At 42.7% G+C, this 72,089-nt stretch overlaps 1 pseudogene; it reads left to right on the top strand.

The window, feature by feature from the left end:
* Positions 1–3,725: 3,725 nt before the first annotated feature.
* LOC144245406 (small ribosomal subunit protein eS27 pseudogene) lies at positions 3,726–31,947 on the top strand (annotated as a pseudogene).
* Positions 31,948–72,089: the final 40,142 nt, after the last annotated feature.

Raw genomic sequence — 72,089 nt, forward strand, 5'->3', positions numbered from 1 at the left:
AGAGGAAGGATGCTAGGCAAGCAGAAATAGCAGATGTCCACACTCACAGGGCATCTCAGCTCTGAGATGTTACTGCTGGCACATAATGGTGGAATGGGTAAGACTCACCCTCCACTATCTCTTGAAATTAATTTCACAACGGGCCTATGGTTAGACCTGAGCAGTGCTCCAGCATGTGGTGGGCAAATGGAGGAGGGAGAGAGGCTGAAAATCCAGTCCCTTATCTTCCAGTGCTCGGTCTTTTCCCCTACAGTAAGTCCCTGGCACCCCCTCACCTCTAAGCCTTTCCTTGAGCTATGTCCTCTGCATGAAATGCCTTCCCCTTTCTTTGTTACCTGTTAATTCATGTGGTTCTTTAAGACTCAAGAGTATCACCTGAAAGAAACCTTCTCTAACTATCCCCTTCCCCATGGGTTAGGCGTCTCTCATCTACATATCTTTATTTTATTTCATCCTTAAAGCATGTATTGTCTATCAAAATAGTTAACATAAGCATGTGGTACAAAGTTCAACTATGCAAAAGTTATAAAGAGAAAAATCAGCTTCTTTTTACCTGTGAGCCCAGTTTGCCCCCATGAAAGCCACCATTCTTTTCTGTGTCTCCTTCTAGAATGCACATGTGCGTGCTCACGTGTGCACATGCGCAGATGCACACACCCACACGCTACCACCGTCACTGTAAGGACCTGCTACCCCAGACTCTGAACCCTCTGAGACCAAGGCCTCCTTATTTGCCTCTGGGGTGCCGGCAGTTAGGACACTCTGGCTGTCTGCAAAGTTCAGCTACTGACTGCTAAGAGCCACCTTCTTGCAGAAGGGAGAAGTTGGGGGGAAGGGGGACAGATTCCATCTGAGATCACTTGGTGCCACGCTCTGGGATCTGCGAGTTGCTTTTAATTTCCTGTGCTCGGCCGCTGGCAGCCTGATGAAATGAAGCAGATAGCCGGACTTCAGATCTCACCCTGCCTGGCCCTGGGCTTGTCTGCTTGCCGCAGGGCCATGACCTACACACCCTGAAGACAGAAGAACAGAGTGCATTGCCCAGCCTTCCATCCCCCAGCCTCCTTCTGGGCAAGGGGTGGGGGGCTCACAGGATGAGGCATCACCCATATGGTTTGGGGGGTGGGGAGTAGAGGTGGTACAGAGAGCTCACTACCTGCGCAAACAGAGGCGGTTGGGCTCCTGGCCCTGTCGCCTCCTGACTTCTGCTCTCTGAACCTGCTTCCTCAAATATAAATGGAGGGTATTAGCAGCATCTACTTAACTGAGTTCTTATGAGGATTCAAAGAGAATGAATTCAATGTACAAGGCAAGGTGCCTGGACCCTGGCACACACTCAGTTGGTGGCTGGTATTGTCATTCTCTCTATTTACCACACGGTCATCAGGATCAGCCTCCACAAAATGGTCCCATTGGTGACTGTCATCTCCCTTTCCTCTGGGCACTCCTTTTCCCTTCCAGCTACTGTGTGTTCTTATCTTTCCTCACCTCTCCTGATATGGCTGCCACTCCTGCACCATTACCAACCTCCCCCGCCCCGCGGATTCAGCATTGGCTTTGTGCCAGGCATTTGCCTTGAGCACAGGGAGCCCTGGCCAATCTTTACAACAGTGATGATTCTCACTTAAAGCCTGAGAAAATAGAGTCATGGGGAGTGCCGTGGCTCCACCATGCATCCCTCAGCAAGGTCCCTGTCATCTGCCTGCTACCTCTCCTGTCTCCTATATGTACTTCTCCTGTCTCCTGTATGTACCTCTCCTGTCTCCTATATGATTGCACACGCTGTAACTGCTTTCCCTGTTTCCACCCTGCCTCCAAGCAGAGCATCCATTCTCCACACAGCAGGAAGTGACTTCAGGGATTTGGGCAAAGACCTGGAGAGGGTCTTTCAACATATAAATCAGGTTGTGCAACTTCCTTGTTTAAAATCCTCATCAGTAAGATGAGCACATCTACTTCCTGAGGTTGATGTGAGTAACAAAGAAAAGACCTCACCTCAAAGGGTTAGCATGAGGTGAGTGCTTGGGAATGGCGCTTCTTTTTATGGGCACCATGACAGTCCCTGTCCTCTTGGACAAGATTTATTTGACATTCCTTTGATACTGATGAGGAGAGAAGTGACCTGCTCTCACTTGCTCATTGATCGCCTGTCCTCATTGGCTCTGTAGTCTTGGCTAAGCTACTTAGCATCTTCTGAGCTTCTGTTTTGCATCTGTGAATTGGGAGTAATAATGGTATCTGCCTCATAAGACTATTCTGAGTATCAAGTGAGATAGTGTGCGAAGAGTTCGGCAGATTCCTGCCACATAGTAAATGCTGAACAAATGGGAGCTGTGCACTCCGGTTATAATTGCTACTTATAGCTGCATCTTTGGGATGGCTTGGCTTTCCCCAACCACTATCTTTGGCGCCCCCTCCTGGCACGATTGCTGCAGTCTGTCCATCTCTGGGGTAAGAACTGGACTCTAACATCTTTTATGTGGCAAATAAAGTGAAGAGGTACGTAGTAGGAGCATTTCCTCGCATCTGCCATGGCTCCCTGCTACTTGGGGGCTGTGTGCCTTTCGCAGGTGAGGCTGTTGCTATAGCAGGCCTGATCCGCCACGCTCCGGTGACTGGCTCTAAGTTCTGCACCCTAGTGTTGACTTTGGCATGAGGGACTTTGGAGGAGGGCTGCCATGGTCACATTCTTCAAAGCAACAAAGAGGAGAGAAAACAGTGCTGCTCTTGCCAATTTCCTTGAGCTCCCAGGGAAAGAAACAGAAATAAGTAACATGAGTAACAACATGAAAATGAGACTGGAAGTGTGTTGGAAAGAGCTGAAAACCTTAGGGGCATGCTTCAGGAACACCACTGTTGCTATTTGGCTGCCCAAGGTCTTGTATTTGGCTGGGTGTAGCACGCTAGCTAAAGAGAGGTAGAATTTCGCTGTCGGAGCGGTGGAGCCAAGCGCCCTGGTGACAAGGCACCAGGGTAGAAGAGAAGGTTCTGGGAAAACCAGAAAGAGAAAGTGGTGATGTCTACAGGAGACCAACAGTGTTTCCGTGTAGCAGGTGATATAATCCCCTCTCCACCCTCCAGTTCTACTTACAATGATGCCTGCATTAATCTCCAATTTATGGGGAAATGGGTTTGTTCTGAGGGGTGTGGCGGAGAGCTGGATGTAAACCCAAGGTTGGCCTGAAGCCAGAGCAGAGGCAGTCAAAGGGAGCCCTGCACATATTGACTGCACACAGATGCAGGGACCTGCTTCCTTCTATAGATCTCACGTCCACAGGAAATAAGAAAGTGATATACAGAGAGCACTCAGATTACTCTGAGTATTGGTGTGAAGTAATAAGAAAAAAAAACTGGTTGGCATAAACCTCTCCTCCCACCCGTACCCCCTAGAAAGAGAAGCCAACTGTATAGCTAAAGTCAAGTTAAAGGAGATTTTGCAATGGGAGGAGGAGGAAGGAAATATTCCTAAGACTAGAGAGAGCCAGAAGAAGTTGTTGACTCTTCAAGGCCGGTGTTCCTTTTATCTATTGCTTCTGAAAGGAACGTCCCAAAACTTGGTGGCTTAGAACGGCAACAACATTTATTTTGCTCATGAATTGGCAGTTTGGCCAAGGTTCTGTGGGAACAGTGCGTCTCTCTCTCTCTCTCTCTCTCTCTCTCTCTCTCGAGTCAGCTGGGGTGTCTGGAAGGTTGGGGCTGGAGTCCTCTCAAGTCTGTTTGCTCGCATGCCTGACAATGAATGCTGGCTGTCAGTGGGCCTTCGCTGGGCTGCCGGCCGGAACACCTACACTGGGTTTCCTCCTCGCCGCAAGGTGGCTGGGTTCTGAGGCCAAGCATCCTGGGAGAGACAGCCGGGCAGGAGCTCTGTTAGCTTTTCTAACCCAGCCTGAGAAGTCCTGCAGCCTCCTTGGACTACATTCTACTCATTAGAAGTGAGTCATTCCATGTATTAATCTGCTAGTGCTGCCACAGCGAAGTACCACAGACTGGGAGGCTTAAGCAACAGAAATTTATTTCTCACAGTTCTGGAGGCTGGAAGCCCAAGATCAAGGTTCTACCAGGATTGACTTCTTCCGAGGCCCCTGTCCTTGGATTGTGGATGCCTGGCGTCACCCTGTGTCTTCCCTTGGTCTTCCCTTGGTGTGTGTGTTTGGGTCCTAATCTTTTCTCAGAAGGACCTACCCAAATGGCCTCATTTTGACTTATTTACCTCTTTAAAGGCATTATCTCCAAACAGTCACCTTCTGACATACTGGGAGATTGGGGCTTTGATGCATGAATTTTATGGGGCAGGGGTGGAGGGAGAGAAACAGTTGAGCCTGTAACACCAAAGCTAGTCCATATTCAAAGGGAGAGGAAATAAATTCTCCCTTTTGATGGCAGGAACGTGAAGGGACTTGCAGATGTGTTTTAAAAGTTTTAAAAGCACCACAGCTGGGTCGGTGTCGGGGTTTTGGCAAGGCCTGTAGCTGGTGACACCCAGCACCCTGAAAAGGTTGTGGAATCTCAGAGAACAGTCAGATCGTGGCTTTCAGGAAAGACCCAGTGCCCGGAGGTGTGAGCAGAATGACACTACTGCTCGTCATCAATAGGGCCACTGGGGTGAGGTGGCTCAAGACCCTTCTGTTACCCAACCTCTAATAAGTTCCTGGAATCTGGTATGATTTCAGGGAGTGGAAGGGCTCTCAAAATCATGACTCAGATTGAATTTCCTATCAACCTGGTGACTGAGGGCTTAAGAGCTAGGCTTAATTAGACTTGAAGTAATGTGATATTCCTTCTAAGTGAGGTGTGAAGCAGAGTTCATACTCGTTCCTGGCGGTCATCACGTAAGGATTACGGTGGGGTAGGAATTCCATAAGCTTCTCCCTTTAGGCAACTCTGCTGCTTCTCCTCCATTCTCTCGAAATAGTGAAGTAGACAGAGTTCCCAACTCCCCATCTTCATTCTGACAGGTGATTCCCGATATTTCCCCCAACAGCTACTGCCGTGGGCATGGTTTAAAAAATAAAATCAGGGGTGCTGGGGTGGCCTAGTCGGTTATGTGTCTGATTCTTGATTTTGGCTCAGGTCATGATCTCACAGCTTATGGGTTTGAGGCGTATATTGGGTTCTGTGCTGGCACTGCAGAGCCTACTTGGGATTCTCTCTCCCTTTCTCTCTGACCACCCCCTCCCCAAAATAAATAACTAAACATTAAAAAAAAAAATAAAGATGTGATATTCCTGCTTAAAAAAAAACTAAAATCAAAATGACGTTGCTAGATGGGATGGATTAGGAAGTGGGCACTGACTCTGAGGCAGACTGCTGGGCAAGGTGAGTGTCTCCTTGTCCCCCCCACCTCCCTTCCACCCAGCCCATGGGTACCCACAGAGCCTGAGTGTTCTTCACCTCCCTTGTTATATTCCTTGAAGTGCCAAGGAATGAGATTCTCTCCCACCAGTATTCCTCTGAAAGGCTTAAGAGGTGATCAGTTGGTTCATTAATTTTGTAACAGGTCAAATCAGGGACTCATTACTAACTGTCCCTTTAGTATGAAGGGGCCTTGGTTTCCCCTGAGTGAGATGGCTGAGCTATTTGCACCCATATACTTAGGAGCACAGAGGCCCCCTGGGAGGAAAGGAACAAAAAAATTCCAGCTTAATCTCCTGGAGGCTCAGAGTTAGGAAATTTGCTTGATGGTCGTAGTGACCTCATCATTGTAGAAAGGGCCATGAGGTCCCAGAAAGAGAACCCTTTCTGAGTGTAAAGATCAGGCTGATGGGCTGTGTTTCGCCACAAGGGTGAGGTATGAAAAAAGTGTTGTCCTGGGTCTATGGGGGTGACTGACCCAGCACCACTCCCAGCGCTCAGCCGGAAGACACATGCTCACACACCTTCCATCCACCCTCTCTCAGCCTCTGTCACCTCCTGCTCTGGCTTCACAAAGGAGCAGCTGGGTAAAGAAATGCTCTCTGAAGTGGATGATCTCACTGCTGATTCTTCCCGCATCACGCTGGTCTCCACAAAGCAAAAAAACCTAATGAATTCAACCACATAAAAATTAAAACGTCTTTATGGAAGCCAGTTCCATGGATTCAAGAGACAAATGATAAAATGGTAAATGATATCTGCAACACACAGAACAGACAAAAAGGTAATTTCCTTACTTTACAAAGAGCTCATACAAACCAATAAGAATAAATATGAACAAACCAACCGAGAAATGGGCAAAGGATATGAAAGACAGTTCACAAAAACAAAAACAAAAACAGATGCAATAACCAATAGATGCATGAAAAGATGTTTAACTTTCTTCTAATTAAAACCGTGCAAGTCTGGACAACAATGAGATGCCATTTTTCTCCTATCTGATTGGCAAAAATCTGAAAGTTTGATAATATTCCATGTTGAGTAAATGAGGAAACAGGGACACTCATTCATAGTCAATGAGCATATTACTGATGTAATATCTTAGTTGGGTATTTTGGCAGTAATTGGAAGTGCATATACCTTTTGACCCATGGGTGATAGTTTAATCCACATATATATATATATATATTCACAAATATAACTACAGGAGCGTACATTGCAATATTGTTTCTAGAAGGTAAAAACAAGGAAAGAGCCATAAATAGGATTGGTTATTGCAATTATGGCACATCCACATGATGGAATATTATGCAACCATTAAAAAGTATGTGTTAAACAATTTCCAAGCTATTAATGGAGAAAATCAAAGTGCAGAACAGTACGCACAAAATAGTCCCATGTGTGACTAAAAGAAAGAATATATATGCTAGCATGTGCATAACGTTTCTGGAAAGATTCACACAAAAAATTTTGGGAATAAAGTAGTTAAAAGTGAGAGAAAGCAATTTTCATTTTTGTTTCATACACTTTTACTATATTTGTGTTTTTTTTCAGTCGTTTGCATGTCTTGCTTTTATTTATTTACGTTTTTAAGGTTTGAAGAAATCCCCTTGTAGTATAGTAGCCTGTTTACATGTCTGAGTTCCATATAAGTCTGAACTTACTGGTTAGAGTGATACCCAGCAGAAGGGATCCTTGAGTAGAGATGACACTTGGTAATGCCAGCCTGATTTATAACATCACATGAGATACTAAAGAGAGGCTTGGGAAGATGATCCTCTTGAACAAAGTGGATGGGAACAGTGAAATATCTGGATCCCTGTACTTACCCCTGTACTTACAGGCTGGTGGCACCTAGAAAAACTTGGATTATGAGAATATATGGTTTCTCTCCAGTATCCCAACTTCTGGTCAGTTCTGGTTAAAGTTTTAGGTAAAATTGCAGTGGGGGCAGACGTTAAGTGTGCCGTCCATTACTGAATGAAAACAGCGTTTTGTAGATGCAGTTCTTGAGCATAAAATCCCAAGGACAAAAGAGCAGTCCTTCAACTTTATATACATCCTGCTGCTTATGACCCATGCAGGGACAAGTTAGAAATCTTGGGCAATGATTCTTCATAAGAGCAGAATGAAGATGCATGGCATCAGAAAACTCTTTCTTGCAATGAATACGAGCAAGACAAGTGTAATCTACCATGTCGGTGATCCACATCTTCCAATCTTAGAGCCAAAGTGTGTGGCCAAAGAAAGAGTGCAATAGTTTCAAATGAACTCAAGGGTTTTTTTCCCCTCTAATTCTCATTTACAATGGAAATAATACAATGTTTATAACGATAATTCTCAAACTTTAGCAGGCAACAGAATCACCTGGAAAACATTTTAAAAGAGATTGCTGGGTCCCATTCCCAGCCTGTCTGATTCCATAGCTCTGAGATGGGGACTGAGAATTTGTATTTCTAGCAAGTTCCTAAATGAGGCTGATACTATGGGTCTTGGGATCATACTTTGAGAACCACTGGTTTATAAAGACACAATGTCTGCTTTTTCTCTCCCATCAACAGCCCTCACATCCTTCAGCTGTCCTCGTGATCTTTTTTGAAAACTCACATAAAATACCATCTTCTTTTATGATTCCTAAATCTTGTACCTCTTTTCCCCTTTTCCAGCCCTGTGCACATACGAAGAACCCATCTGGCAATGGCAGTAGACACCCTGAAGGAGTGTGGAGAGGAACAAAACTAATCAGGCAGGGCAAGAATCTTTCTTCACAGATAAGGAGAGGACTGGGAACACTCACGTGTTAGTTTTCAGCTTCTGACCAGGCAAGGGGACATTAATCTTCTATCGGGCACTGGGCATACCAGCAGCATGCAGCAACGGGCAGCTTTGGTCTCCGAATCTGCCCTGTTGCTGCCTAAGCATGGGTACCACAGAGGGTCCCTGTGGCTTCATTCCCAGAAGGGAAGTTTTGGCAAGAGTAGAGAAAAGCCCTCGGAATGTTTGATTTTAAAAGCTCACTCAGTGGGGCCTGGCTCCCTGCAGAGCCCTCTCAGCCCCTCCCCTGCTTCTCATTCCCCAACTTCCAGGGCCTCTCTTCTACCTCCTCAGCTGGATGACTCCAGGGGGCCGTGATCTTGGGCATGTGTCAGAGCACACGTACAGGGGTTATCCCAGAGGGGACCAGGGGCCCTGGGGAAACAGGGATAAGATAACTCTTTTGTTGGAAGATAGTAGGACTTTTGTTTTCTTCTCCAATTTTCCCAGTGAGAAAGAAAACAAGGAAAGAAGGAAGGAAGGAAGGAAGGGAGGGAGGGAGGGAGGGGAGAAGGAAGAGAAGGGAAAGACAGAAGGGAAGAAAAGAGGAAGGAAAGAAGGTAGAAAGCCAGGAAAGGAAAGAAAGAACCTGATTAGAACTTACTTAGGCAGTATGAGCTGAACAAGCCCTATTCAAAAAGCCATTTATCCTCTCTATCTGAGTGACATTAATCTTTTAGGTAGATGCAGTTCTTGTCCGAATTCAAAAGTACTTTTCTAGAAGGAGGAGAAACTCAGTCTAGTGGTCAAACATGTGGTTTCCTAGAGCAGTGCATTCTGAACTTTGAAGGTATAAGGAGCTTCATAAAATGAAGATTCTAATTCAGTAGCTCCGGGTGAGGCCTGAGCAAGACTCTGCATTTTTACCGTCTCCCAGGTGCTGCTGCTACTGCTAGTCTGTGGACCATACTTTATGTAGCAAGTTTGTAGAGTACTTAGAGCTAGAAGCAATCTTAGAGACAAATTTGAATCCAGTCTTTTCACAAATTAGATAACTAGAGCCCCAAGTGATTTGTGACTTCCTCAAGGCTGCAGATAGGTGCAATGGCAGAACCAAGTCTAGAACTAGGTCTTCACAGTTCTGTACCTTTTCTACTTCCCCAGGAAGCAAGGAAGGAATAGAAAACAGGTACCAGAAACAGTAGAATATGATTATTTAAAAGGAGCCTCTGGGGGTGCCTGGGTGGCTCAGTTGGTTGAGCATCTGACTTCATTCAAAAAAAATTTTTAATGGTTTTATTTATTTTTGAGAGAGAGATAAAGACAGCATGAGCAGGGGAGGGTCAGAGAGAGAGGGAGACACAGAATCTGAAGACAAGCTCCAGGCTCTGAGCTGTCAGCACAGAGCCCAACACGGGGCTCGAACCCACGAACTGTGAGATCATGACCTGAGCTGAAGTTGGATGCTTAACCAACTGAGCCACCCAGGCGCCCCATGTCTGATTTCATTCAGCTCAGGTCATGACCTCGTGGTTCATAAGTTTGAGCCTCGCATTGGGCTCTGTGCTGACAGCTCAGGGCCTGAAGCCTGCTTCAGATTCTGTGTCTCCCTCTCTCTGCCCCTTCTCTGCTAGTACTCTGTCTCTGTCTCTCTCTCTCAAAAATAAATAAAATGTTAAAAAATAATAAAAATAAATAAAATAAAAAGAGCCTTTTGACCTGGGGAAGCCAGTAGCCAAGTCCACTCTGACAGTGGTCACCAAATTGGGACCCTGGAAGTCACTAAGGGCCTGGTTGCCACTGACCCATCACCTAACAGTCACAGGCATGTGAAAATCAGAAACTTTTGTGTTTCCCCAAGTCCTGGTTGAGCCTGGTAATTTATGGTGGTTGTCAAGTTAGAATCTCAAGTGGGTCCCATTAGGTACCACCTGGAAAGATAGAATTGCCTAGAATATGAGGCTGCAGTGGAGCAGCCAGGATTCTCACCAGGGAAAACCCTCAGAAGAAAATCTAAACAGCTGATGAAAGCCCAGGATGTTTCCCCTGTATCCTACTTCTTTTTTTCTATCAGTGCTCTTCCTCATTGGTTTTTTTTTTAAATATATTTTTTTAATTTATTTCTAGGAGAGAGAGAGAGACAGCGTGAGCAGGGGAGGGTCAGAGAGAGAGGGAGTCACAGACTGAAACAGGCTCCAGGCTCTGAGCTGGCAGTCAGCACAGAGCCCGATGCGGGGCTCGAACCCACGAACCGTGAGATCATGATCTAAGCGAAAGTCGGACGCCCAACCGACTAAGCCACCCAGGCGCCCCTCTTCCTCATTGGTTTGAAGGTAGCATTCTGTCCAACACAGCTGGGAATCCTGGAACTGGAAGTAAAACTTTCCAGGAGGGAAAATATTTGTTCTGCTCTGCTGACCAGGCCAAACCACTGTGGTGAGCTGGGTTACTACAGGAAGTCCTCCTGAATTGGACGTTTATAAAGACCCACACTTCAGGCCTGGTTCTGCTAATTACTAGTTATCAGGCCTAGAAAGAGCTTCTAGGAAAGGGGTACCATTCGTTCCTTCACTCACTCATTTATTCAGTCAATCAACAAACATTTACTGCATAGCAGCTCATGTGCCGGATTTAAAGACACAAAAACCCCTCTGTGCTCTCAAGGGATTCACAGTCTAACATGGGAAATGGATAAATCAACTACTGATTATCATATAGCTATGAGAGGTGCAGGAAACAGTGTTTGGAACATGAAGGAGAGAGTGACATAAGATCTATTGGTGGAAGAAGGCTTCCTGGAAGAGGCGTTAGTTGAACTGAGTCTTGAGAGGAAAGTGGGAAGGGTTGGGGGCACAGTAAGAGCCTTATAGGCAGAGAGAACAGCATGCACACGGCCAGGCCTTATAACTGCTCAGATCACTCAGGGGTTGGGAAGTTGTTAAGTTCGGTTGGACCACAGGGTTGGGAAAGTATAATGTGGGTGGGGCCAGGTCACAAAGGCCCCATTTCAATTAGATAAAGCTGTGAAGAGAAATTTTATGTAATTAGTTATAATAATAGTAACTGTAATCCTCATCACAATAACTGTATTCATGAAGCCTATTCCTAGTATTTAATCCTCACAGCTCATCTGTGAGATAGGTGTTGATATTATATCTGTGGTAGGGATGTGGAATCTGAGACCCAGAGAGCACCAGTAACTGAAGTTCTGATACAGCCACACTCTCCACCTCACCAGATTCGGAACATCCTTCAAAACAAATATCTCTCATCCCGTTTGTTATTGTGACTCAAAGTTCAAACATAGTATCCATTTAGATACATAATTTTAAAAGATGTTCTAATGCCTCTGTAAATATACATAAAAAAGAAAAGAAAAATAATTTATGATAGAGTAATACATATTGCAATATAGCAAAACACAGACCTGACTCTTCTAGAAGCATTATGAAATCGTTGACAGCTGTACTTCAGATACAGAGTCACCTTGAATGCTGTAGTTCAGATGCAGACTGATATCTCCGTGTTTAAAGAATGAAGTAAATGCTCAGACCTACAATGCTGCTGGGGAACTGATTTTTTTCTTAAAGTTTTTTAATGTTTATTTATTTTTGAGAGGGAGAGAGACAGAGTGGGAGCAAGGGAGAGGTAGAGAGAGAGGGAGACACAGAATCCAAAGCAGGCTCCAGGCTCTGAGCTGTCAGCACAGAGCCCGGTGTGGGACTCGAACTCATGAACTGTGAGATCATGGCCTGAGCCAATGATTGGTTGCTTACCTGACTGAGCCACCCAGGTGCCCTGGAGAACTGATTTCCTAAACCTGGGTGGGCTGTCCTGGAAGGTTTCTGGTACGTCTGTCTACTGATAGCCTCTTTGTGGTGACATTGGATGGATTCCCTGCCCCTTGGGTTTACTGAAGTTTGGTAGTTGGATGTTGAAGTTTTATTAAGTTCACAATCACATTTTTGGCAAGGCTGCCTCATTGGTAGTGCTTTGATTGCGGCGTCTGATTGTCACTGCAACATGAGCAGTCCCTGATCATTGCTGGGATCCATTGATTCACACTGCAAAATGAGGATGGACTAATTCTGAATTCTATCTTTTATTTATTTTTTAATTAGCTAGAATACCTTTATGCTGAGAAACTTTTCTTCATCAATAATCTGGTTATGCCAAGGCATACTCCTTACCGAAAAATATAATTAATGCTAATTCTTTCCTCTTACTTTCCAGTTTTCTAAATAATTTGCTGATTCCACAGCAACCAGGAAGGGTGGTTAATAAATACTTTTTAATACATGAAATGTGATTTGCAGGTTAGATGCTCAAATTACTCCATCTTTGGTGAATGGAAGCCTCCGTAAATTGGCTCCCAAGTCCTTCTGACACAATCCTAGTAATCTTTGAGAGCTTCCTTGCTTCCGGGTATGACAAATTTTTCAAGCTCATTTTGTACATCATCTGCCCAGACATGAAATCAGTCATTTCTCCAAGGAGCCCTGGTTTCTTTTAGTGAGAAATGGAGTTTAGAGATAATAATCTAAACCAAGCGGGGCTCACTGCTTCTGGACTGCTGTTTCTAGGCCTTTTCTGTGGATAGAACTAGGAAATATGTATCATACCGATATGCATCGTACAGATCGCTTTTATTCAGAGGATTTTTCCTCACCACCATCTGTCTTACATCTGTATTTCTTTTCTCCCATGTTGAAAATGCTGGGTTTCCACGATACTCACAAGAGTCTTTGTTTGATTTGTCTTGTACTACATTCACAACCGTCTTGAAATAACACTATCAATACTACCACCACCAGTGCAATTACTAAAGACAGTTGTTTTTACCAGGCTCTTTGTCCTTAGGATAAATATTAGGGATGTCCTTAGGGACGTGCAGCCAGGTAGTTGTCCTTTAAAGACACTTTAAAGTGTCATATGATTATGCTAACAACTGGTTACACGTTTAAATTCCTTTGCTTCATTTGATCTTGGAATTTTTAGGGAGTGCTTTTTAAAACAAGATTTATTAAAAATAAGCCCCTTCCACCTTCACTTGGTTCCTTCCCTCTTCCTATAAGAAATCACATAAAAATTTTTACAATGGATCTTTCTGTTGCATAGATATTGACATCGATATAAACACGTGGGATTGTATAAAGCTTCTGGGCATGACAGGCTCCGTTTTAACAAAAGCTCCATTTTCCTTGCTAGAAAAGATGGCTAATGGATTCTTGAACTGTGCACAAAGGCCTTTGGACCAGGCCAGAAGCAGCAATTGTTTTACAGGCAATTGTTCATAAAGTCAACAGGACAAACGGCCTCCTGACCATGAAACTGTAGGTACAGACTTTCTGCAGACAGAATAGCTAATGCATACCAGGAATGGTTTGTTAATACCAACAGAATAGTCCATCAGAATGTAACCAGCCTGCTAGTACCAATTGACAACTTGTTTCTCTTTTATCCAAGTCTTGTAATTGCCCTGCTTCCTTTGTCTCATAAAAACTCCTTGTCTTTACCCTGCAGGCAGGAGACACTTTCCTGGCTATTGTTGGAAACTGTGCTCTCCAAATTGCAACCTTTGAATCCCAAATAAACATTTGATGCCTCTCATTGTTGGCTGTCTATTTTCAGGTTGACAGATAATGTTTCGTGTGTCTAACTTGTACCCACACCTTCCCTTCCTCAGACAAACTGTAGTATGCTGTACACATTATTAACCATTTTGCCTTTTTTTACTTAATAATATATCCTGACTCTCTGTCTCTCTCTCACATACACACACACACACACACACACACACACACACACACACACACACCTGGGTTCAAATCCCATCTATATCACTGTGTGACCTTGGGCATGCATCTTATGCTCTCTGAGCCTCAGTTTCCTCATCTGTAAAATCAGAGTAGTAACCCATATTTCAGGGTTGCTGTGAAAGTTATGGGTGCAGGAACTAGACCACTGTGGCACATAGGAGGCACTCAATGTATAGTAGCTCTAATGGTTTATAGACGCTATATTTAATACATTTTATGCATCTCCCATTTGACAAAACCCTTGTCATTTCCCCATCAGTGTCCCACAGTGAAGCTTAAGAGTGAGCAGTTTGAGAGTCATTGAATAAGGACTTACAGAATTAGAATGTTAGTACTGGCAAGACCCCTGAGAAACCTTAGCAACCATCCTGCTTATTTAACAGGGAGAGAAATAGAGACCAAAAAAGACAAAGTGATTTGCCCAAGACCAGAAACCAAGATGGGAAAAGTGCTGGTGATACCCAGTTTAATTCTTTTTCAAGGTAACTTTTCTCTAAAGCAAAGTTCATCTTCCACAGTCCGTAGAAGTTTCTCTGTACATTCCTGCCTTCTCTCTGTAAATGGAGAAACAGGGTGAGGGATGGGTCAGGGAAACTATGCCTTGAAGAAGAGTTTCTTCCCTCCCTTGGTATGTAAACATAGTAACAATGGGGCTGATCTCTATCACTGAGCAAGGGCTCATGAGTATATCCAGTTGGGAATTGTGGGTGGATAAATGAGTTCAAGGAACAGTCCCTTGTCCTCAAGGGGCTTTAAAACAATTAAAACAACCTCAAGCCCATTGAAAAACCAAACATGGCTGTAAAATGTGTGTCAGTGCTTAAAATAATAATAACATTGTAATAGTATTATCTTATTCTCATGACAACCTTTGGAGATGGTTACTATTATGACTTCTGTTGTATACAAGGAAACTTGGGTTTAAGTAGGTTTTGTGACTTTCCCAAAGTTATACAGCTAAGGAGCAGAAAAACTGGGTCTGTATTCGGGTCTGTGACTCCAGCTCCCATGCTCTGAATATGACAACAGCTTTGGGGGTCTCGGTGGCTCAGTCGGTTAAGTGTCTGACTTCACCTCAGGTAATGATCTCACAGCTTGTGAGTTCAAGCCCCGCATCAGGCTCTGTGCTGACAGCTCGGATCCTGGAGCCTGCTTCGGATTCTGTCTCCCTCTCTTTCTGCTGCTTTACCACTCACACTCTGTCTCTCTCCTTCAAAAATAAATATAACATTAAACAAAATAAGATGCCAGCTTTGAGTCAAGTAAACTAGAGCAGGTTTCTCAAACTTGAATGTGCCATTAGTCAGTGGAGGATCCTGTTAAAATGCAGATTCAGAGTCAGGAGGCAGATCATGGGGAAAGTACTTAATTTCTTTCATTGCCAAGTTCTTTATCTATAAAGATGTAGTGCCTACATCATGAGATTGCTGGTTGTATTCAACCACATAATGCATATAAAGCTGCTTACCGCTCTGTCTACGTATCTGCAGTTATAAAAGTTACTCTGATAGCTTCTACTATAACGAAATCTCCACTGATTCCTTAAGGAGGTGAGATGCTAGGCAGGTGCATATTCACCTAAGATCTGTAGGTGACTCTTAACGCATGCAAAAGTTCATGACCCTGCTCTCTGTCTCTGTGAAGAACAGGAAACTCCCCAGCCAATTCGAGTTTTTCACATCCCAGAGGCATTTGGCTTAAATAGGTTCAATTCAGGAAGCCATGTGGTGTTGCCTCCTATAAACCTGTCACTTCCCAAACAACACAGACAATGAGAGTTTTGTGAGGCCACTTTCATTGCTTTCTAAGCAAATGTCCATCGGAGGGCTCCTGTTTCTTCACAGGGTGTCAGAAAGGGACTCAAAATCATCAAATCGGACTCAAAATCATCAAATCGTGAGCACAACAATAACTCTACTCTCAGGGCATGCGCACCAGGAGATAAATGGGAAAGGGTGGCTGGGATGGAATGCTGAGTCATAGGCTCAGAGACCTTGAAGATGAGGGAGATTCCTGTGGGAAAGAACGCCATTTGTACAGCATGCCATTTCCCTTTCTATGTGGTGCCTCTGGCTGTAACCTGACCTGGATTTAGAATCTGAAGTTTTCATTTATTGAGTTTGGGAAATTCAGTTCAACAAATCTTTATTGAGCATCCATCATGCTGGGCACCATGCTAGGTGCAGAGATATAAGACTAGCGAGACATTAAACATTCCTGGGAGGGGTGGCAGCAGGTGATAAGTATATAAACTAACAAATGAATAAATAAGGCCATTTTAGATTCCAATAAAGGCTAGGAAGGAAGTAAGCAGAGAAATATAATAGAAAGGAGCAGAATGAGACTGTATTTGAAGAGGGGTCGAGAAAGGCCTCTTTGAGGAGCCGATAATTAAGGTAAGGCTTAAAGCGTGAGCATGAATTGGCCTTTCAAAGAGGATGAAGGAACATCACGTATGAAAATTCTGAAGAGATAAAGAGCTTGGCTTGTTGGAATAACTGAAAGAAATCCAATATGGCTGGGAAGTGTGTGTGTGTGAGTGTGTGTGTGTGTGTGTGTGTGTGTGTGTGTGTGTGTGTGTGTGTGTTGGAAGGTGACCTCAGATGAGGTTCAAGAGATGACTAGTATTAATGGATAACATTCCTTGAGGACTCATGGTTCGAAGTGCTTTGCCTATAATGTTCCTTTACTGCTCACAACAACTCTTATCATTTCACAGATGCTGAAATTGAGGGACAGAGTGATTAACCAGGGTCAAAGGCAAGCAGGACTTAATCTCCTAATGATTTGCAGTATCTGTATCCTGCAAAATGTGAGATCAGAAAACTTCATTTGGGGACCCTAGCGCTTATGCCCTGCTTTCTCTGGACCCCTCTCCTCACCATTCTGGTATTGTTACCTTCTCCTCCCCTCATCCTATTCCCACCCCCCATGGTTACACAAAATACTAGAAAGAATAAGTTGAAAAGCTGAGAGCTGTAGAAGTGGGGAGTCTTCTACTTGTTGGACTACCACGTGGCCAGCTAAGTGTCACTACTAGTTTTCCTCTTCATACATAATGATGTTTGATAAACATTCATTAAGTTCAGTGTGGTGCTGTGATTAGGGCAAAGAATCATGATGGAACAGATCCAAGGGTCACTTCCACCATTCATCATATATCCTGGAGCCTAAGAAACCACTAGATATAAGATACATCACTGGGTCAGAGGAGAAACACTACACTACAAGTGTTCATCAGTTGTGAGATCACCTTTATTCCAGAGATATTCTAATGTGAAGGGGAATAAACACAGTGTTTTAGAATCAAGGAAATAGGGTGTGATAGTGGGGTGATTTCTCCAAACTTTAGATGTCTAATCTGTAAAATGGGTGCAATGCCATCTACTTTCCTGGGTCATTGTGAGCAGTTCTAGGTTTGTGATTTCAGGCAGACTGAATACGTGCCTAAGGTACCAGCAAGGAAGAAAAGGAAATGTGAAAAGTTCAGCTTTAATGAAAGAGTTCCAAAGTTTGCAATGATACATCTAGAAAGAAGCTATTTTAATTTTGAGATGCATGCAGTCTTCTTTATTTGATTTACCACATGTAGTTGTTTTTATGTTGAATATGATTGGGGGAGAGTCCACTGTAATCTCTTCTGTGTCCAAGTCTTCTGGAAGTCTTAGCTGAGCCCTGTTGGGGAGAGTGAATGAAAGGTTGCCTGGTGAGTGATGAGATACGCCCAGAACATAGCAAAGCTTTGCAAATGCTGTTTTCATCATTATTTCTCCATTCTGGACCTTGGGCTCTTCAATGGGGAAACATGGAGAGCCATGACTAGTGTGGCCATATAATTGTCACCCAAACTGAGACAATTTTGAGAGTGCAAGAAAGTGCTATTTTTTTAAATGTTTATTTATTTGTTTTGAGAGAGAGAGAGCATGCGAGAGCGAGAGCGAGAGAGAGAGAGAGAGAGAGAGAGAGAGAGAGCAGGAGAGGGGCAGAGAGAGAGAGAATCCCAAGCGGGCTCTGCCATGTCAGCACAGACCCCAGTGTGGGGCTCAGTCTCATGAACTGCAAGACCATGACCTGAGCTGAAATCAAGAGTCAGAGGCCTAATGGACTGAGCCACCCAGGTGCCCCAAAAGTAATTAAACAGTAATTAAACAGCTAGTAATTAAACAGCAAGGATGAGCCTAAAATAGGACTGTCCCTGCCAACCTAAGAAATGTGGTTTCTGTAACCACAAAGTCCAGATCCCATTGTTGGGGAATTTACTGGCTAATGGGAGCAATTAACAAATCCCATTGTCTCAACATTTCAAGGGATTCAAAGCCTCTCCACGGCATGGACAATATCTACCTATTTAAGATTTCTTTTTTGTTGAAGAAAATTTCACATTACAGAAGATTTTGGTTTGAACATGTGATTTCACTGTTACAGAATTTTTCTTTGCAAATACTTCAACAAGACATGGGTATATTGATTCTCTGTGATGTAACAGTGAAATTCCTCTGCCATCTAGGGAAAAGACTCATTCTAAATTACAATGTTATAAGGAGAAGAATGTCAATTAATTTCAGCCTCCACTAGCCTGGGATTTGTATTACCTTGGGCAGAGGCTGGGACTGATATTCTCCTTTGCTTTAACTATTGGTAAATGAATTTGTAAAAATGCATTTCTTCCATGTGCATGAAGAGGGGCTGGATACAACAGGGTTTAGAGGGAGTTAAAACTACGTGATAATAATAGCTGATGGAGTTTGAATGCTTATTATGTCTCAAGTACTGAGCTAAACATTTCATGTGTATTAAGCAATTTCTCTAATTCTTCCCTAAACCCTAGGAAGTTGGCATAAGCGGTGGAAAACAAGGTTTAGACAAGTTTGCTTCATTTTCCACAGTTGGTAAGAAAAGGAAGCCAGGAGGCAAACTACCATTCTTCACTACCTCTCCAGAAGACTGAAATATTTTACTTCAGATAACTTGACATGAGAAGGGGATGCAGAAGAAATAAAACAATGTAGCCCAAACCTTACCTTCACAGTGCCTGGTACATATAGCTTATATTCTAATTATAATTTTCCATTTTTGTCTTCCCTCTAGACTTAGAGCCAGTATATTGATCTGTCATATTTAGTGCCTAGCATGTTGCCTGGTGCTTCTGACTTTGTTTATTAATTGATTTAACAAATATTTATTGTAATTCATATTTTATAATATCTATATTTTATAATATCCATTATATATTTAATATGTTAAATATATTATTATATATATTTAATATATGCTTTTAGATTTTTAATATATTTTATAATATATGCTTTTAGATTTTATGATATATAGTTTATAATATGTTTTGATATATATTTAATGATATATTAACATGTATTTCATAATATTATGAATATATTATATATGTATATCATAATATTATGAATGTATTATATTATATTATATATATTATATATTATTATGAATATTATTTAATGTATATTATATGTGTTATGTATTATATAATATATAAAATTTGATAAATATTTATTGTAGGCATTCTGCTCAGTGCAGAGATAAACAATAAAGACTCACTTGACTCTTGTCCACATTGAGCTCATCATTCCACACTCCTGATGCATCACTGTTCAATGAATAGTTGCAGGAAGGACAGATTGAGCCACCAAGCTGGAAGAGACTTAAATGTCTTCCAATTTCTCCCCAGGCTCAGGCAGTATAGAACCTTAAGGTTGAGGATAAGAAGGAAAGATGGGTTGTTGACTAGGTACATAAAATCAACACAATTTTTCTCAAATCTCAAGGTGTATACAAATTGTCTGAGACTCTTGTGAAAAATGCTGAATCCAGGCACTGCTCCCAGAAGATATATATGATTTAGCAGGTCTGAGGTACTCCCAGATAGTTGATTCCCTTACTGAACAGATAGTTCTTAAGATCCGACTGTGTGGCAGCCAGTGTTTTGGACCCTGGAGTTCAGCGGTTAATAAACTAGATGTGTCTTTATCCTGAAGACCCTTATATCTATCCCAGTGGAGAAGATATGAATGAATAAATAAGTTCATTTCAAACTGGGGAGAGTGTTACCAAGTGGGTGATTGATTGAAGAATGGCTTGCAGGGAGGGGTGGGGGACTACTTTATGCTTGAGGATCAGTGATGCCTCTCTGAAGAACTGGCATTTGAGTTGAGTTCTCGAACCATGAGAGTGAACCAGCCACACAGAGCTAGGGAAGAGCAGATTTTGATGGATTGCCGTGTTCACAGGAACATAAAGGAGACCTGTATTGGACTAAAGTGAGCTACATGATGATGTCAAAGAGGTAGGCAGAGGCCACAATGATGAGTTTGGATGTTACCCTAAGAAAAACATGAAGACTTAGAAAACATTGAAGCATCAGAAAGTCATAGTCCTACACTTTGAAAGATGCTAACCATGTGGCTTGGTGCCTCAGCCAAGGAAACAGGCTTCTGGGAATCTCACCTTATTACCTTTCCACCCTGTCCCCATCATTTGCTCTCCTCAGAGCAATGTGCAGTCATGGCTATCTTTCTCTGTCCCTGTTATTAACTGAGGGCTAAGTGAACATGCTTGGGTGAGGATCCGTGACAAACGGTTGACACGGTCACCTCAGAAAATGATTGTAGCTGACTAAACAAGGAGCATACGCTCCTTCAGAGTCCCAGTGTCCTGAGGAGAGAAAGAGCAACTATTTCCTCTGCTCTCATTAAGGACTTAAGCCTTCTTCATATTGAAGAGCTTCCATAAACAAAAGCAGAGATTACTGGATGTTCCCACAAAAATTGTTTGTGTAACTGAAAAGCGTCTGCATAAAGGGGAGCTCTCGGTGTTGGCAAATGGCATGACAAATATTCTATNTGGGATTTTCTTTCCTGGATTAAATTAATTCTTGAAGATGAGTCCTGAATTTGAGGAAGTGATCATATTAAGGCCTTTTTCCCAGCCCCTGCCTCAGACTTCTGATCCAGTGCTGAGTTCATCTGGCATGGTGGTGTCTTCTCTCTAGGTAGCTCTGGGTCTCATCTGAGTTAGGGATGCATACTTAATTTCCCCCAGGTGGCAGCACACTATTTTTCTTGGGTTGTTCTTGTCTTGAGGAGCATCTCTGTCTTATATGCCCCAAATGCAAGGTTATTGAGAACTTCTGGAATCTTCTAGAGAATCAGGTAACACTACATGTTTCTTCCTAACAAGTTTTCTGTAAATGTGGTGTTATATATCCTTTAAGCCCAGGCCAGCCCTTCAACCTCCTCTCTGAGAACTGCCCTCCCCTTCAACCTCCATATTTATAGGATGTGATCCTTCCCTTCCTGGCCAAGGGTGATTGGATGAGATATGGACACCTGACTCAATACGAGCCAGACAGATTTTCTGTCCTGAAACCCTGAAATGGATATTCGGAGTTGCTAGCCATTCCCAAGTCATTGCTAGAATCAAAGTACTATGAACTCTAGATCTTTGGTGTCCAGTTTGGTAGCTACTAAACACAGGTCATATGAAGTATGGCCAATCCATATTGAAATCTTCTGTGAGTATAAACTATACATTAGATTTTAAAGACTTAGCATGAGGTAAAAAAAAAAAATTGAAATACCTCATTAAATTTTTTAATATTGATTACATGTTAAATTATATCTTGATTAAAGGCATATTTTTAACCTAATTTTTCCTTTTTGAAATGTTTCTACTAAAATTTTTAAATTATGTTTTGATTTGCATTGTATTTCTATTGGAAAAGGCTATTTTAATCTGTCCCATGTGCCTGGAGACAGAGAGAAAACTGATCCACAGAGAAAGAAGAATAAAGGAAATGCTCAGAGACGCAAATACAAATGAATATGTGGCTCAAGAAGGAGAGAGAGAGAGAGAGAAGGAGGAGAATAAGGATAAGGCATGAGGGTGGGGGTGGGGGGGCTAGAAAGAGTTAGAGAGAACAAGACAGAGACAAGGAAAGCAACAGGGAAAGTCTGCCTGAGTTCCTAATGACAATTCTGTTCTTGGTTTTAATCCACCAACAGGCCTGTCAGCATTTCTGATCCTCTGGTTCTAAGAGACCATATTCTTATAGTAAAACTTCCTTTTTCAGCTTACGTGTATTTGAGCTTACTTGCAATGAAAAGAGATACTTCTGAGACGTAACAGTGTGTAGATTGCTGGAATCCAGGGAGAAGTTTAAGAATGTAGATACCATGACATAGCACAAGATGGCAAATGTCTGGCACATGTACTACCACTTTCTTATCTGTGGCATGTCGAACTTTGCTAATCAATCATAGCCTAGGCATGACCTTAGATTCCTTTTCAATGCTAGATCACTGGTCAACCATCACCAATAGATTAGAAATGGCATATGAGGAAAATCCTATTTGTTATTCTTTTCAAAAAAATGTTTTTAATGTTTTATTTATTTCTAAGACAGAGAGAGAGAGAGACAGCATGAGCAGGGGAGGGTCAGAGAGAGAGAGAGACACAGAGTCTGAAACAGGCTCCAAGCTCTGAGCTGGCTGTCAGCCCAGAGCCCGATGAGGGGCTTGAACCCATGAACCGTGAGATCATGACCTGAGCCGAAGTCGGATCCTTAACTGACTGAGCCACCCAGGTGCCCTTTATTTGTTATTCTTGAGAAACATCATTGAAGTAGAAGTCCAAGGAGACATGGATGTTTGATCCAGTTGAAACATAAATTTGGATTTTTTATCGAGTCATTTCCTTTTTCTGAGCCTCAGTTGCCTCTCTTGTGAAATAGCAACAATGATAGCATGTGCCCACAGGATTGCTGTGAGAAATGGGTATAGTTGTAGACTTGAAAGGCCCTGGATGCAAAAACACACATGAACTGCTATTCTGACCAAGACCCTCAGCATTCAAGGCCAGTCAGGGTCTCTCTTCCACTGCCCTCAGCCTTATGACAACTTTGTAGTAGAGGGCACTGTCATAAGAACCTGGGTTTTTGGAAGCAATTCTCCATAAGCATTGTAAATGAAATGGAGTTGTTTTTAGAAGGCTGCAGGACCCATCAATTTCATGTCTTATTTTATTTTATTTTTATTTTATTTTCTGCACAGAGGAAGTTGGCACTAAAAGGCAGTACTGACAAGGGAGGTTTTGGAAAATGACTCATCTGGAATTTGCTGGAGGAGCCTGAAGTTGGTGGAACTTCAGACTTGGAGAGAAAAAAGGAGGGGTGTGTGTGTGTGTGTGTGTGTGTGCGCACATGCGCATGCATATGATTTATGTCCACAAGTGCTGTTCTGTCCCTGAAGCATCTAGAAAGCATTTCTCAGGGTGCAAGGGTATAGTATGACTGGGTCTGGTCTAATGCAAGTGGCATTTCTTTTGGGCCATTAAAGTGTTTGTTGAGGGACAGGACGTGGATGTAGGCAAATGAAATCTTCTCATAAGTATGGCAAGAATGTACAACAGTTTTTACTTCAAATGATCTTCCCCACTTGCCTAATAAGTGTAATCAGGCTTGTAAAATCATATGGCCTAATTTGAGGTTCTGAAAATATGGTCATCATACTCCTCAATGCACTGCTTTACTTCTTCAAGCCCAAAGGAGAGTATCACCATGGCCACTCCTGAATTATTTGCATGACCAAGGAGATTGTCAAACAGTGTCCATCTTCCCCTGTCCTGGCTTCAAGGGTCCCTCATCCTAAGAGAAGTCAAAAAACAACACAGTGAATAATTTTGAGAATAGCTAACAGTTATATTGTTCTTAATAATTTGCCTCACTCTGTCCTAAGCCTTTTACATATATTCACGTGATTTATTCCTCACAGCAACCCAGAGATAGGGACAGTTACTATATAAGTTCTATAGATGGGGAACCTGGGGCAAAGAGAGATAAGATGATATGCCTGAGATCCCACAGCTAGTAAGTGGAAGGAGTCATACTCTTAATGGCTCTGTGAAGACCTAGGCCACTAGGCAGGGAGAAGGGAATTCCAGGGTTATTATGAAGGAAGGATCAGTTATATTCATCTCCAGAAATAGCATTGCAGAATGTCAGAATGGAAAAGGAAGTCAGTGCCCAGTAATCCTCACAGCTTATTTTAGAAATGAGGAAACTGAGGTCCAGAAAGGTTAAGTGATTCGTTCAAGATCATGAGTTAGTGGTGGAGGCAGGGATATAACTCAAGTTTCCTGACTCCTTCCTGTTCAGTAGTGGATCCATGATTCCTTTGCTGCTGTGTGCGTCTGGCGGTAAGTCTGTCCAGCTCCTGCCCATGGCCTTTCAACTCAGGTCTCTTAGGATGCTTCCTGCTCTTCCAGTTTGGCTGGTTTTTCCTGCAAAGTGGGAATTGAGGTCCCAGGCTTGAAGTTCAAAATGTCATTTTTGACTCCTCTCTCTTATCTGTCATGGTCATCCATCTACCTTTCACTTTCCCATCAGACTGTTTTTCTCACAACTCTGCTAGACAATTCATCTTGCCTCTGCTCCAGAGCCTCGACAGTACTGAGTCGCCTCTAACAGCTACGTGATACAGAGGACCACAGCCTTGAGCACAGCGATCAGTCCAGGGTTGTGCATGTGACTTCAGCCAAGCCAATAACATTAAATCTTGGAACTTAGCAAAAGTTTATTCTCTTTCCGCCTAAGTGTCCATCAACAGATGAATGGATCAAGAAGATGTGGTTTATCTATACCATGGAATACTACATGGCAATGAGAAACAATGAAATCTGGCCATGTGTAGCAACATGGATGGACCTTGAGGGTGTTATGCTGAGCGAAATAAGTCAGGCAGAGAAGGACAAATATCATATGTTTGCACGTATAGGAGGATTAGGAGGAACTTGACGGAGGAACAAGGGGGAGAAGAAGGGCGGAAATGGTGGGAGAAAGGGAGAGAGGCAAACCATGAGAGACTCTTGAATGCTGACAAAAACTGAGGACTGATGGATGTGGGGGGAGGGGGGATGGGCATGGAGGAGGACACTTGTGGGGATGAGCACTGAGTGTTATGTGGAAACTAATTTGACAATAAACTATTAAAAAAAAAAGTTTATTCTCTTTCCTAAGGAGTTGCTAAGTTAGTAGGATAATAAGCTTTGTGGGCAACTGGAGAACCTGTCTGAGAGCAGAGCACCACAGTAGCGAGCAGAACCAGCAGAGGGAATAGAGAGGACTCTCAGTGGCACGGAACAGTCCACTGACTTCAGTTACATCAGCCAATACTTTCATTTTTCGTTGAAGCCAGTTTGAATTGGATTTCTGGGAAAATAGAATCAAACAATTCTGCTAATACTCCTTGTCTCAAAACAAGGGATGAGATTGATACTTTCTCAAGTTTGTTCCCAGACTATCCATTAATTAGGTAAATATTGAGTATCTACAGTAAGTATAGGTAACAAAGACCAATAACGGTAAGTAGGACAGGGGCGTCTGGGTGGCTCAGTCGGTTAAGCGACCGACTTCCGCTCAGGCCATGATCTCACGGTTCATGGGTTGGAGCCCCGCGTCGGGCTCTGTGCTGACAGCCAGCTCAGAGCCTGGAGCCTGTTTCAGACTCTGTGTCTCTCTCTCTCTCCCTCTCTCTCTCAGAAATAAATAAAACATTAAAAAATTAAAAATAAAAGATAAGTAGGACATATTCTTTGCCTTCAAGCACCTAATAGTCCAGCAGGGGAGCCAGGGTTCATACATAATGAACCTATAAAGCAGAACATAATAGGTGGCCTGAAGTAGGTGCAAACTACGCTGTGGAGGTATAAAGGAGGAAGAGTCCACACTTAACTGCAGAATAGACATACTTTACAGTATATAGGATTTGAGTTAGAATTTGAAGCCTGGGGAGAAATGAGAATTCCAGACAAATAGACCAGCATACTCTAAAATGAAAATGGAAATATTCTGGACAGAAAAAGAAAATAAATGGATAGTCTGGGTTATTCAGAACATGTATTTCAAGGCAATTCAATTCGATTCATTGTGGCAAATCAGATACAACGTGGCCATATTAATGTTACATGAATGTTGTCCCACTTAGGGTACGTTAGGGCCATATCTAGGGAATAGTTGTATGTTCAACACATTAAACAGTTTTTGAATGAATGAATGAAGGTTTACCCCCTTCCCCCATACACAGGAACTCCATAAAGGCAGAAGTGAACTCCATGATTCCATGTTCATCTCTCAGCTCCTAACAGTGTCTGTTATAGAGTGGATATTCAATAAATACTTGTTGAATGATTAATGATTATTATGGAGACTTTCAATATCAGGCCAACGACTTTGAACCTAACTCAACAGACAATGGAGGGTCCTCAAAGATTTTTCAGGAAAACCCATTGTCCAGGAAAACCTACTGCGTGCTGTTCACGCTGCAGATATGTGGCATGAGCAGTGTGGTGCTTTAGAGAAAGAGACTGTGTAGCACTGAAGAGGAAAGAAAAGACATTGGAGTAGAGAGCCAGCATCACTATTAACTCACACTGAAAGTTATTTAAACCTGATCATGAAGAGAACCTTATGAGAATAGAAAACTGAGGAAGCTGTGGAAGTAAAATGGCAGAATTTGGTACCAGTCACAGAAAAGAAGTCAGGAAGAGCATCTGAGGGATGACGGAGCAAATTATATTTTCCAAAGATGGCCACAACATTGCCTTCTTTCCCACCACATAAGGAAATGAAGTCTAATTCTCCTACTCTTGAATCTGAATGGGCTCATCATTTCCTTGCAAATGATGGTGAAAGTGGCACATATGACTTCTCATGGCAAGTCATAAAAAGTGGCTCAAATTCTATCTTGCTGTCTTAAATAATTTCACCCTTGACAGCTTTGGTCACTATGTAAATAGCCTGACTACCCAGAGGCTCTTATGCTGGAAGGAAGCCCAAACTTGCTTTATGGAAAGACCACAAAGAGAGACCCTAAGAGGAAACTCAGAAAAATGCAGAAAATGCTTGAACAGACCCATGGGGGCAGCCCCTCATTGTTCCAGCACCACTAACAGATCCCAGAGAAGAGCCATCCAGCTGAGCTCTTCCTGAATTCCTGACCCACTGAAGCCATAAGTAATTGATGCATTTGGTTCCAATTATGCTGAGGATAGGCATACAAATGGATCCTGCAGACATGCTAATGAGCTGTGTGCTGGGAATGTGGATCTGGCCAAACTAGGGAGATAGATTTAAGGGTCATTTGGAGAGATATGAAACTATGGGAATGGAAGGAGTTGTCAAAGGAGGGAATGTGGTCATAACAGAAGAGGGCCAGGGGCTACATTTGGTTGGGTGAGGAAGAGGAGTTAGTGTGAATAAAGGGACATTATTATATACTTACATAATTATTAGTTGGTTCATCTGCTTTATTGTCTGGCTCCCCTGATTAGACTATTGGATCCATAAGAGCAAAGGTCAAATCTGCTTTTGCTGCATTGATAAGTGCATTAGTCAGGCTTGCTACAGTAACTGCTCTATAACCTCAGTGGCTTTCAGCAGTGGACACTTTCTCACTCCTGTAACATGCACGTTCCACTGTGGGTCAGCAGTGGCTCTGTGCAAGGCCGCCATCTGCTGCATGTGTCTTCTCATTCCAGCAGTCGGTGGAGACAACCACCTCCGTCTGGGACATGCTGTTGTCAGCAAAGAAAGGAGAAGCAAGACGTCTGCAGGAACAGGTGATGCCTCTAAAACTTCTGCCTGGATGAGGTGTGTATCATGCCTGCCTCCTTCCACTGGCTAGAGCTTGACCCATGGCCAAGCTCAAAGTAACCTCCAGAAAACACAACAAGTTGCATGGTGCTAGGTGAGCATGTAACTCTCTTACAGAGATGTGGCAGGAGTGCATGATTGCCGAAGTAACTTACCCCTCCCACCAAAATAATCTTTGTGACTAGATAATCCTTGGCACTGAAGAGGTGCTAAAAAATTTGGTGAATGAATGAATGAACATGGTAAGAGAGGTAGGAGAAGATCAAAAGACAGTATTTAGAAACTCGAGGAAAGTTTGACCTCCAATTCCCAAAGGAATCTGGGAGCAGAAAACAGTAGACTTTATGAACCCACTGAGGTCATATGACTAGACTGCACAGTATTTTCTATGGGAAATCTCACAGACACACTCATCTCAGGTGTGGATCCTACAAGATAATTCATTTATCCAAAGTTCCATGACACTTCTACTCTGCATCCTCCCTGAACCCCACCCCTTCTTGCTTACTAGTTTCATTTAGATCCCTTAGAAATGGGAGCTATGAATGTGAGATTAAGATGCAAATGCGCATTGGCTAGCACCTAGCAAATCAAAGAACTGTGTGATAGGAAGGAAGCCATTCTCCTCACCTTCCACTTGAAACAAGGTCAAGTCACACTCTCCAAGGGCACAAAGAGGTCACCGCAAAACTGGAGGCGGTTCAGACTGGGGGACAGAAGGCGGTGGGGGTCAGCCTTGTAAACAACAAAACCAATAAGAATGCTGCTGTGCTTTAATTTAGAAATATCCATGCAAGTCACGCTTGTTAGCTTTCTTTATTTTTAATTCAAACTAATGAAAAATTGAAAGGAAATGAGATGTTCCATGAGATTTAGCCAGACACGGACTAGGTCTCATGGAATCTGACTGCAAAATTAGTTATGGAGAACTTTTGGCAAAAACCACTACTGAGATTAAAACACTGCCTGCCTGTTCCTAAAAGGTGGTGGTGCACACTGTGGGGCCCCTGCGGAACCATTGCAAGGGCCACTCTTCTTGCCCCATTCCTGATTACCTAGGAGATGAGATTTTTAAAACAAGTTTCACTGTAGTATGAGCTGTGCTCAGTTGAGGTTTCTTGGCCAAAATGGCAAGAATTAAATAGTGAAGATAGAAGAAGACTTTTTAAGTGTATTTATTTATTTTGAGAGAGAGAGAAAGAGAAAGAAAGAGCAAGTGGGGAAGGGGCAGAGAGAGAGGGAGAGAATCCAATGCAGGCTCTCTGTGCTATCAGCATGGAGCCCCACATGGGACTTGATCTCTTGAAACTGTGAGATCATGACCTGAGCCGAAATCAAGACTCAGATGCTTAACCAACTGAGCCATCCAGGTGCTGCAGTGAAGACAGAAAAGTTTTAAATTAGATTCTGATGTTATTTGTGTGTGTATGTGGTAGATGTGTATGCATGTGTGTTGAGATATATGGAAATGGTGCACAGATACATCAATTTGTGAATTAGAAACCATGAGAAAAGCAATCATTGAATGGTTATAATACCTTTCTTGCAGGGAGCTGAGTATCTTACATAAATTTGTTTATCTTCAAAAGCTGAAACTATTTTGTGTAATGAACTCTCATCCCCTGAATGTCTAGATTTAGCCTCCCCATGGTCCCTTTGCACAAGCAGAGGGAAGACATTACCACATAGCCTCTTGTTTCTGGCTGATGGGTAGTTTAGTAGAATTCCATGTTAAAGCAGCAAGAGCTTGTCTGTTAAATCCAGTTAGTTTTGTTTTGTCATTTAGATTTCATACATTATTCTGGCTTGCCAGCCATCTTGAAAATTGGGTAGAAGAATGACACTGATTGTTCCTTGTTGCTAGCAAGCCTCTGAGAGGTAGCGACCATACTGTAGCCACAATGAACTTCTCTCAGTTTCTGAGCATCTAAGTTATTTCCTGACTCTGGGCCTTTGTAGGACTGTTCCATCCTGGGAAGTCCCCAGTGTGTTTTTTCTGCTTTCTTTTCTTGGTTAACTTCTCAGGTTTCAATTTAAATATCCCTTCTCCAGAAAAGACTTCCCTGACTCTCTATACTCTTCCCACACTGTCTATACACCAAGTTCTTCCTTTCTTGTGCTTTCTTAGAGCACCCTACTCTTCCATCATTTGTGACTCTGTATGTGCCTATTTGGTTGTGTATTGCTGTCTCCTACCACACTGTAAAGGCAGGGACAGTTTTTCTGTCTGGCTCCCACTGCTTCCCCAGCATTTGGCAGAGTGCCAGGTATATATATATATACATGTATATACGTATATATATATATATATATATAAGAATGCTCATAGTTGCTGAATGAATAAGAGTTCTGCTAACGGGAGGTTAGTAATACCTAGGAAGTTTCATTTTAGAGATGGAAATACCTTAGAGGTCATGTGAACCAAATCCTTGCAGACATCAGATCCATTTTAATCCATAGCACTTTGGTTATTTTCATTCTCTTCTACAAGCACGCCACAGCTTATATATTCTTCTGGAATTGGGATTTGGTTTGTTTCCAATTTCTTGCTATAATAAACAATGCAGCTATCAGTATTTCCATATATGTTGCTTTGTGCACCTTTGCCTAGAAATGGAACTTGTAGGTAATAGGATATGCAAATCCTTATCTTTACAGGATAACACCACCTATTTTCCAGAGGAGCTGTTCCAGTCATGGCTCGCAGTAGCTGGGCCTGAGCGTTCCTGTTGCTCCACTTTCTTGGCAAAGTTTGATTTGAACAGATTTCTTAACATTTGCTAATCTTGTGGGTGCAAAATGGCAGTTTGAATTTTCATGAGTCCAATCTGCTTAGGCCAGGGGTTGCAAACCTGGTCGTACATGGCTGCGTGAGGCCTGCGGTCTGGATGCCGTCCACGGGTGTGTTTTGTTTGACCAAAGGGTATTTTTTGAACCAAAAAACGGAATTAGTTGCCAATATTTGAATATCGGAAGATTTCACTGAAGAATCCTGACTTCTGTCATTCCCTTGGGGGAGAAAAATGGGAAGATATCCCTCCACAGGGCCCATATTCACACATGATGACAACTGGCAGTAGTTGAGAATCTGTTGCCTCTGCTTGTCGTGCCGGCGATGTGCTTTGCAATTGGCCACGGTCCTACAGCCAACCTATATCTTGTGGTTATCTTTGCTTTCTGGCCCCTGTAGTGTTTTAAATTGTCTGCCCTTTTCTGAGCCTTCGTAGAACAGAGAAAGGACTTAGAAGTGGGGTGGTGATGGATGGGTACCAGTCCACTCAGGTTTCACCAGGAATTGCCCTGCATGATAGCACTGGACATATGGCTCCAGATAAAGACTAGAACACTTGCTGAGTTTAGGGCCATGTCTTCCCTAAAGCCTCTTTTGGCTCCTCTCCCTGTGCCGTGTGCTGCCCCCTTCTCTAACCCCTTCCTCGGACGTGATCTTCCCTGACTGAACTTCCCAAGACCCTTTGTCTATACTCCTCTCAAGACACCTGTTTATTTTCACTATGTATTATGGTTATTTGTGTACTTTCCCCCTTTCCTCTCTTTCATTGAAAGCCCCGTAAGATTTAAGACCATGTATTCACATGTCTGTCTTTTTAATGATTTTTTATTTGTTTACTTTTGGTCCTTCATGGTACTTTGACATGGTGGCTTGTACAGGCAAGTTTTCTTTGTTTATTTCAACACACGCTTACTAAGTGCTCCATGCCAGACATTGTGCTGGGCACTAGGACCAGGAGATGCCAACGCTGCTTTGAAGATCTGACAGGATCCTGCGGGAAAGTGCCACACTTCATCCCTCCCTCCCTCCCTCCCTTCCTTCCTCCAAACAACAAATTAAGTTGAATGCTTACTATGGGCCAGACACTGCACTAAGTATTGGGAAGAAACGCAGACAAGATCCTTGCCTTATGGAGCTTACAGGCTGGTGAGGGCACAGATGTTCACTTGCCTGTAACTCAAGAAGCTGGCCTAGCCTGGGAGTCAAGCAGGAGACCAGGGAAGAACGCAAGCTGATTTGAATGAGGAATAGAGGCTAACCAGATGAGTTTCTAGGGGTGACAGCCTCTCTACAAGAACGTGTCTGCCTCAAAGGGCCTCTTTCACCTATCTCCAGAAGAGGAGAAAAGGAAGCACAGGAAGATGCACCTGGTGCAGAGCCCCAACTCCTACTCCATGGACAAGAAGTGTCCAGGATGCTACAAAATCACTGCCATCTTTAGCCAGGCACAGACACTAGTTTTGTGTGCTGGCTGCTCCATTCTTCTTGGCCAGCCTACAGGAGGAAAAGCCAGGCTTACAGAAGGATGCTCCTTCAGACGGAAGCAGTGCTAAAAGCACCACTAAAATCAAGATGAGTGGGAAACTATCCCAATAAACACATTTTGAAATTAAAGAGAGAGAGAGAGAAGCTAACCAGATGAAGTGGGAGATGGAAAGGAATATTTGTTCCATGTCCATGCAGAAGAGTTAGCTTGTATGGGTTAGTTATGGTGAGCAGGAGGCTCTCAGACCAGGGAGCAGAGTCAGTGTGGCTGGAATCTGGAGTGTTGGGCACAGAAGAGTGGGAGATGAAGCTAGAGATGTAGGTAAGGGCCAGACCCCAAATAGCAATGAGTACGATCGAGTGTGTAGGTGCTAACATAAAGGTGCATACACCTGAGATACTCAGTTGTTGATGGAATTAATGCACAAGTATGTGAATATGTAGATGACTATTCTAGAAACTTACCATCTCATAGAGGAGATGGGATGTTGGACAGACAGGTTGCTGTCATTGTTTAATCAGGAGGGGGCAGAATGGATGTTGAACATTTCAGAGACCTAGAAATTCTGCATTAGCTACAATGAGAAGAATCCTGTGAGCCTGGAGATTTATTAAAGATGGATGGCTCCTTGCCCTCACACCTGACTAGAAAAGGAATGGCCTTCCCCAGGTTTCCATAGACCCTGAAAAGAGGAGGATTGTTGCCTGCGGAGGATTAGCTGAAATAGGTCCATAATGAGCCAGCCTTAAGTCATTGACAGCACTTGGCATTTAACCGTAAGGAGCAGGTCTTATTTCCTAAGCTCTTGCCTTGCTAGTGTTACCTCAAGGCTTCTCAGGCGAACAATCCTAATAAGTAGATTTTTTTTTCTCCTTCTACTGCGTTGAGGCTGCCTGAAAGCTTCCTGCCCCTGAGTTGATATTCTAGGCCATGCTGGTGGCAGAACTTTCTCAGGCACACAATTGAAATCTAAAGCATCCTTGGGGAAAGCTCCTCTTTGACCCAATGCTACTCTTTAGACTGGAGGAAGGTTTTTTCTCATGGGGTTTATTATAATTGATTCCTTTAAATCACAGCAAAGTGTAAGACCCTGCCAGCCTGTGGCTGGTTTGTGTGTTTGTTTGTTCTGTTGTTGTTAATTTATCAAGTATTAAGAAAAGGAGCTTCCTGTTGCCCTGGGCTTAGTACCACCCACCTCTGTCCTTTTGCTCATTCCATACTTTTGCTGGGAATGTCCTCCCTCCTTCCAAGGGCTGTGTCTTCCATAAAGCCTTCCCCAGTAATGCCAGACCACGTGCTGCATCTCCTCCTGACCTGCTCACAACTCCTACCAATTACTCTGTACCTATTGGTATTTGATTATATTATTTATTCATGCACTTTCTTATATGTGTGTGCCTTGAGTCTTCAACAAGGTTACAACTTGGCAGTAGGCCAATAAGTATTTGCTGCATGTATTAATGGCATATAAAACTCAAGGACCATGACTGCGTTAGGTCCTTCTTTGCTCCCCCTACTATACTGAGTCAGTTGTTGGGATCATAAGAAATATTCAGTAAATATTTTTGAAGCAAATTAAATAACAGAGGTTAGACTGGAAGGTAATGCATCGCAGTGATTAAGAGCATAGACTACCGTATTGCGTAGCTCTAAGTTATCACCTAAGGACTTGGATGAATTCAGCAATTTCTTCAAGCCTCAATTTCCCTGCATGTAAAATGGGGATTGTAGCAGTGTCTACCTAAAACGGTATCACTGGTGGGGTGCCTGGGTGGCGCAGTCGGTTAAGCGTCTGGCTCTCGATTTTGGCTCAGGTCATGATCTCATGGTTTGTGGGATCGAGCCCTGCATTGGGCTCTGTGCTGATAGTGAGGAGCCTGCTTGGGATTCTCTCACTCCCTCTCTTTCTGCCTCTCCCCAGCTCATGCCCTCTCTCTCTCTCTAAATAAATAAATTTTTTAAAAAACACTAAAAAGAGAGATATCATTGGAAATTGAATACAATAATGCATACACACAAGACTAACCCAAAGCTAAATGAGTCTCGGAGTGGGCTGAGAACAATTTAACTGCACAGGAATGTTGAGGGTTGGAGCTTTGAGACTGAAAAGGGAAACAAAGAATTGGACTCTTTGTTGGAGCTTAGAATCTATTTCAAAATGCAAGGGTTCCAGGGAACATTCCAAGTTGAGTGACCCCCTAAAATAGTGTAGGCACACCAGAAAGTAAAACCAAGCATAATGCAGCAGACTGATCATTCCCAAATCACACCCCCATACCATGCCAAGGCAGTTATTTCCTTCTCATTCCTCTTCCATCCTCAGAGAGAAAAGTTTGATGGTATATTCATTTATAAGTGTGGTGGTCCCTGTTCAGCTGCACTTGAACCCTTGCTGATCTCCTTTTCTGTGGAGGAGAGCCTTCGCCTCAGGCTGCAATCCTTTGATAGGCCATTGTATAGTTTAGCCAGAATACAGTGTCACTGTTCTGCTACTGATTTTTATGACTATCTTTTATTTAAGTTAAGTAATGCTGGATTTTCCACTAACAGTAATATAAAATTTCCTTTCACATTTACTTTTAGGGAAAAAAAAGAAAGAGATAATTAAAAATTAAATAAATACTAGTCTAGGAGGTCCATGCTTAAATAAAATAACATGAAGGAGCTCCAGACCAGTTCTGCTCTTCAAGAGTTATGCAACCTTGGAAATGCATGTCATTTGCCCTAGCCTCCCATTTTCTAGTCTATAAAGTGAATGGATTGGACAAGAGATCATCGCTGTGGTTCTCCTTGCTTGTATGTTCAAGCATGTGGGGGAGGGGTCCTTGATGGTGGAGGGCTGACTTGGTTTGGAAGAATTTGCTGTGCAGGGAGGTGGGGAATGGTAAGGCTGAACAGATGCACCGTGCCAGGGACATGCAGGGGGTATTTATTCTCTGGCTATATTTATTCATGTGCACCAGCCCCAATTTGTCATCTTATTTTAGGACTCAAAATGTTCGTTTCAGACACCCAAACTTGAAATTGGCAAGTAAAATTATAACAACATGTGGCCAATTGAACTTCCTTATTTCCCCAGATTTCCTTTCCTTGTGACCTTGGAAAAAATGTTTTCGCCCCTCTTAAAGAAATGGCGCTAGGTGGGTCCTATTCTCTAGTTTCTAGTATGCCGATAGCTATCGCTTACCAAGCTTTTAGCATGTACCAGGCACTCTGCAAAACACGTTAAGCATTTCATATTGCTAATCTTGCAACAATTTGAAGAGGGAGATACTGCTATTATCTCGTTTTACAATGAGGAAACTGGGGTCCAGAGAGTTTAAGTGACTTGCTCAATGTCACATAACTCATAAGAGACAGAAATGGGATTCAAATACGGGTCTGTTGGGCTCCAAAGCCCATGCTCTGAAACCATTATGTTATACATTGTTAGCATTTTCTGTATCAGATTTTTTTTTTAATCTTAAAATGAAAATCTATGAGTTAAGGATCTAAAATTGAAGGTTTGTTTTTTTAAAGAAACCTAAATGTATTCAAGAAATGTTAACAGAATGGAATACTATCAGGTTATTAAAATCACAAGTGTGTGGACCATACTAATGTAGGAAAGTGTTCACGTGAAATACCACTTAGGAAAAACCAGTGCAAAGGGGAATGTATATATACTGATCACAGTGCTGTAAAAGCTATCTTAATAAATACTGTCAAGGACTACACAGAATTTGAAAGATGTGGATAGCTCAGAGAGCTATCTTTGTCTTTTAGGCTCTTTTTTTCTTCAACTTTACTTAACTCTTAAATATATAAATTTATGTAGAGGAATGAGAAAGTTTTTTTCTTTTTAAGGGTGTAAACCAGGAATAATTTTTAAAGGAGCCTAGCTGCAGCTAGGGCCCTGGACTTGCACATTATTGGTCCACATGAAGTATCTAGTGAGCAGGCCATTACTGCTTGGGACCAGACTGAATTAAAAATCTCTCCTGAACTCCTAGTCCTTTATTGTCCTTAATCTACTTTATTGGATCAGAATTTGGAGAGAAGCTTCCTCTTACCAGAACTTTGTAAATGGTTTGGGTGACCCGCATCAAGAAGAATGTAAATCTGCACATGCATTGAATACTCCACCAAGGATTTCAGTGGACCCGTGAGCCCCTGGGCATATGTGAAACAGCTGCTAAAAAAACTCTTCTGAAGTCCCAGCTTGGATGGCTGGAATAAAGTTGAGGTGAACCTGACAGAGTCTGGTTTCACGGCAAGAAAGCAGAAATGTTCGTCCTGGTGGTCTCTTCCATTGGTGTGGTGTCTTTCACGACTGTTTCATGGTCATGACCACCTTCCAGGCTGGACAGAGCAAATGATGCTGTGGTTTTAAGAACACAGGTTTGGGACATGGTTGCCAGGATTAAAACACCAATCTTGTTATTTATTATCTATGTAAAACCGGACACACGACTTAATTTTGTGAACCTCTGTCTCTTCTATAAAGTGGAGATGATGCTAATGACTAGAAGGAGGAGGGCGTTGACAGCACTTTGTAGTTGTGAACATTCGGGAATATGTGTCACATAAGTTCTTAGCACAGTGCCTGGCACAGAGGAAACCCTAAGTAAACAACGTGGTTAAGAAAACATAACTAGTGGGGCATCTGAGTGGCTCAGTCAGTTAAGTGTCCAACTCTTGATTTCAGCTCAGGTCATGGTCTCATGGTTCATGAGTTCGAGACCCACATTGGGCTCTGCACAGATCATGTGGAGCCTGCTTGGGACTCTGTCTCTTCTCTCTCTGCCCCTCCCCCACTTGCTCTCTGTCTCTTTCTCAAAATGAATAAAAATAAACTTAAAGAAAAAAGATAATACAACTAGTAATGAGCATGGTTGAGCCTCTATCCCAGATAATTCTTCCAGTTCACCTCTCCTTATGACTTTTTTTTTATACATTTTAATGCATTCATGCATTTTCTATCTACTATATGTAATGATGTAGCTATATATAACTATATATTATTTCCTTTTTTCCCCTTTCACATAAACTAAGTACCTTTGCAGAGAAATAAGTGAAATGGCTCAAGAAGTATTCCCGTCAGTAAATCTTATTTCACCCATTAAAGGTTTGTTCTTAAGACACACTTGTAAAATTTTGTCATTTACATCAAAGCCTTCACCGACTAAAGCTTGCTAGTAATTTATGTGAAATTGCCAATGGTTAATTAAGCAAGCTACCCCCTTGCTCTCTCCGAGGGCCTCTTTCCCTGACAATGTCCCCCAGGGGCCCTGCAGTGTGGCTTCCTCACCCCTGTGTCTCAGATCTCAGCTCAAAAGCTACTTCCTCTTCTTCCCTAATCCCTGCCCTGGCCCCTTGTCCACCTCAGCTAAACAGCAGTTTCTCTGTTGTAAATTCTCCTTTTTTGTACTTACTTCCATCTTTGATTAAACTGAGTGATTATTTGACTCATAATCTGTTTTTTCCACCAGACTGCAATGAACAGGAAAGTGGGACCCATATACTGTGCACTCACTCTTGTGCCTAAGTTTTGGTTGAATAAACAGTTTTGTTTTGGGCACTGACCTTGTCCCCTGCCCTAGGATAACAGATGCTGTATCTTCCATTCTTACAGCAACCTTTAGGGAGGGAGCATTTTATTCATCTTACAACCCAAGAAAGCAGAGGGTTAGAGGGTATAAGTAACTTGCTTCAGATTACAGGGGAGGTAAATGGCTGAGGCCTCACCTCCTTCTGTGATTTCTGGAGGTCCAGGGACCCTCAGGCAATGAAAGGCAGGAGTCTGCAAACCTCCAGAGGGCTGGAAGCAGGATTCAGAGTCCTCCAACACTCCAGAGAATGGCCGTCTGCAGCTCATCAATTAGAAGGGCGTCATCAAAAACCAAGTCCCCCTGACTAATGAGGTGCCCCAAATTAAGATGTCACTTATAATCTCTTTCCTCATATGCTATCTCGATCAAAATCCCAAGGTAAAGGAATCATCTTCATTTTTCGAAGGGAAGTCTAAACCTTTGAAAGTTAAAAAAAAACAAAAACAAAACAAAACTTGTCATCAGAGAGAGAGAGTTAAAACAGGTTTTGGTATTAATTTCTTAATGATTTTTGAAATATGCAGATCTTGTTGGAGCAGATGTGCCACAAATGGATGGTATCCAATGTCCTGTTAAAATCTGGGATGCCTCAGAGACTATAAAAATAAAATTCTAAACACAACTTCATTCTGGCAAAGGCTGGATAACCATTCTGGATTGGACCAAAATATCTAATTGGCTTGGGCACAGAGGATCAATGGCATTCTCCGGTTGGTGAACTTCTTCTGTGGAGACTAAATGGAATCATGCGATTGTAATTAGTCGTAATTATAGCAATAGTTTCTTCTGTGTTTTATCTTTGCTGAGGCACTTGCCTGTGATGGCTTTGGAATAACTTGTTCCTGAGCCTGGGAGGAACTCTGAAAAGGAAGTTTTCCATTCAACTCTCCCAAACCCTACTTATGTTTTAGGACAAAAATGAATTGCTTTTACAGTTACTCATCTGAAAGCCTTTTTTATTTCTTCTTCCTTAAACTGAAGCACCAGGTTGGGGAAGCACCAAGGCCAGCTACCAGATGCAAACCAACTTCATCACTGAGGGACACAATGCCTGGGAGGGAAAAACCAGTAATGACAAATGACACTGGATAGAGGTTCATTCCCTCAGGAAGGACAGGAATAAGAAGCTGCTGCATACACACCCCAGGCTCTTTGCACAACCTCTCTTTTGCTCTTTTCCAGCTGTGAAGGGTTGAGGTAAATTACTCTGAGGATGTCTGGAGGACACCCCTATGGGATGCTGGTTTTACTCTTTCATCTCCATCCGATTGCTGACTTCCATACTTTTCTTCCACTCAGTAAGAGAATTCTTTGGTGAAAATATTCATCACATCATTCCTCTTGTGAGCCCCATTCTTTAAAGAAATGTACAATAATATGAATCAGACCCATGTATGGAAAATTCTAGAAACTTCTAGCTCTGGGGCAAAAGGACGCTATTTGCCTGATTCTAGGCCCTATCGAGGTCTGGAAATGCAGCAGACAGGGTCAGAGTGCATTTATAGCTTATCTTGGAGCCCTCTAGAAAGAAGATCTGCTTTGTGAGATTATTATTCCTCAGAAGTAATAAGAATAATGAGTTACAATTATATGGTCATTACTGTGTGCCAGCCAATCACCAGATCTTTGTTGCATGCACACTAAGTGGCCAACACTGTTTGAGCCACTGCAAATAAAGCAAGAACGTTACATACCCAGCCTTACCCTTGTGCTTATATTGCATTGGGAAGCTGCATGTTTGAAGCCCCATATTTGAAGTTCTTTGTCTTGGAAAAGGAATTAAATTCACTCAGTCCTTCTGGGAATCAGAGTTAGGGAGAGGGAGTGGAAATTACAGGGAGGTGCCTAGGGTTAGGCTGGTGCTTCTCAAATGTGGTCCTGGACCAGCAGCAACAGCAGCAGCAGCTGAGAACTTGTCCTAGGTGCTGTTCTCAGGTTCTACCACACACCTACTGAGGCAGAAACTCTGGGGGTGGGGCCCACAAGCTCTGCTTCACCAACCCACCACTGATTCTGATGTTCACTAGAATTTCAGAGCCATTGGATCGGACGTAAGGAAGAATGCTCTTCCCAGCTGAGTTTTCCAGCAGCACGCTGAGCTGTCTCACTGCTGGTGGGAAAGAGTTCCCCATCACTGGGTGTATGCAAACAAGATAACTTGAGGAAGAAACGGAGGGTTTGGACTTCAGCATTCTCCCAAACTTATTTAACAATGAAATAATTTTGTAATGGTGAGGTTCTCACAGGACACCAATGGGAGCTTGTAAAATATAAGGCATTAAGTAGATCTCACAAAAGGCTCCTGAAGGTAAAAATTGCCATATAAATAAATGAAATAATTTGTCAATGAACTGCCAAAAGTTGTTTTTTATACTTTATAGTGTACAAACATGTTAGGCCAGTAAGATAATTTTATTAAAATTTTTTAATGTTTATTTTTGGGAGGTGGGAGGGTGCAGAGAGGAGAATAGAAAATCCAAAGCAGGCTCTGTGCTGACAGCAGAGAGTCCGCTGGTGGGTCTCAAACTCACAAACTGAGAGATCATGACCTGAGCCAAAGTCAGACGCTCAACCAACTGACACACCCAGATGTCCCTTAGTAATGTATTAATGTGAATGTTGCTAACACAGACATTTCACCCTCCCAAATACCTTGTACTTATCAAAAATGGGAAAATCATATGCACTGCTGTCCCTTCCAATCCTGGAGAATGTGCACTAGAAGAAACTGGAAGGTAGCCAAAATTATATTGAAATCTCTTATCCTTTTCCATGACTTTCCCAATTCCCCATCACTTCTCTCTTCTTGTCCTGGCTCCACGTTCGTCTCCAAACCCCATAAGACCCAGTGTCTTCATTTCCTTCCCCCCCACCCCAGCTTTCCTGGTCTTTCCCTCTGTTCATGCTCCCGCGAGGCCCATGTTCATGCCTTCCTAGCTCATCAGTCCTGATCATTCCTGTACTGGTCCCTCCAAGTACAGTGCTTCTGTCTGCTGATGAATCTGTGTGGAGGGGATAGCATTTGTTAATGAGTTATTGGTTCATCTCTTGGAGAATCTGTTTGATTTTTAACTGTAGCCTTCTAGAGCAATGCCTGCTAGGGGGAGAGTTTTAGAAAGTCGGCCTGGAAGCGGGGCGGGGTGGGGCATGACATGGAGAGAATTTCTCAGGTCGACCCCCAGAATAATTTCCTGCCTCAAAACTATCTAGTGTCTTGTTAAAAGCACATTCCTTCCTCTCACCTGGGTACACTGAATCGCATCTCTGCAAATGCGGCCTGCATCTGCCTTTTTGACAGTGTCCCAGAGGAATTGTGTGCTCACTCGTGTTTGGAAACCGCGGGTGCCCGGTCTCCCCCACAGCTCCTATGGAATCATCCTTCTAAGCTCAATCACGTCCAAGCTTGACCTATCTAGCATTTTTCCAAGAGATTCTTCTCTGGAGTTCTGACTGCCTCAGGAGCTGACATTGAAGGTGAATTATAACCAGTGACTTGGCCTGAATTTGATGTGGGCCACGGGAGAGGCGGGATGTGCTTGCTATACTCCTGTTACCCCAGCAAAGTCTCAGTCAGCTACCTCCTTGGGGTTATACATCTTGTTGCTTTTCCCCACGTGGGCCTGGGGATAGGGGGGATGCTAGGGTGAACACAGGGATACAGGGACACTTTATTCTGCTTTTCCCATAACTACTCTATGTGAATAGATAGGTGTTTATGGTCACTTATTCTCCCCCCTGATATTTTGGCCTCATTTAGACTGAAGACTAATACGATCAAGAGGCAGCCCTCTGGGTTCCTTGCAATAATCTAAAAATAAACAAAGCCCAAAGGATCCATTCCTTCTTCCCATTAATTTGAAGGAAGGCAGATGGTGCCCAATAACCTGGTTTGAATTGCCAGGAAAGCTCGTCATCTTTTTGCTAAGCACTTGCCGTTAAATTTTAACGGATGGTGTCAGGCGCTGCCGCATGAGCTCCCGAGAAAGGTTACTCTGCGCCCCTGAGGCACGAAGGTAAGAGAAGGAGTGAGTCTGTCTCCACACAACCTCCCTGAGGAGGGTGTTTTGAGGGATGAGAATGACTGCGGAGGACTCTGAACTGTTGAGACTGAGGGGAAGTATGGCGGATGGGGACAAACTGGCAAGAAAGAAGCATTTTCTAAGAAACTTGAGGACCTCCAAGTCGTACGCTCGAGGGCTCACCTACGTCTCCCTTGTCACTCCTTTCCTTATGTGCTTCATCAAGTCCATAAATGTGGGCTGCATGGGTGATGCAAACCCTTGATTGAGAGGGGTAGGACAGGAGGAAAGGGCTCCCACCAAGGCTGCAAAGATAGGGGCGCCTGGGGGGGCTCAGTCAGTTAAGCATCAGACTTTGGGGCAGGTCGGTGAGTTTGAGCCCCACATGTGCTCTCTGCCAACAGGGCAGAGCCTGCTTCAGATTTCTGTCTCCCTCTCTCTCTGCCCCTCCCCTCCCCTGCACACTCATGTCTGTGCATGCCTCGCCCTCAAAAATAAACATAAAAAAAAAAAAAAGGACTGCAAAGATGAAAGAAAGAGTCCTAGGCTGGACACTTGGGTTGTGGTGCTGACTCCAATATGATTGTCACTGAGAAAAGTCACACCAATCACCAGGTGAAGGAAGGTGGGACCCACATTGCTTAAGGGACCTGCCTCCTTCGTCTGAAACTAGAACTCAAGACTCCAAACCTTCTAGTGCTGTTTCCACAGACACCAATAAACCTGCTGCTTCCTTGCATGCTCAGTGAATGGTTTGTCGATTTTTCTAACTCAAAATGGTTAATTCTGTTGATTTTTTAAAATGTCAGAATTAAATGGCTGGACTGAAAGATCGATAAGATCAGATCCTTTTCAACTCTGAAATTCTATTGTGTGTTCCATTCCATTTGTAAAGGGCCAAGTATGTTTTGTTTTGTTTTGTTAGTACTGGAAACGTTAGGGTCCCCAAACCAGCCTAACTCAGTTATGAGTATGGGAAAAGCCTGAAGGGTCGATTTCCCTAGAGAAGAATCAATTGTGGCCTGGTTATTTCTGGTCCAGGAATCAGACATCTCGCTCTAATGCTGGGCTTGAGTAAATTTCACCTGCCTCCTATCTATTCCTTTTATGCCCTTCATTATTCTTTTTTTTTAGAAAAACCCCTCTCCCTCATCTCATGTCACGCAGTTATGGTTGCGCTGATCCTGCACCACCAGCCCCCACTTCCCAGGGGCAGATAATGTTTGGCCAGTTGGAGTATTCTACACCCAGAGGCCACAGTATTTGGTTCAAGAATGAGAATTTAAATCAACACAGCTTAATGAGACTCATCCTTGGGATTTTTGCCAAAACAATGGGAATGAGTCTTCCTCTTTCCACAGGAATCACTAAGTTACATGAATGTAAGCTTGAAGTTTCAGGTGGCCATCAGTTCTTGTAAGGAACCTGGACCTGAGAATGAAGCGAACATGGAGGAAAACAGAACTGAAAAGTGGACAGAGATGAATTCCTGGTGACACCAGTTGACCACCAGGATCAAGTCATACCTGAAGGTAGAATTACCCCTGAAGTCTTCAGTTCTATGAGCCAATGAATTCTCTCCTTTCACTAAAGTTTGTTTTAATTGTATTTTTGTCATTTGCAATGAAAAATGTCCCAACTAACACAGACACCTTAGTACTCAGGGCTATGTGCAGGAAGGGGAGCAAAAGAACATTCATAATACAATGAGCAAATACAGTGAGCAACAGGGTTTGGATAATCCAGCCAGCAGCAGAGAGCAGGCTTTTACAATGCTATGGTGTTAGAGCTAAAATCCAACTGACCAGTTTATGCCTCATCTATTATGGTCATAGAGGCATCATGGCATGCTGTGTGTTGGCAAATGGAGTCCTCAATTCCAAAAAGCTTAAGAAGGCAGATTCCTGGGATTTCCCCAGATCCACTGATTCAGAATCTAGGAAGAGAGGCCTGGGATCTGCCTTCTTAAAAGATTCCCAGGGTACACATTGAGGTTTGAAATCCACTGTCATAGCAATGAGAGATCAGACTTTGACATTAGAAAGCCTGGATTTGAATGTGGCCTCTACAACTTATTACCTGTCTGATGCTGGGCTAGTGACTTAGCCTCCTTTCAGCCTCTGTTTTCCTATCAGTAAAATGGGAATAATAATATCTCATAGAGTGGTGAGGATAAGTGAGGTAACGTGTGCATATAAAGCATTTATTTAATGCAGTGTTTTTCTATAAAAAGTATCTAGGTATTCTTATTACTAAAATCTACAACTATAATAGAAGGGAGCATGCCTAAGAAGTCTCAGAAGGACAGATACACATTGTGTTTGAGCGATGGTGCTCCCCAGAGTACAGGACATAACACGCATCGTGGTTAAGACTGGAGGTTCCTGAGTCAGAGTGCCTGAATCAAATTACGGTTCTGCCACTTACTAGCTGTGTGTTCTCCTACTCCACTACTTTGTGCCTCAGTTTTCTCATCTGCAAAACGGGATTAAGAGTGGTGCTTCACTCACAGCATTTTGGTAATGATTAAATAAGATAATGAACGCAAAGGACAGAAATAACATTTACTAGTTTTATCATGACCATTTCCCCCTTTTCCGATTACAGTAATGCTTTTCCCTTATGCTTCACCCACATCACCTTATTCCTCTGGTACCCTTTCCCACTGGCTCATGCTTTTGGTACTGAAGAAATTAGATTCAGAACTCCTAGCTCTTGACTTGAGCTGAAACCCCCCAAAGAAGGCTCTGGCTGGGAGGTGGCAGAGGTACTGCTTTGTGCTACGGGGGGCCTGGCTCCTGTACTGACAACCTACATGTTAGGAGAAATGTCTGGAACTCCAAACTGACATTTGTGAAGTGTCAAAGCCCTGGGCACTTCCTCTCTGATCAAGCCCTAGGAAAGCTTAGGGCCCGATGTATTCATTACACAAATGAAGAACAAGCTGCCTTCTTTGACCTGGAAGTCATTCAGATGGATGTAACACTCGAGTCCCACCTGCAAGTTCTATGTAGGTATTGAGCATTCAAAGATATGCTCACCACAACTTTTCACTGGGAAAAAAAAAAAATCTAGCAAGCCATATAATGAAAAAATAACTTCAGGAACAAGATGACTGTTTGGCTGTGCAGTATGAGTGTTTGGAAGAGCTGGAAGAGACATCTAAACCTGAAATCCAAGCTGGGCCTCATCTTCCTCACCTGTTAAATGAGATGATCTTGAATATCTCTTTTAACCTTGGTTATTTAAGATTCTTATTTTCCACATTCTGTGATGTTATTCCGAGTTGCTTCTCTTAGGAAGTCTCTCCATCCCTCTAAATTTCCACCAGGATGGGTGACATCTGCAGTTGAAACCAGGCCATGTTGTGGAACAGTTGGCAAATGTAAGTTATTCTCTTCTCACTAGAATGGGTGCAGGGTTGCATATTAATTTACAATTACTCATAAAGTAGACAGCAAAGGCCTCTCTTTTGTCAACACTTGGACATACAAATTAGGTAATATTGAATAGGCAATGAATATTTCATTTCCACCTTGCCTCCTGGTGCCAATCACCTTAAATGAGACTAGATTAACATCAGAAGTGACTCATACTTGGTTAGGTGTCCAAGTCTGGCCCCCAAGACTTGCTGCATTTTGGCCTCAGTTTGTGAGCCAAATTCTCTCACTGACTATGCAAGGGCAGAAGCAGAATCACATAAGCCCCCTTCCAGTTTAGGCTGGGTATGAACTTCAGTGTTCCAAAGTAGCCTTTGGTTCTGACAGCATGGCAGAAAAGACTCATAGAAAGGCTGAATGAAAAAATAGAATTTTATAAAATTTTGACATGAAAGGCAGGAAAAAAAAAATCCTCCGGTGCAAGGAATGAAGAGAGAAATCAAAGCCAGGACTGTAATGGAGGGCTGGCACTGCAGCAAAATTTCTGACCCAGATAGAGGCCATAATAGCTGAAGGTTGGGGACCTGATGGTTGCTCGATTTATAGGAGATGTGGCCTCAAGCCCTTGCCAGGCAGGAAAACCAGAACTGAGCATAAGGCTGTGAGCCTTGACATGTGACACTGCCCATAAAGTGGCAACTATAAAAACCCCACATTTGAGTCTGAGAAAGAAGCAAGAAAGGTTGCCACCTGTCAAAACCCCTGATGTAAAGAAGAAAATTAAGTTATGTCCAGGGCATAAGAATCCCAAGTCTGTGCCACATATGGGTAGGGTATCCAAATGTGTACTACTGCTAAGTGAGCACAAGCTGTTCAGGTCAACTGAACCCTTAGGATAAAATGGAAGCAATTGTAAAACTGTTGGGACACAAACAGGCACACAGAACTCCTACAAGGAAATTAACCACCATGAGTGAGAGTCAGCAGATGCAGCAGAAGGATAATGAGCCCCCTAAATTCAGAAATAATAGAAACATTGGGGTGCCTGGGTGGCTCAGTCGGTTAAGCATCTGACTCTTGATCTCTGCTCAGGTCTTGATCTCAGGATCGTGAGTTCAAGCTCCATGTTGGGCTCCACCGAAAAAAGAAAGAAAGACAAAAAAACAAAAAAAAACAACCATACAAGTATGTACAAGAGATTATAAAATAAGTATATTTGAAATTACTAAAGATATGAGAGAAGGAATAGAACTATAAAGGAAGCAGCAGATTTTGAAGAAGCATACAAATAAAGTTCATACATAGATTGGCCAATATCACGCTTTGCCCGGGACTGAGAGATTTACCAGGACACAAGATTTCTAGTGCTAAACCAGAGTCCCAGGCAAGCCAGGGTAGTTGCTTACCCTATCTCAACTTGTAGTTGAAGAAACATTAAGGAACTATTCAGAAACTTATGGACAGGGTTTGGGGACCCCATCGGGGAAGAGTGCAGCATTCTGAACCCAAGAATAATTGGGGGCCATTACCATCCCTAAGCCTGACGGGGCAAGGAGAGGGTGTGGTTACTAAAACCCAGAGAAATAAGCTCCAAAGAGCCTGCTGCCTGACAGGAGCCTTTTGTGGAGGGAAACACATCAATTTCCTCCCACCTTCTCTCTGAGCTCATATTGGGACCTCTCGTAGGCAAAACTCCACTGAAAGCCAAAGGACCAGGGAGCCCATTGACCCAGGCAATACAGGTCAACCTCTTGAGACAAAGAGAAAAAGAAAGTGGATGCAGAATGGATGGCAAATGAAAACTAACCAGGAAAAATGCACAACCGAATCGATCCTCTGAAAACCTGTACCTGAAGCATCATCCCGTGTTGAAGCAGGTCACACACCATCAGAATTAGAGAAAGACTACCAGGACAAGAGTTATACAAGCTGAGACCTGGTGACAATATGTTATGCATAATCAGTGTGACTTTGTGAAAGTCTTTCTTTACATCAAACCACTCATCTATTAATAAATTATGGAAACTCTCTAGAAGAGTTCTCAAGCTGGATGTACATGGATCAAATCTTATTTACAGTGTTGTTTGGCCTACCCAATATTTAAAAATTTTTTAAAAATATCTGTTTATCTTCGAGAGACAGAGAGACAGAGCATGAGTGGGGGAAGGGCAGAGAGAGGGAAAGACACAGAACCTGAAGCAGGCTCCAGTCTCTGAGCCATCAGCACAGAGCCTGACACAGGGCTTGAATCCACGAATCATGAGACCATGACCTGAGCCAAAGTCGGACACCCAGCCGACTGAGCCACCCAGGTGCCCCAATATTTTTAAGTAAATCAGAATGACCCAACAACACTGAAAAAGTCAAGAGACTTCACATAGTCTTGATGTCTAGCTGTCTTTGTGCTTTTGATTGGCAACAATTGCTTAAAGGAGCTAGTTTGGACAGTCCCCATCCTGTCCCATTCCCCACGGGACCCACCTGGCCCATTTCACTCACTTATACAACTGTCTGCTCCCCATAGGAATCTGAATGTGCAAGCCTTGAATGAGCTCTGCCAGTTTTCAGCTTTAACAACCTGTGACATTTGAGTCAGGCTGTATTTTTTGCATATGAACATAGGCTTTCTGAAGTTTCTAATATAGGTAGATTGGGAAGTTGGCAGGTGTTTATTTTTGCATATCTTCCTGTACGTCTTAAACACAGCACATATGCAGTTTTATGAAGCATATGGTTTTCCATGCGCATAACTACAATTTGTTGATTTTTTTCTTTCCTTAAGTTTTCCAAAAGCCCAGTAGAATAAACACAAGCTGCCACTTGGAAAACAATTCTGAGAGCCCAGCTGGGGCAGAAAAAGCGAAGGGATTCAAAAAACTGCCAAGTGACCATACTTGGGGTACAGGTTGCTATGGTCCATGAAGATCACGACTCTTCTTCCCCCCCTTTGCATGGTATATGGTGTGCGAGGGTGTGAAGCAGCTCACTGCTGAGGCTGCCTTTTCAGCTTGTGGTGGAGAAGTTGCAGAAAGTTGAGTCCGGCCTCTCTACCCATGGCAGACCTTCCATGGAAACACCCGGAAACGTTTTATTGGGTGATGGGCCCTGGGTTTTATGTCTCCTGCCAACAGCCATGCCAGGAGATCACAGTAAAACAGATTCTTTTCCAGGCTCAGGGGAGAGAGAAGTCTGAAAAGGGGGTTTTCTCCATAGACCAGCCCTGCTTAAGAGGTGCAAACAGTGAACTGTCAGGCAGGCCAGGGAACCTTAGATAAGCATTCGAGGGAATTGCAGGAACATAACCCAGAGGGATCAAGAAACTGGTGCTGTCTAGCCAGCATTCTGCGATCAAACTGACTGCTTGCTTGTCTCATAAAGGATCTCTCCATCACCACCCACCCACCTCGGTGCTCAGTCTGTACAGGGCTCCAGCCATTGCTGGAAAATGATTAGGCCAAAGGATTAAAGTATTGAAAGAGAAGTTCCGAACTCCTTTCCTGGAATGAACAAGGGCTGTGGGTTGAATATAAGTTGTGAATACGCATTAATTTTCCTGTAGACAAGGCTGGTGCTAATCACCTTCACCTCAAGAAAAGGTAAATTATGCTTTGACTGTTAGTGACTGAACTGTCACCTGACAAAATTGTCAAGGAAAAAAGTTTGTCTTGATAGCTCTTTCCGGGACCTCTTTCATCGCCCACCATTCACCATTCCGACGCCTTCTTGTACATCTGGCACCTGCTATCAACTTTATGCACCTGTCTGTCTCATCTGCCACTGTCCCTCGACCCCCACCACAGCTTACCTCCCCTCCATGTCACTGTGTCAGTGAGGTTTCCTGCTGGGTAGGAAGGTATAGAATTTTGTGTCCGAACTGGGACACTTTTATGAGTAAAAGAGTGCTATTATTAATGATACCTACATGACAACATTTTATCCACTCCAAAGAATATATTTCTATTTCCACAGGGACCTCCTCGAAATAATTTTCTCTTGGCCCAACAAAGATCTCTCATGTTGGAGATCTTGATATTCTGACATAGTAGCAGGTGAGCTGAATGGAGGGCAAGTGGGGCTTTTGCTGCAGAAGCTACATCAAACCAAGTGAGTGTCTAGGGAGCCCCCCTTGGAAATAAATAAATCTGATGCTTACCCTTGGGAATTTTTAATTTAATTTGGAAAGTCAGGACTGGCGGGGATGAAAAACTGCTTGAGACAGGTTTGGAGAAAAAAGTGATATGTGTTGCTTTTAAATAAAAACAAACTCTAACCCTCCATCCCCACTCCCCCAACAATGAAAAACAGAACACCAAACTGCTGTTGACAGAGCTGGGAACTTAGAGTTCTGTGGGTGGCTAAAAGAAGAAACTAGATCACAAAATACAAGGAATTGTTAATAAGTACTGTGAGCACAACCACTAGGGACAGAGGTAAACAACCAAGGAGTGACACTTTTTGGCGTAGTCAAGGAAAGCTTCTTAGAGGAGGTGGCATTTATCTCAGATCTGAAGTATGAGAATGACTGGGACAAGTGAAGGGGCAGAGGAGGGTATCCAGGCAAAAGGACAGCATGTGCAAATGCCCAGATTACTAGGGCAAGCTTGGGGTCCTAAAAGAAGCTCCTATGCCTGGAGGAAGGGGAGGAAAGGACAGTGTGGAATAAAGTAAATTGGAGAGGTGGGCCAGTATTTTAAAGGCCTCAACAAGGAGTCTGAACTTTATTCTAAATGCAATGAGAATCCTTTGAAGTTCGTAAAATTTACACACACTGAAATGTCCGAAACTCAAGTGTAGCATTCTACCAAAAGTAACAAGTGAGTGTTCCCTGTAACAAATTCCTAGTCACCATGTAGACTATTTCAATTCCCCTCCCCCAAGAAAGTTTCCTTATGTCCCCTTTGAATCAATTACCACCCTAAAGAGGTAATACCACTGGTTTATATATATATAAACCATATATTTGTTTTGCTTATTCTTAACTTCATACAAGTGAAATCATGCAGTATGTATTGTTTTGAGTCTAGCTTTTTGCTCACCATAATGTTTTTGAAATTCATCCAACTTACTGATTCCTTTTAAGTATCATTTAATTGTATGAATATTCCACAATTGGCTCATCCATTCTCTTGTTGAGGGACTTATTTCTTATGGTTTTTGGCCTTTATAGATAAAACTGCTATACCCATTTCTGTACAAGTCTCCTTGACAACATATACTTTCACTTCTTTCGGGTAAATTAACTGGAGTGAAATTGCTGGATTATAGGTAAGTATTTTGTTTGGTTTGTTTGTTTGTTTGTTTGAGAGAGCATGGGTGAGCCAGAGGAGAAGAGCAGAGGGACAGAGAGAGAGAGAGAGAGAGAGAGAGAGAATCTTAAGCTCAGCTCAATTAAGCCCAATTTCCATGCTCAGCTCAAAGCTGACACAGGGCTTGATCCCATGACCCCAGATCATGATGTGAGCCAAAATCAGGAGTCGAACACTCAACCAGCTGAGCCACACAGGTACCCCATAGGTAGGTATATTTTTGCTCTTTCTTTTATGTGCTGAATTAATCTGCTTTATGGAGGTATAATTTACATGTAATAAAATTCACCTATTTTAAATTATTTGATGAGTTTTAACAAATATATACAGTCTGTAAACATCATCATAGGCGTCACAAAGAACATTTATATCATCTTCTGAAAATCCCCCATGTCCCTTTGGAGTCAATGAGTTCCTCATCCATTGTCCTTGGCAACCATTGATCTGCTTTCTGTCACCATAGTTTTGCCTTTTCTAAACTTTCATACATTAATGAAATTATGTTATGTAATAGTTTATGTCTCACTTCTGTCAGCTGAATGCTTTTGAGATTTCTCCATGTCGATGTATGCATAACTGGTTCATTCCTGTGTATTGCTGAGTAGTATTTTATGAAATCGATATGCCACAATTTGTTTATTCATTCATCAGTTGATGGACACTTAGGGTGGATTTTTTTTTTAACAATGTGCAGCTGTTATTTTAAAAAGCTGCTATAAACACTCAAATACAAGTCTTAATGAGGTGCTATGTTTTTATTTCTCTTGGGGACACAGTGGAGTTGCTGAGTTATGTGGTAAGTGTGTATTTAATATATATGAGAGTAAAAAATATATGCTAAAGTAACAGTGCCATTTTGCATTTCCATCAGAAATGTGTAAGAATTCCGATGATTCATGCCCTTTTTCATTTTAGCCATTCTCATTAGTGTGTAGTAGAATGTCATTTGGTTTTGATTTTGACAGTTTGATTATGGTATGTCTAGGCATGGCTCTTCTTGAGTTTCTCCTACCTGGAGTTTGTTGAGCATTTTGGATGTGTTGTTGATGCTTTCCCTCACATTTGGGAAGTTTCTGACCATTGTTCCTTCTGATAGTCTTTCTGCCCCTTACCATTACAACCCTACAGATGGGATTTTAATTATGTATACTTGATGGTGTTCCACAGGCTTCTGAGATGTCCTACAAGTCTGAGGCTCCATTAATTTTTCTTCACTCCTTTTTCTTCATATTTTTCAGCTTAGATCATCTCATTGACCAATGGTCATATTTGCTAATTCTTTCTCCTGCCAGTTCAAATATACTGTGAAGCCCCTCTAGTGACTTTTCACTTGTTACTGTACTTTTTGACTTCATAATTTCTGTTTGGCTCTTTTATATAATTTCTATCTCTTTATAGATATTCTGTGTTTGGTGAGACATTGTTCTCGTCATTTCCTTTAGTTCTTTAGACATGGTATACTTTATTTCTTTGAACACATTTAAAATAACGAATTTAGATTCTTTGTTTATGAAGTCCGATGTCTGTACTTTCTCAGAGAGTTTCTACTGATTGCTTTTTCTTCTATGGATGGGTCATACCTTCTTGTTTCTTTACATGTCTCATAATTTTTTGTTGAAAAATTTAAATGATGTAGTGTAGCAACTCTGGAAATCAGATTCTCTCCCCTTGCTAGGGTGTGTTGCCATTGCTTTTTGTGTAGTTCTTGCTGTTAGTTTGCTTAGTGGCTTTTCTGACCTATTTCTATAAAATTTGTATTCTTCGTGGGTGTGGCCACTGAAGTCATTGCTTAGTTAGCTTAGTGGTCATCTGATGATTAGACAGAGTTTCCCTTAAAACAACTAGAACCAATATGAGTCCCAGTCTTTGCAAAGGGATCTGCATTAATGTTAGAACATGCCTTGACCGCCCAGCTAGGCAGTTGACATTTCTACCTTATCCTTCACCTCTTGCTTGCACAGAGCCTCAAGGTCAGTCAGAGCATAGGATTTTCTCAGGCCTTTCTTGTGCCTGTACACAGCCCCATGTATGCTCATGGCCTTTTAGATTCTCAGGGATATGTCAAAGCTTTCCAAGGCTTTATGGGTATATCATACCTAACTCTCCCTTTTAAGCTTTTTGGTTAGTTCATTGCTTGCCCCAACTGTTATCCACCATCTCAGACAATCATGAAATTAAGCAATTGTCTGTAACTGTTTTTGGGAAGTGCCCCCAGAGAGGCATGGGGTGAGTTCTGACTCGGGTCAAATAAAGATAGCAAATGAGATCTTCCAGGGAACCACCAGACATGTCATATAATGGCATTTCTTTGGGAACAGGGCTTTGAAGTAGCTCCAACCCCCTTCTACCACCTGTGGGGGCCGCCAGATTGCTGGTTTTTACCATGACTGGGAGCTGTTGGTTTTAAAAACTACTCTGGAGCTGCAGAGGAGGGATGGGACTGGGGAAAGTCAGAATGCCACAGAATGTGTGCTCTTCCTGAGATTTATCTGTTTTTCTTGAATAAATGTTCCCCAGATTGCTGCAAGACTGGTTAATTTGCAGAGTTCTGAAAAAGTTGATTCTAACCATTTTTTTTGCCAGTTTTTTCATTGCTTTTATTGAGAAAAGAATTCTCAAAGATCCTTACTCTGCCATTTTCCTCATTTGGTTCTAATTTGCATTTCCATAATGACTAATAACATTGAGCCTCTTTTCATGTGCTTATGTGCCAGTCTTATACTGTTTGACAAAATGTCTGCTCAAGCCTTTTTACATTTAAAAAAAAATTAAGATACTTGTTTTCTTGTCAGTTTTGAGAATTCTTTATATATTATGTATACAAATCCTTTATCAAGTACATGTTTAGCCAACATTTCTTTCCCAGGCTGCAGCATATGTTCTCTATTTTGTAACAGTATCTTTCAAAAAGCAATTTTCTTGGGGTGCCTGGGTGGCTCAGTTGGTTAAGCATCCAACTCTTGATTTTGGCTCAGGTCATGATCTCATGGCTCATAAGAACAAGCCCTGCATTGGGCTCTGCGCTGACAGCCAGAGCCTGCTTGGGATACTCTCTCTCCCTGTCTCTCTGCCCCTCCCCTGCTCATACTTGTTCTCCTTCTCTCTCTGTTTGTTTAAAAATAAACATTTTTTAAAAGACAAAAAGCAATTTTCTATTTTGATGAAGTCCAAGTTTATAATTTTTTCTTTTATGATTCATATTTTGTGTCCTTTCTAAGATATCCTTCTTGAACCCAAGATCACAAGGTTTTATTCTAGAAGTTTTATTTTTAAAAAAAATTTTTTTCTTTACTTATTTTTGAGAGAGAGACAGAGCACAAGCAGGGTGAGGGGCAGAGAGAGTGAGAGACACAGAAGCCAAAGCAGGTTCCAGGCTCTGAGTTGTCAGCACAGAGCCCGACGCAGGGCTCAAACCCATGAACCATGAGATCATGACCTGAGCCAAAGTCAGATGATTAACTGCCTAAGCCACCCAGGCACCCCTAGAAGTTTTATAATTTTAGTCTTAGGTTTAGATTTATGATCAATTTTGATCATAAATGTGATTTATGATCACTTTTATAAATGGTGTGATATGAGACTCAAGGTTAATTTTTTTTTGTATATGCATATCCACTTCTTCTTGTACCATTTTTTAAAAGGTTACCTTCTCCCTCATTGAATTACCTTGACACCTTTGTCAAAAAATCAATTTATCATGTATTGTGGTTCTTTTTCTGGATTCTCTCTTCTGTACCATTGTTCTCTGTGTCTATCCATGCATCATTATCACAGTTTGATTACTACAGTGTTATAGTAAGTCTTGAAATGGTATAGTGCAAATCTTCCAATTTTCTTGTTTTTTTAAAAGGTGTATATTTAACTTTATAAGGAACTGCCTACAGTATTTCAAAGTAGTTATGGATTTTATCCTTCAAACAGCAATGCATTAGAGTTCTAGTTGCTCCACAAACGTCTCAACATTTGGAAAGTCTGTCCTTTTTAATTTTAACCATTCTAATGGGGTAAGAAGTGGTATCTCATTGTAATTTTAACTTGCCTTCTCTTTATTACTAATGATTTAGAGCACCTTTCCATTTGCTTTTTTGGCCATTCATATATCTTCTTTTGTGAAGTTTCTTAAATTGGGATTTTTATCTTTGCTATTGATTTCATGTATAAATGAACACAGACATAGCCACATGAACATACGCACACGTATATCAAGCCATTTCCTCACAGTCTAGGCTTGTTTTTTCATTTTCTTAATCGTGTCTCTTGATGAGAGTTAAGTTTTTAATTTTGATGAAGCCCATTTGATCTTTTTTCTTTTGTGATTGGTGCTTTTTGTTTTGTATCTAAATAATCTTTGCCTGACTCCAGCTTGTGAATTACTCTGGAGTAAGTTTTCCTCTGGAATCAGTGTAGTTTTAGTTTTTATGTTTAGATTTATGACTCACCTTGAATTATATTTTTGACCATATAGGGGTTAGATTCTTTCCTTCCCAGATGTTTATCCAGTTATTACAGTATTTCCTTTCTCCCTTTGAACAGCTTTGGTGATTTTTTGAAGAGTTTTAATGTGATATATTTGCTGATATAAGGAAAATGAACTAGAGGCAGGAAGGAGATCATGAGGAGGATACTGCTGCAGTTCAGGCTCGATGTGATAGTGGCCACAACCAAGGTGGCACCCGTGGAGAGGCAGAGTAGACTTGTTTGTCTAGACTGATGAAGACAGATTTGTGTTGATCCTGCATCCTTCCCATTTTCACTCATCTCTACAGTTTCAGCGCACAGAAGGGGACAGCATAATATGGTAGACCATTCCATGAATGATGAGTCAAGTGTCAGGGATTTTTGTCCAGGCTCTGCCATGGAGTCTTAATTAATCTTGTGAAGCCTCTGTTTCCCCATTAAAAGCTAGGTCATCAATAACATTCTCTTTTACCTTAAAATTAAATAATTCCATGCTGTTCTTTGAATGCTCTAGGAAAGGTAGCCAGTGACTTCCTGATGTCAGTAATCTCTCTTTGTTCCTTATTGTGTTTGAGCTCTCTGTAACACTTCACTCATTAACATATTCTCCCAAACCATCCCCTCCTTGATTCCCTGTTTTGATGGCTGGTACTGCTGCCTACCCAGTGTCTCAAGTCAGATGCCCGAGACCCATCCAAGACTCCTCTGTCTCCTTGATACTGACTTTCCACACCTGGTCCCCCAAACCCTTTTCTCCTTGATATTGTTCATGCTTTTATCCAAAATGGAACATATTCAAGAATGAAGAGGGCACTATTAGTTATGCCAGGACAATAGGTATAAACTAGGGCTGCTCTGGGCAGAGATGTGTAATTAGCCTGTAGCTGAGAAGCAGAAAAAATTCCAGAGTGGCATGCAAAAGCACATTGCATTTGAAGAACTGAGAGAATTAGAGTCTGACTAGCCTAGGGTGTGTGTGTGTGTGTGTGTGTGTGTGATGAAGGTGTGGATTAGTAAGATGAATCTGGGAAGGTAATTGCAATGCCAGGTTCTGTAAGTGTAAAATGTTTCTTATCTTTAGAATTAACCACAAATGGTCGATGTTATTGGTAGCTTGCTTAGCATTCATTTCCCTTCTTTCCTAAGACAAATCATTCCCCATGTTCAGGAGAAGCTGACCCTATCTCCAGCTCCAGCGGTGGGTCATCTCTGTCCCTTTGCCAGGATTGTCTCATGGAGGACATGATTCAACTCTAGCCAAGGGTACATTAGGGGAATCTTTTGGAGGGTTTCCAAGGAAAGTTTTCTCATTCTTAATAGAAAACCACAAAAAGGGGTTGTTACGTCTCAATGTCATGCCTGTAATTGCTGCAGCCATTTTAATTCCAAGTCTGAGATTGAAGCAATCACTGATGGCAGAGTGAAGAGATGGAAAAAGCCAGGATTCTGGAATGTTTTCATGAGCTGCTAAACAACCAATCCCTGCCCTACCTCTGGACTTTGTCAAATATGAAATGATATTTCCTTTATTACTTATGTCCTTTTGAGTTGGGATTTTTCTTGGGGCCAGTAGCACTCTGCTATGCCATGAAACTTAAGAATTGAAACAATGGCCTTGACTTTGTGAGAACTGGTGGAAGTGACCTACATGTCACTAATTGTCACTCTCAGTTGAAATGGCTGCAATTTATTTCACCTTGTACTGTTGTTTGTATTCTATGTGATTATTTTGAGTATCTGACTAGTCTGGAAACTTTCTGCATCAAGGACAGAGATGGACCCTTTACTTCTTTGTAGCCCCACAACACTTTACATAACCAATACATTTTTGTCAATTATTAACCCTCTCTTTATTCCATCCACAGATTCTTTCAGATGATGATTAAAATGCTATCTCTATTTGGAGATAATAATTAGTCTCATCTTTATTGGCTTTCTCTTCAGCGTGGAGGGAATTACTGGATGAATGAATAGGAGCATGGCAGCCATGTGGCCTGTTGCCCCCAAGGACTACTTGGAGACTAGCCTGGCATGGAAATGACCAGATGTTTGAAGCTGAGCCACTGAGTGAAATAAAAAAGTTTGCTGTCACACTTTCCATCTGCATGGACAGTTTTTGGACTGCAAAGCCACTGGCGCTTATGATCGCACGTGATTTTTAACCTCTTCCTAAATTTGAAGTTGGAAGGCCCTGGAAGGTTAATTAGACCACACAGGTGTGTGTACACTACTGTTCATCTGCTGCGGGCACTTCCAGAAGCAGTGGCTTAACTCAGATCAGTGCCCAGTACACAGGTGCTCCTGGGCCTGATGGGGACCCCTGTAGAGCATGAGGAATGGCCAGGTAAAGGCAACAAGAAGTGAAGTGGAGCTATTTAATAGGCAGCTCTGAACAAGCAGAGGAAAAATGATGGTCCAAAATGTAGGGTGGATCTACCAAAAATGGGTTGGTCTTCCAGGTTATTAGAAGACAGGAGTTGGGTCTCTCTCTTTCTTTCTGTCTCTCTCTCTCTCTCTCCCTCTCTCTAGCACTGCCAATTGGGTTGGATTTGGTTTGGTTTGGTTTGGTTTTCCTTTTTTGTGATGTGAGTGCCTGACTTAAGCTTTGCTTAGTGAGACATCCATTTCAAAGGGGCATCCACTTCAAAGAAGGATATCTCTAATAAACACATTGTCAGCCACAGGACTAGAAGAAAGAGCCATGCCACCTCCCCACCTGAGACTCCTTTGTTTTAAAGATCTTAGTTGATTTCAATCACTGATTATATGGGCCCCATGTCATTTCTCTTCCCACACTTTAAATTCCCACTCTTATATTTTCAGTTCACCTACAAAGAGTGTGAAACTCACCACCTTCAACCCGATAAAAGCAGAGTCCCCAGCCCCTATGCCAAGAATCTCTCTCTCTCTTCCAATCTCTCTCTCTCTCTCTCTCTCCTTGCAACCTTAATGTGTGGTCCCAAGTGTGCTGTGTAATTTCCGGGTCTTATAAGTATAAACTTTTATTTTTTCAAAATTCTCTGATGGTTGTTGCTGAAGGGCATCTTGCAACCATAATAAGAACCAAATGGGTTGGTCCAGTCATGTAATGTTGGTTTGGAAAGGGGAGGTATCTAGCTGCTAGAAACTCACAGGGGCCCAGGTGAGTGTCCCTAGCCTATAGCATTACTATGAATAGGCTGAGACAAGCACAAACTCTCTCTCTCTCTTCACTCCCCCCCTTTTTTGACATTGATTATTTTTCTGAATATACTAGTAATATATGCTCTTTGTGAAAAATTCAAGAAATGGGGTATGTATGAGAAGGAAACAAAAATCACCTTTACACTTATCTCCTAATATTTCAGTATATATCCATGCAGATTCCCCTCCCCCCCAGTTGCATGATCAGTCAACATTTCCAAAAATATTTTCTGCTGTCTGTGTGTATGGGCACCTTGCCAGGCACTAGGAATACAGTTGTGATCAAATGCATAATCCTTTATCTCATGAAACTTTGGGTCTAGTAGAAATGACATATAAACACACAACTGCACTTAGAAGTATTTCATCTCAAACTTGGCAAAGTCAACAAAGGACAAGTACTGAGTCTGTTGAGAGAATAGGGGTCCTACTCTAGCCTGAGTGCATCAGGAAGTGCACCTAAGGAAAGAACTTCGAAACTGAGGTCAGGATGGTAAGAAATCGCTGGCCACAAAAGGGAGTATGTATTGGACCAAGGTGATAGGGGGAAGGGGCAGTCGGGGAACAGAGGGAAAGGGAAAACTTCCAGTGGAGGGGACAGCTTGCCTGAGTTCCTGATGAGGGGAAAGTGACTGGATGAGGGCTTTGTGGAGGTTGCAGAGGGAAATAAGGTCAGAACCTATAGAGTGTCAGCAAACTACAACCCATAGGTCAAATCCAGCATACCACCTGCTTTTTTAAATAAAGTTTTATTGGAACACAGCCATGCCCATTCATCTATGTAATGTCTATGGTTGTTTTCACACTACAATGTCAGAAATGAGTAATTGCTGCAGAGACAAATGTATGGTTCGCAAACCTTAAACATTTACTATTTCCTTTACAGAAAACTCACTACCTTCCTCTACCTACCTTTTACAGAAAAGTTTGCTGAACCCTGCTATAGGATCTTATAGCTGGGCATGAGATAGAATTGTTTTATTACAAGCGCAACAAGAAGAATTTGCACCTAATCACATTTCCTTTTAGAAGAAGAACTCTGGACATGGTAGGGAGAGAAGATTAGAAATGGAGACTATGGGTGGACTCAGGGAGCCTCAGAATATTCAGGAGGGAAGGGTTGGTGGTTTGGACTAGGGTTACACCAGAGGAACAAGAGAGAGTAGGGGTATGAGATCTTTTTAGGAGTTGTATGGGACAGGACTTGGGGGCTGATTGGCTAGGGGAGGAGAGAGGCCTCTCTAAGGAGAGAGGCATCCAGGAGCACTTCTAGATTTCTACTTGGTACCTCAGCATGGATGAGGGTGTCAGTGGAGGGGTGCACTAGAGGAAAAGCAGGATTGAGAGGCACAGCCACAAGCTTTGAACTAGCATCTGCCTACTTCCCCACAGTGAGTCAATATAAGCCATCCCCTATTATTGGACATGTAGATTGCTTCCATTATTATTTACTTTTTAAAAAACAATGCTGTTATAAACTCATTTAGACAAACCTCTGATTGCTTCCTCAGGATAAAATGCTAGAAGCAGAATGGCTGGATAAAAGGCCATGCATATTTTTAAGCTCTTTGATCCATATTGCTAAAATGCCCTCTGGGAATGTTATTTCAGTTTATAAATCCCCGCACATGATGCTGAGGCCAATTTTTGTTCAATAGGCCCCAAATTGCCTCAGAGTTGGGTGTCAGAATCCGTTCCCTGACTTTTTTCTTTTAAATCTCCATTGCTTCCAGCTCAAGATATTACTACTTCAGAATTTTCCATGTTTGAAAGGATTTCTGCTGTGCTGGCCTATGAGCTGACCTCTTTGGGGGGTGGAATAAGACTATTCTTCAAAGCTGCGGTTGACATCCAAGGTAGGAATCCTGGCACATGAGGCTTTTTAGTTCCACTCCTCCCGGGTGTGATAAAAGTTCACTTACAACCCGAGTCACATTACACCCCTAATATATGTTAGCTGGCGTTCTGGGTTGCATCTCCTTTCTGTCTCCAAAGAGGCTTTTGTTTTATGTGGCACATCCATTTCCTGCCAAGCTCAACAGTCTCTTATCCAGCCCGGCAGTTTCAGCTGCCACCCGGTAGCAGCCAGACTAATGAAACCGTTTGGAGCAAGGAGCAGGTCTGTAGCCCCAAGGAAGCTTTCTGGGGTCTCAGTGTGGCGACGTGGGAATTCTGTCTTTGGAGCCAGGCAGCCCCGGACCAAAACCCTGACCTGTCTATTACTGGGTGTCTATCTTAAAGGTCCACATGACTGCTGTGACTTCACTTGCTCGTCTGTGAAATGGGGTTTTAGTTGTCAGTTCATAAATTTTTGTGAGGAGTCGTGATAAAGCCTTTCAGGTACAAGGGTCAGTCCCTGGCAGTGAGTAGGGGAGGGATATATGGTGCTTTATTTTATTTATTTTATTTCTATTATTAAAAAATAAAACAAGAGTGATGGTGTCTGTGGAGATGGGGGTCTGTTGCCCTTTCTATCTCAGTTCCCTAAGCTCTGAGACCCTGAAAATTCTCTTAGCAAACCATATCGATCGCAGCTGCTCATTTAAGATTGAGGAAGGATGTCTGGGAAGGGAGGAATGATGAGGAAGGTTAATTTTCCGTTTCCTGTTTTAGGGAGTCGGCTCTGAAACCGAGGTAAGGGAATCACGGATGAGGTGCAGTGCAGACCCCGTCATCCCCAGCTGTCTCTCTCACCAGTTGGATGTACAGTCTGAAATGTCCACTGTTTATTTAGGTGAAAATGTTATCTTTGTTAAAATATAGGTATCTTCTAGAAGAGTGCAAGACATTAGCGCAAGCTCTGCAGTCAGATGACCCAGGGGTAAATGCCAGCTCTGCCACTTCTTAGCTTTGTGACCTTAGGCAAGTAACTTTACATCTCTGTGCCTCAGTTCTGTCATCTCATGGGAATAAGAATAAGGTTTGTGGGGGAGTGAATGAGTGCCTGCCTGGGACATAGTGCTCAATAAAAGTTAGCTGTAGTAAGGAGCTATTACTAAATCCTGAGAAGGAGGGGTGGGTGGTGATATGAGTCTACTGGGAACAAATTAAGTTACTTTCGCCTTACGTGGGTGAATCTCCATAGGTTAATAAATTAGGCACTGTTTACCATTCCTGTTTCACTGATGAGGGCAACTAAGTCTCAGAGAGATTAATTGAGCCTGAGTCACACAGCTCCATCAGGATGCCCTCAAGAAACAGGCCATCCTGCACACCCCCTTCCACCGTGGCCATGATAACCTTCTCGAATAATTTTTCTGCCTTCCCAAGAGAGGGCGAATGACGGTAGTCCTTGAAATCCACCGTGCCCCCTCCTGAGGACTGGCTGTGTTGGAGAGCTCCCAAATGCTGTCCAACTTGGAGGCAGACTGGGCCTTTGGGTTGGAGAGCGACTTGCAAAAGCAAGGTTAGATCCCAAACCCAGAAGCCATAGAGATTTTACACGTCAGCTCCTGTGGCGATGACTCAGCGTTTAGAGATGAAAAATCATCTCTGAGACTACGTAGGCGACTTATTTACAGATGATTGATCCCTTTGTGTACTATGGCCAAATCCACTTCTGGCCTCACGCCTGGTGATGTGGGGAAAATACCACGGCTGCTGTGCCTGGGGTACATTTCCATCTGCCGGGTATTCTCCGGGTTCCTGGGGGAAGTAAGTTAACAGTCTGCCTGTCAGTACATTTATGCATTTAGTGTCTTCACGTGGGTTCTGGTGTGTTTTCATAATGCTTCATAGATTCCCACCCCCATCAGCCACAATTATGATCTCAAACCCAGAGGCCAGACACAGAAAGCCTTTCTCTCCTACTGCTCTAGATCTGCCTGATAAAGTCAGGGAATCTTTATTTTATTCAGTGTGTGGTTAAGGAGTACCTACTCTGTGCACAGCACTGTCCGGGAATATGAGGGAAGTCTCCAAAAATTTAGTATAATTCAGATGAAACTGAGTTCAGACAGTAATAATTATAAAAATATCTCTTATTTATTAAGCATTTATTATGTGCTACCCACTTTGCTGGGAACATTACAGTTTATCCTCCCCAAAGACCTTGGTTGTATGTCCTATTGTTATTCTCATTTTATGAAGTGAAAATAAAACACAGAGAGGTTAAGAAGCTTGCTCAAGATGGCACAGCAGGGCAAGTGGTGACACCGGATTTCATACCCAAGTACAATCAATTCTTGCTGTTCATAGTAGTTATGTTCTGTAGAGTCACCATGAACACTCAATGAGCGAATACTGAACCATTGCTTCTAGGGGAAATGCAAGGTTAGGTTCCTTGTGTTGTCTCATATCAGCTGCAAACGCCTGAGTTGGGTGACTCAAATTTTGCACTGCTTTGCACATGTCAGCAGATGACCATGAAAGTACTGTAACTATTGATTTGAAAGTTACAAGTAAATTTTAGCAAGCAGGCCAATTTACAAATTTGCAAATAATGAAGATTGGCTGTAGTCTTATTCCCAATCATGTTTGTGCTTTTCTTCACAACTTATACTATGATCAGCAGCCTCTACAATGGCGTCCAGGGATCCCTACCTCCTGACCTTCTTGTTCTTGGTAGTCCCCTGCTCTTGAGCATGTTCTGGACCTCATGATTGATTGCTAATGAATGTTATGTGGCTTATGGTAATAAGATGTCACTTTTAAGATTCAGTTACAAAAAGTCTGTAACTTTCATATTGGACACTCTATTATGCTTTCTTATTTGCTCTGTGGGGAGCCAGGTGCCATGGTATGAGCTGCCCTGTAAAGAGACCAACATAGCATGGAACTGATAGACCAGAAAGGCAAGGTTCTCCATGCAGCAGGGAACCAGTTCCTGCGTCACACCGTGAGTGAGCAGGTGCTCCCTCAGTCAAGTTCAGATGAGATGACAATCTTGAACAATGCATTAGTTGGAGCCTTGTATGAAACTTTAGAATGGAGGCAACACAGGGCACCTGGGGGGCTGAATCAGTTAAGCGTCTGACTCTTGATTTCAGCTCAGGTCATGATCTCATGGTTTGTGAGTTCGAGCCCTGCATCAGGCTCTGTGCTCACTGTGTGGAGCCTGCTTCAGATCCTCTGTCTTCTCTCTTTTTGGCCTTCTCCCACTCTCTCTCTCTTTCTCAAAAATAAATAAACATTTAAAAACATTTTTTTAAAAGAATGGAGGCAATAAGCTAAGCCATGTGCAGATTCTTATCCCCAAAGAAACTGTGAAATAATGAATATTTGTTGTTTTACGTCACTAAGTTTTGGGGTATTTTGTTACATAACAAAAAGTAATTAATGCAACTGCCTTCTTGTAAGCTGCATTTATTATAGAGCATGGCCTTACCTAATATGAACTAAGTTCTTTATATGCTCTATTGCGTTTAATCTTCACGATGACCCGGCAAATTGCTGATATTGTTCCCCTTTTATAGATAAAGTGACTGTCCATCAGAGATGTTGGGTAACTTGCCCAAGGTCACACAACTAAAGGTAGAACAGGTTTTTAACTTCAGATCTGCTCAACCTCAAAGCCAAGCTGGACTTGACTTGCATAATACTGTGGAACTGAGATTGGAATGTAGACTTCCTGACTTCAAAGCCTATTTCCCCCCCATTTATCATTAAAAACAAACAAAAATCCACTAAGTCCACCACCCCACAGGCAAAAGAATGTTGAGATGAAACTGAGCAAGACTGGGTGTGGACCACAGCGATGCCCAGTGTCTCTATTCCTCTGTCCTAACCCGCACCTACAGAGGAAGCTCTTTGAGCTAAGCCCTGTGCCATCATTATTCCCCACAGAATCTCCAAGTCCAAAATCTAACTGTATGATTCAGGGAGGGTGGCCATAAAAAGCACCACACACTGCACAACTTAAACAACAGAAGTTTATTTTCCCAAGGTTCTGGAGACCAGAAGTCTGAGCTTACAGTGCCAGTGGGGTCAGTTTCTGGTGAGGCCTCTCTTCCGAACTTGTAGACAACCACCTTCTCACTGTGTCTCCCATGGTCTTTTCTCTGTGTAGGCATGGAGACAGTGGCCCTGTGTCTCCTACAAGGACACCATTCCCATTGGATTAGGCATCGCCCTAATGATCCTTCTTAACCTTAATCGCTTCCGTTTTAAAAGCCCTGTCTCCAAACACCATCACATTGGGGGTTAGGGCTTCAACTATGAATCTGCCAGGAGTCGGGGTGGGGAGACACAGTTCTTTCTATAACACTAATCAACATTTGTTTATTGACCATTATGTCCAAAGTCATGTGGAGGGTACGCATGCCATTCCCAGGGCATGAGCCTGAAGCCTGGTGCTAAGGACCAAAAGGATATCCAGTTATTCAGTCGGCTCCTCCTCTCCCAGCAATGTGGTCCCAGCAGACGCAGAGAGACTGGTGGTTCCTGCACGGGATGCTTGCACTTAGGGTCTATTAGTAAGTGGTCCAACAAGTCCAGCCTCTTCATTTCACAGATGAGGACCCTGAGGCTCAGAAAGATAAAACGACCTGTGCAAGGTCACAGAGTTGGTTAATGGCAGGACCAGGACTGGGTCCAAGTGTCCTGGCCCCCAGCTTCATGCTCCTTCCCCTTGGCCAGGCTGGGGCAGGGGTGTGCTGAGAAACTCCTAAAAGGAGAACAGATTCTTCCAGTCTCCTGGTGGGGGGCAGTGTCTGTGTGGGAGTGTGTAGTGGGGGAGGGCTGTTATATAAGGTCTTGGGGGCAATATGCATACATGTGGGTGTTGGGGGGTGTTCTGTGTGCGGTGTGTACAAGTTAGTGGGATATGTAGGAGGATCTGGGGTTGTGGGGAGTGCTTGTGGGTGCAATGGTTGTATAGTGGGGCTATGTGTGTCATGTGTGCTAAGTGTGGGGATGTGTGTGTGTGTGGCCATCCTGTTGTGTGTGTGAATGTTGTTGGGCAGCACAGTTCAGCTCAGGTGACACCTTTGTCTCTGCATTATTCAGTGTCTTCTCTTTTTCTTATACAAAAGTCCCTCCTGCAGCCTGCTGGAATAGGGATTGGTACGCTTTTTCTGAAAAGGACCAGTTAGTAAATATTTTAAGCTCTGCGGGCCATATGGTCTCTGTCACAACTACTCAACTCTGCCATTGTAGCTTGAAAGCATCCAGGGAGAGTATGTAAACACATGGGCCTGACTGGGTTCCGATATAACTTTATTTACAGATGATGCCAGGCTGGATTTGACCCAAGGGAGGTAGTTTACAGAAGCCCTGGTTAGGGTGCTCCCTGTGTCCCTGACAATGACCTTCTCCTGGATTCACCCATCCTTTTTCTTACTGCACTTTGCCAAGCTCTTGGATTCTAAACCCAAGATTCCTCATGTATCCATCAGCACCCCTTCCTTCTGGCTCTAGACCTCAGTGTCACTACCACCACCACCGCCACCAGCCTCACCAGCACTGGCATTATCTTGCTCCGTTCCAAGCACTGCACCAGACACCTCGCAAGCACTATCACATCCAGTCCCTTCCATAGCAATCCCAAGAGGGAGGTAGTACTCCTCACCTAACAGGTGAGTTGACTGAGGCCCAAAAAGCTAAGTAACTTGTCCAAGGTAACTGTGACTACTTAGAGATTTTGACCTGGCTCTCCTGATCTATAAAGCCCAAGCTCTTAACAAATAAATTCTCTACTTGCCCCTAAATAGATGGTCTTATGCTAGCACAAGGAGAAAAATCACCAAAGTGAAAAGAACAGAGTAATGTATTGAACCTCTTGCTCCTAACTGTGGGCTTACGGATCAAGACTCATGGGCACTAGGCCAGTGGTCATGGGAAGGGTGCACATCAAGCATTGCTTTTGCACATTTTTGGCCCACCGCCCTGAGATTCTGATTTCATAGACACAGAGATCTGCATTTAGAATAGCACCCAGCGTGATTCTGGGGTAAATGTCCTGGGACCAGTGAGCACGCCACAACTTCTGGAAAGCTGCAATCAGACTTGATGTAACTAGAACCTTAGCATGCCCACCTCTGGGCTCTGGTCCTGTGGGTGACTCAGGCACCACAGCTCTTGCTGCCACAGCACTGATGATGACCTAAGATTATGCTCCTTAGTAAGCGTGACTGCCCCACATGAAGCCTAGCCCGAGGAGAACGGGAGATGAGAGCCCTGCTTTTTTCTTCTTCTTCTTTTTACATTTCTCTGTCCTGCAGCCCAATTCCTGGCATGTCCGTGCATACCAAATGAGTGAATTTATCAAAAACCTTTAATGCCTTAATGTGGACATTTCTAACCCCACTGGGGGTTTGGAGGGGAAATTCAAATCTGAATTTGGACCTTCTGTAATATCATTAATATAGATAAGTGATGACTCTATTCAGCACGAGAAAATTTGACCTTTATGGGAATGTGGAGGTTAACGCAGATTCTGCACACATGATTTTCTCTGTGTGGTGATCGGCACCCCCACCTCTCCCTTTGCAGCACCGTCTTAGTGAAGGAGGCAGTGAGGGCTCTATTTTGGAAGATGGTCCTGTCCTTTCAAGCAGGCAACTTGCTTGCTTTTTGGTCAATCCTCAGTCATCTGCTCCAGACTGGTTCTTTCAGAGGTGTTCCCCTCTCCCCATGAATGAGAAATGAATGCGCCATTGCAGCCTTGCAGGTGCAATGCATCATTTTGAGCGTATGCCAGGCTCCTCGGCTCACACTCCAAGCATGCCACGAATGCTCAATTGGGGCCGATGGATTTCTCCAACCTGACTGCTCATCTGGTAGATGAGGTTTACCCAGGGGTGGTGGAAAGTGAGTAATACTGTGTAGTTTCATGAAGATACTTGTTCTAATCAAATATTTCTAGGTCCAGTGTTCCAAATCTCATTATGATATGTGCGATGGGAAGAAATGGTGTGTGTGTGTGTGTAGAACAGATCGAGTTTATCTCTCCATCTGTTAGAATAACAGAAAAAACAGTTGAGAGAAAGACAGAAAACAGGTCAAGATATCCCATCTGTGACCCAGAATAACCTGTAGCTTAGGATATTTCATGTAATGACTTAAACCTCATCGAACCCCGGTACTTAGGAGCACAGCTGCTGGAATGAAATTTGGCTCCACTGCTCACTAGCTCTGTGACTTTGGATACCTTCCATGACCTTGGTAAGTCTCTGTCTCCTCGTCTATAAAATAAAAGTAATAAGTACTTCTATCATTGGGTTGTTGCAAGGATGAAATGAAACGCTATATGCAAAAGTGCTTACGTGCCAGGTATGTAGTAGGTGCTCCATAAATGTTAGCTTTCTATTAATTAGGTTTTCATTCAAAATATGTATACGAAGTGCCTTTTATGCATTAAGCACCTGACACTTCATGCCTAAAGGGGTCAAACAGGTAAAATGATATTTGGACAGTGATAAGTGCCATGGTACTAGGGAGTTGCAGAGCACAAACACATAGTTTCCCCCAGCCACTCCCTGAGCTGAATGAAGATTGAGGTGTGGGATGTAAGGACTGGCGTGGGGGTCCTGATGACTAGAGAAATACGGAATGAGAGGCATAGGGAGATTAGTGCTGACCTGATGGTGTCAAAGCAGAGTATTTGGGGTGAAATGAGGTTGGAGTTCTTTCAGGACTACACAGAATTCTGAGGTCCCCTCTTTTTCCCTCATATTAGTTAGTGACCACTGAGGAAGGGGTAGTTTTACAGGCAATTATTATTATCTTTGCTATAAAATGTTGCTAGCTTGGGACCAATGGATGGGATGAAGAGGGCTTCTGGAACTCCAGAATTTTTATGCAAACAACGTACATTTATGCAGGGTGAAAGTTCATAAATTTCATCCCATTCTGAAAGGAACCCATGACAAGAAAAAGCTTGAGACTGCTTGTCTTCATGATTCGTGAGAAGAGTAACTATACCAGCCAGGGTGATTTTTATGTCTGGTGTCCTTGTGTAACCATGAACAGCACTCCCTTTTACCTTCCAAGGAGTCTAGACAGTTTTAAGGCTCCCAACTCACTTTTCCATCTGATATATGTCTACATCTCTTAGATGACCTGCATCCCTGAATAGAGAAGAAGGGTCTAGAACTCTATTCAAGTGGGATGTTGAGGCCACTGGTTATACTGCTCACTAACTGCCTAAGCTAATGTCCTCAGGTATGACTGGGCTACAGAGACAGGAATGACTCTACTCTAGGAATCATGGGTAAGGTTTTAGAAGATTCCTTCCAAAATGCTGGAGAATAGGTTTCCAGTCTTTTCCATACCTCCCCTTTCCCATACTTCCTCATTCCCCGGACTGATAATTTGACATTGAGCCTACTCAGACAGTAGGCAGGATGGAGCAAAACAACAAAACACCTGGATAATCAACAAGATAGATGATCAGAGCTGACAGCCCCTAACACTGGGGACTTAGGTGGTGAAAATCCCCAATCTGTTTCCACTGAACCAAGCTTGAGAGATGTGTCTGCATGTCTGGGAGGCTTATCTACAATGGTGACTGGAATATCCTTCCCTTCTGGGCACTTAAAATGTCTGAATTTTGCTTTCTTATCAATAAAACAAACACAGGTAAATGGAAAGTAAATGTCAAATAGCATAAAAAATGAACAGAATTAAATATAGATGAATGACCTTGTTTTAGAATGTCCACCTCTCAACTTTCTACCTCTTCCTTGTTTTCTCTCTTTTTTTTTTTTCTCTCTTTTTCTCTTTGGTTTCCTTATGGTCCCTTTCTTTGCACAAGAAAGACTCAGGCTAATGACTTTGGGCTCATTTGGGTCTTCTAATCTTTGTAGCCAAAAAAGAAAAGTTGAGTTCAGGATGGAAAGAGAGAAAGAGGAAAAGATCAAAAGACTGAGAATCAAAGTGTCCATAGAAACAGATACTCTAAACTTACTTCTCTTTATTGTTTTTAGGGGGGCTCAGGTTTGGAGATCTAAGGCCTTCAGCAAATCCTGTTACATTTGCTCTGTGGCTTTGGTAAAATAGGTAGAAACCCACCAGGGATAGACTTTCCAAATGACTGCTATTGACTATAAAATTATTGAACATAACAAAACATTATCCATATAAAACTATCAGACTTTTTAAAGCCAAACCTTCCTATTAAGATACAATACCACATAGACATATACACATTCCTTTGAGATGGAAGAAGCCACAATACCCCAACCTTCCCACAGAGGATTGTGATGGTTCACATAGATTAAAGCTGTGGACGCTCTCTTCCAGGAGCCACCTAACCAAGCACTGGGGATTGGATCTAAGGTGAGATCTAGAGACCCCAGCCAGAGATGGGACCCTTAATCACCAGCAGAGCATCAGGACAGCATGAGCACTGAAGTGAGAGCAAGCATCATGGTGCCCTAGAAGCTCAGCCTCCCATTCTTGATGAAACCTACTAATTTGACTACTGCACATGCTGGCTCTACGACTTTCACTTGTCAGGCTATAAAACTGTAGACTTGACATGCATGCAAATCAGGCAACTTTAATATGTTGATACTAGTGTACTTAGTGACCCTCCCTGGGATGCTGGCAGCTCTAGTGAGCTGGTATGATAAGTATTATGGATCTGGGAATGATAATTTAACATATGCACCATACTGTGCCAAGGCCATGGTTCAGATTGAGTCTACAGGCGTGGATTTTTTTTTTATTGTTGTTGTATTATTCTTCCCCTGATAGTATTTACTGTTGTTGTTGTTGTTTGGATGCTCATATTTTAAAACAGTGAGATTTCACATTGCAATCTGATCTCTGTATTGGTTTATTTCTTTTCTCACAAGATCTAACTTCCCTAGGTCCTCATTATCATCTGCCAAACAGGAACAGCCATTTTCTCTCTATTTGTCTCCTATTTCTGCCTGGCCCAGTTCTCGGTCCCAGTAAGCTTGTCACTCTGACACCTTGATTTGAAAGAGCATGTCTCCTCCTTGGTAAATTTGATGACCCCTAAATCCATCCACACATAGGATGGCAAACTCTCCATCTAAAGAAAGACCTTCCCAAGGAGCACTTCTTTCCTTTCCAGACAGTAGACATGTATGGTGACTGTCCCCTGCAGGGATTGGCACACCTTGGGTGGAATGTGAGGACTCCCTCACATTGAGAGAGGAGAGCCCTTAACTCCCTTCAAATGAGGGTATGGGTTAAGAGCACCCCCAACCCCACTGTGAGTAAAGGGAAAAGGAAGCCTTACCTTTCACATCTCAAAAGTTGTCTCATCGAACCTCCTCATTCTAGAAATGAGAAAACGCAAGCCCTGTGATTATTCCAGGGTCCCAAACCTAGTCAGTAGTAGATCCAGGATGAAGATCCAGGCTTGGCCCACACTATTCACCTTCACCTTTATCTTTTGTTCTCATTTTGAGTGTGTTATTCTGGGGCAAAGCTACGGCTGTGTCTGTTTCTCCCCTTCCTAGCCAGAGGCCCCTTCGTTTGTTTTTACCTTCTGGGCCTCACTAGTCTGTAGTCATGAATTTCACAAGTACTACAAGTGTGAATTGCCTGGGGTTCTGTCTTCTGGTTGAAGTCTCTAGCAGTCAATATTTTCCCAGGATGGTATCTCTCAGCAAGACTTAAGCCAATAAATGGTAAACAGGCAATCAACAAGTACTTATTAGTCTCCTAATCTTTGTGTAGCTTTCTGAAGAAGTATTGCATTTTATTCCTCCTAGAACAAGTGACAGACATCCCTGTCAATGTTGTTTAAGTAAAGGGCGCATTTATTGGCCCCAGAATACAGGCATAAATATCAAGTCACAGGAAGGGCAAGGCTGTAGCCAGGACTCAGGAAAACTTGATGCAGACTCAGCAATATGAGGCCTTCACTTAGTTGTCACATCCACTCTGCCATGGTGTTGGCCTCACTTTTTGCATGGTAGGACAATGTGCATGAATGTCCCCCGATTTTACCCTTTCTGCTCATGTCACTGGAAAGAGAATGACTTTCACACTGTGGAAGTTTACGGAAATTCTCTGATTGGACCAATCAGCCATGGCCAATGGGTGGGGAGGGAGGGAGGTAGTCACCCACTGTGGACCAAACAGCTGTGATCTAGCTTCCTCTTAAGGAAGGGAGAGAAGGTGAAGAGGGCAGTCTCAACAAAGGAAGAAAGGAGGCCTAGGAAGGCTGTCTTGATCTGCTCTGGCTGCTAATAACAAGATACCATGGGTTGGGTGGTTTAAACAACAGACATTTATTTCTTACAGCTGGGGAGGCTAGAAGTCCAAGCTGTCAGAATGGTTGGGTTCTGGTGAGATCTTTCTTCCTGGCTTGCAGATAGCCACCTTCTCACTGTGTCCTCACATGAGCTCTCTTGGGTGCATGAGCAAGGAGAGAGAGCACCAGTTCTCTGTCCTTATTCTAAGGACACTAATCCTATCATGAGGGCCCCAACCTCATGACCTCATCTAACATTAATTGCCTCCCAAAGCCCCTATCTCCAAATACTATTACATTGAGGGTTAAGGTTTCAACATATAAATTTGAGGGAGAGGAACACAAACATTGGGTCCATAACAGACTAAACACTGCAGCCAGTATATCTGTCCACAGGGTATTACAGTGAAGTGGGCAGTTTAAGACCTACATATAGAGGAGTGGTGATGAAAGACTGCACGTCACTGATGTGTCACTGATGTGTCACTGATTATTCAGAGGAAGCTGCCAAGAGGGCTGGTATTATAGAGGATGATACCACACATACTGGCCTTCCCAGACTGGATAGTGAGGTAGAAAGAACTTGAATTAAACATGATCCTTTCTCTGAAGAAGACGTCTAGATGGCCCACAGACATATGAAAAGATGCTCAATATTACTCATCATCAGGGAAATGCAGATCAAAACCATGATAAAACATCTCCTCACACTTGTCAATCAGAAAGGCTAAAATCAAAAACAAAAGAAACAACAAGTGTTGGGGAGGATGTGGAGAAAGGGGAGCCCCTCCTGCACCGTTAGTGGGAGTGGAAACTGGTGCAATTGTGGAAAACAGTATAGAGATTCCTCAAAAAGTTAACAGTAGAGCTACCCTATGATCCAGTAATCCCACTACTGGGTATTTACCCAAAGAATACAAAACCACTAGTTCAAAGGGATACATGCATCCCAATGTTTATTGCAGCATTATTTACAGTAGCCAAGGTATAGAATCAGCCTAAGTGTCCATTGACTGATGAACAGATAAAGAATATGTTATATATATATATATATATATACACATATATATATTATGACCTCATTATATATACATATATGTGTATATATGTGTACATATAATGGAGTATTATATATAATAAATATATAAATAATATTAT

The sequence above is a fragment of the Crocuta crocuta genome, unplaced genomic scaffold (genome assembly GCF_008692635.1).
Source record: "Crocuta crocuta isolate KB4526 unplaced genomic scaffold, BGI_CrCroc_1.0 scaffold343, whole genome shotgun sequence".
Lineage (NCBI taxonomy): Eukaryota > Metazoa > Chordata > Mammalia > Carnivora > Hyaenidae > Crocuta > Crocuta crocuta.